The 72,089-nt window shown below is 36.5% G+C and overlaps 1 protein-coding gene and 3 pseudogenes across 1 annotated transcript; all 4 read left to right on the top strand.

Moving 5' to 3' along the window:
* The first annotated feature begins 9,350 nt into the window (after positions 1-9,350).
* LOC101435562 (olfactory receptor 14J1-like) lies at positions 9,351-10,470 on the top strand (annotated as a pseudogene).
* A 2,001-nt stretch (positions 10,471-12,471) lies between these two features.
* On the top strand, positions 12,472-18,304 carry LOC101425780 (histone-lysine N-methyltransferase EZH2-like; annotated as a pseudogene).
* Positions 18,305-18,330: 26 nt separating this feature from the next.
* On the top strand, positions 18,331-19,484 carry LOC139436151 (histone-lysine N-methyltransferase EZH2-like; annotated as a pseudogene).
* A 40,866-nt stretch (positions 19,485-60,350) lies between these two features.
* Positions 60,351-61,283, top strand: LOC101411583 (putative olfactory receptor 2B8). Its single transcript, XM_012517975.2, has one exon. It carries the CDS (start codon positions 60,351-60,353, stop codon positions 61,281-61,283), a length of 933 nt encoding a protein of 310 aa, XP_012373429.2.
* Positions 61,284-72,089: the final 10,806 nt, after the last annotated feature.

Genomic DNA, 72,089 nt, shown 5'->3' on the forward strand with positions numbered 1-72,089 from the left:
AATAACTAGATGAATGAAAATGAGGAAACAACATATTAAAATGTGTAGGATGCAGTGAAGGCAGTGCTGAGAGGTAAATTTATAGCCCTAAAAGCTAACCTTGAAAAATAAGAAAGAGCTAAAATCAAATACCTATTTATAACTGCACACCTTGAAGAACTAGAAATAGAAGAGCAAGTTAATTCCAAAGCAAGTAGAAGGAGAGAAATAACAATGACTGGAGCAGAAATAAATAAAATTTAGAATAAAAAAACAGTTGAGAAAATTAACAAAACCAAAAGTTGATTCTTTGAGAAGGTCAATAAAACTGGCAAACCCTTAGCTAGAGTGGCCAAAAAAAGAGAGAGAAGATGAAATAAGTAAAATCAGAAACGTAAAGGGGGACATTACTACTGACCCCACAGAAATGAAAAGTTCATAATAGGATACTATGAACAACTGTATGCCAACAAACTAGGCAATCTAGATGAAATGGACAAACTCCTAGAAACATATGACCAACTTTCACTGACAGTAGAGGAAATAGAAGAGCTCAACAGACCAGTTACATAAAGAGATCAAGTCAAAACCCACTGAAAAATTAAAAGCCCAATACCAGATTGATTCACAGGGGAATTCTATCAATCAATACAAGAAGAATTAATACCAATCCTGCATAAACTCTTCCAAAAAAATTGAAGAGGAGGGAACAATACTTAACTAATTCTATGAAGCTAGCATTACCCTAATATCAATGCCAGATAAAAATACTACAAGAAAAGACTATAAATCAATCTATCTAATGAATATAGATGCAAAAGTCCTCAACATAATACTTGCAAATTGAATCCAACAGCACATTAGAAGAATTATACATCTTGATGAAATGGGCTTTATTCCAGGTATGCAAGGGCGATTCATGAAAAGGAGATCAATTAATGTAATATATCACATTAACAAGCCAAAGGGAGGAAAAAAACACATAAATACCTTGATTGATACAGAAAAGGCATTTGATAAAATCCAGCATCCTTTCTTGATAAAAACAAAAACACTTTGAAAGTTAGGACTAGAAGGACAATTCCTAAATATTAAAAAGGGCATATATTTAAAACCCATAACTAACATTGTACTCAAAGTATAAGATTAAGTCTTCAATTTCAGTAATTCTGTTGGTTCCTTTTAGTATATTTTAGAATATATACTTCTTGATTGAGATGCTCATATTATTTATTAATTGTTTTCCTTATATCCTACAGTTCTTTCTCCATGTTTTCTTTTATCTCCTTCAATTTATTGAGAATCTTTAAAAAAAAATTATCTGCTTTATTCAAAACTTCTTTTTTGATGGTTTCTGGATTTTTATCTTGTTCCATTGGTTGGGACATCATTTCCTGATTCTTTATATGTTTGTGGACCTTATATTGTACACTGCACATTTTAATATTTTAAAGTGTTAACTTTGTAATTTCATCCCTGAGCTGTCACCTAATTTGATATCCATCTATTGATACAACGTAGATTTCCTAGAGATTCAGGAACTAAAAAAACCCAACAAACTGAAGCACAAACATCTTTCACAATCTTTACAAATGGTGTCTGATATAGCTTGTGGTCTCCTTCAGAACTTAGCCCTTTTATCAATAAGGTCTGCCCAAGGCAAATGCAAAGTAGAGTGTCTTCTTTGTCGTTTCTGAGCCAGTCTGATAACTGCTTTTTGCCCTGGGCGTGTACCTGCTTGTTGCACTTGGAATCCCCCCATTTACAGGAATGTCCCCTTTACTCCCTATGAAATACACTTTCACTCCTTACTGGGTGCTCTACTTTGACATAATGCAGGTAATCCTTTGTCCCAGGCCATTTTGACTTAAAAAGCTTTAAATATCTATAACCTCCTTCTCTGCCTAAAAGACAAGTTCTGGTAGGACAGACTCAAGATTCAGTGATTTAGGCTTCCACATGATAGATTGTCATTGACATAGAAGAACCTTATTATATGTGTAGATGTTTCTATTCTCTCTCTGGAATATGGCCATGAACCCACAATGGGAACATAGGTGGACTGCATACCATGCTGGGAGGTGTGCGAAGGACTAGCAAGGGCACCATGAGATTCACTTACAATTTTCCAAACTACGTTTCCTTGATTTAGCACTAGTCCAATTTTTGCAACCCTTTAACTCTTTTCCAGAAGTTTTAGGAATGTCTTTGCCAGTTTTTGCTAGTTGGTCAAAGATTATGTGGAGGAATGTACCCTAGAACATTGTACACCATGATAATGATTGACCAAAAGTGCAGGGCTGCAAGTTTTTTAATTGATTTGATATACTATGAATTTAGATTTAAATAAATTATCTCTGTTTGATAGATAGCAAATATATTCTCCTACTCCTAGTTTTGTTTGTCTTCTTATTCCTCTAATTGTGTATTTTCATATACAGAAACCCATGTGGATTGTTTCAATTTATTTAATACAGAAATCTATCCAAGTGAGTGTTTAAAAACTTAAGGATTAAAAATGAACAAGCATTTATAAGAAATTAAGGCCACAAATTACCTATGGTACTTCACTTAATTTTATTTCTACTTCATTAACAAACATTTATATATTCAGCATAAAATTTTCAAACTTAATTATAATAACTAGAGAAAATAATGTATTTATTTCAGTTCAGCAAAAGCTGGTAAAATTTTAGTTTCCAGGTATAGTATCATTCATATCAAAGGAAATTCTGTCTTGTTGAATCTATAGGTGACTTCATGGCTATCAATTACAAAGGAAAGATGTTGTTAAGTTTGATGCTTGGTGGCGGACTTGGCCCAGTGATTAGTGTGTCCGTCTAGCACATGGGAGGTCCGCGGTTAAAACCCTGGACCCCCTTGACCCATGTGGAGCTGTCCCATGCACAGTGCTGATGCGTGCAAGGAGTGCCCTGCCATGCAGCGGTGCCCACTGCATAGGGGAGCCCCACGCGCAAGGAGCGCGCCCCGTAAGGAGAGCCACCCAGCACGAAAGAAAGTGCAGCCTGCCCAGGGATGGCGCCGCACACACGGAGAGCTGACACAACAAGATGATGCAACAAAGAGAAACACAGATTCCCGTGCTGCTGACAACAACGGAAGCGGACAAAAAAGACGCAGCAAATAGACACAGCGACCAGACAACCGGCGTGGGGGGAGAAGGGATGAGAAATAAAATAAATAAACAAATCTTTTAAAAAATGTTTAATGCTATTGCCTATGTTAAGTTCTAGAGCACATAGAGCATCACTACCCTAGAAACAGCCATAGGAAGCAATAGATCACATGGAAAATACCCTAAAACCAATGAGTTATGTGAAAAGTATCAAAATGATTTGAAGAATAATTTGTGCCCGTGATTATATTACCCAGGAAGCAATATTTTAGTACAGTTAAAGGATACATTTACTAAACTCCTCTGAACCTCAGTTTTCTTTTGGTGAAACGGGAATAGTTTTAGTTCTTCTTTCATTGGATTTTCTTAAGTATTAAATGAGCTAATACATATAGAAAACTCCGAACCATAACATCACATAAAAATTACAAGTTAAGTGTTTATTATTATCATATTTGGAATATATAAAATGCGAAAGAGTTATTAATGTGATGAATATATACTAAACTCTCCTACAAAGCAACAAAAATGGAAATTCAATACAAAGGTGGTCAAAGGACATGGCCTTGAAAACTATTATTAAAAACTTAGGTAGATGGAAGATCATATAGAGATAAACCTTGTACAAAAAGATACTATTTGTAATATATCAAAAAGTGAGAATATACATCAAAGATGCAAGCATCATCTCCCAAACAGAAAGAAATGTGAACTTTGGGATCCAAATTTAAAGGAAATATATTACTATTATTATGAAAGTAAAGAGTCATATTTTGAAACAAAAAGCAATACTACTTCCTTGATCCCTTTTTCTTTAGTTTTCACAGAATCACAGTAAAAATTATGTTGAAAATAATAACCTTCTGGTATAAATCAGTGGGCTGTGACTAGTCCACATTCCCTAAATCTTATTGCCAATTTTCTTTCCACTTTATAAGCCACGGATTATTTTCCAAGGAAGCCCCCAAATGAGAAAGTGAGTCTATTCCTCTGTCCCAGGAAAAAAAAGCAAAATCAACTAAAACAATTGAGGGCTGTGTTGTTGTCCATGGTCCTAAAACAAAAGGCCAAATATTCCAAGGGAAGAAACGGAAAGAAAAGGGGAAAATGGAATGTAAGATAGTAATTCTACAAAGCTATTTCCTCACATTACAGGTCAGGTGTGGAAATGCATGCTGTTTATTTTTACAACAATTCTCAGCACCCAGGGGATATTTTCTCTCTGGATTTTCACGTCTAGAGATATGTGGCTCATAAAAAAGCAAGCAGAATTTCAGAAAAGTAGGAAAAGGTTTTTGAAGAGAAAGAACTTATCCTGCAATCACAAGAATTATCACTTTAACTGTTATTCTATGATTGATAGTCACTGAAAGTAGAGACCTGAAAGCTCTCTTCGTGTGAATCTGAACTGTTAAATAGGTAAGAATAAACTAGAGCACATGCTGGGAAGTTGCCCATATATTCTAAGTGTTAGTGAGTGATCTATCTTCTTACTATTATTAAAGTTAAATGCCCAGGAATTAAAGCCAATTTCCTATGTCAGAGTGGACTGCTCTTTGTTTTTGTTGGTTATAAAACCACGTTATTTTCTATATTTTTATTGCCATATCTCATTCTCAATTCATCAAGCCTGATTTGTAGACATTCTCCAAAGAAAATCTGTAATCTCTAAATAATTAAATTGTAGTAGAATTTTCTAGTGCTGATGGGATGGAAATGATTTCAATTTTTCTTTAAAATTTCAGAAGAGTTGTTTTTATAAATGGATTTTTATATAATTCTGTTTTCCAGTAGAGGGAATCAAAATGATACTTTATCATCTGTTTTTAAGCAGGAATGACAAAATTCAATAAGTACATAGCATGTGCAAGACTCTGAAAAAGACTATCTGCATATTTTAAAAGCAATCTTAATTGAAGTATAATAGAGATTAGGTAATTTCTCAAAATGTCAACTGCTTATAAAATTCAAAAATCAGAGGCTCCTAATATCTCAAGCTTCATGTAGTATCAGGTGTTAAAATCTGCTTTTTGACTTTGGATAAAACGGGGAAATGGAAAGGACAAATGAGCTTATATGGCTGGAGATCTCCAAAAAAGAGCCAGGAGGTCATCAGAGGGATCATGCTTATGCATGCCTCAACAGGGTACCAGAGATAGCCAACATCGATAGAAACCCAGGTACTGGTTCTCCTGAGGTCTACAGAGACCCAGAGGTTCTATGGTCATGGGAGATGACTCTGGAGTTCAGTGCCATGTCAGTTGACCCAACTTTGGAATTTGTGTTCCTGAGTGTGATGGAGTTGGACTCAGATATGACCTTTCTACACATTCCTCTTCTGTTACTTTTACCAGACCTGTGGTTAACGTTGGGGTTGGTATATACTCAGGAGGCCTGAATCTCTGTACTGCCCATGTGACAGCCAGGCTCTGAGCCTCAGTAGACTTGCAACTCCTAACCTCAAGTTTATTGGAATTACCCTGGCCAGCTAATAGGGAGGTGAATAAGGACAACCACTACACCAGGGAGACAAGAGTGCCTACAACTGCAAGCAGGAGAATTGCATGCATCATCCATGTGGAATCCAAGCCCCCTCTTGATGTAGAGGGAGACTGGACATAAACATCTCAGGGTCCACAGGATGGAGGAATAGAGTACGGATAAGAGTGAACTTACTGGTGTTTTGCTGTGGAAGTATTGTGATTGATAATGGAAGAAATTGTAGCATTGATGTGGAGAAAGTGGCCATGGTAGCTGCTGAGGGTAGGGAGAGGGAAGAGGAAATATGATGTGGGGACATTTTCAGGATTTGGAGTTGTCCTAGGTGGAGTTGCAGGGACAGATGCTGGACATTGTGTGCCCTGTCATGGCCCACTGGGTGGACTGGGGGAGAGTGTAGACTATAATGTAGACCACTGTTCATGTGGTGCAGCAGTGTCCCCAAATATATTCACCAAGTGCAGTGAAGGTGCCATGATGATGGAAGAGTTTGTTGATGTGGGAGGAGTGGGGTGAGGGTGGTGGGGGTTATATGGGGCACTCATATTTTTTAATGTAACATTTAAAAGAAAATAAAGAAGAAAATAAATTAAAAAAAGAATTCAACCCTTAAAAAAATAAAAGTGATGTCTAATTCATTCACTGTTTTGTCTAGCCATCTCAATTATTTTCTTCTCCTCTCCTAGATTTCTAAAGCATTGAATGATTCCCATTTTGTAGAAACTGCCCAGTGTCCTCACTGTTCTTCATATTTCTTTAAAGTTTTCACTCTTCTTTCAGTGACCTCCCACTCCTATAAGGTTCTTATATAACCTTGCTTCTTCCCTCCCAAAACACATGTTCTGCATCTTAAAATGTAAAGGACAAAGAGGGAACTATGTCACAAGGTATATTTACTTTTATCAATGCACCTAAGGGGATAATGCCAGGTACTTTGCAAATAATATGGGAAAGTAGATTCAAAGGATTTTCTGACTTTCTGTAAACAGCCCAAATTTTGTAAAATATTCTTCTTATTATATTATAATTAACTTATTTGCAATTCCTTAATAGTTTAACATAACTAGAGAAAATAATATTATTTCACCTCTGCAAAGGAAATGAAAATTAATGCATTCCTTTTGTAGGAAATGTGAATGTTTTGATGGAAAGTAAGGAGAAGGAAGAAAACATTTTTCAGATGACAAGAACAGTGAATTTATGTTGACTTCAGAGGGAGCTTATGTGAGGCAGACAACCTTCTGGAGTGAGAGGAGTCCCTGTGAATGTCAGTGTCCTTCTAATGAACCTACAGATGAAGAAATTGCAGTTCACTTCAGGTACATTATCCATCAATATCTGAAGAGAGATTTTATTTAAGGCAAATTAGAAAGGGATTTGAGGAAACTGATCAAAAAAAGATAGAATTGTGTGGGGGCCCAATTCACAGCTGGATCAAGGAGAATTCAGTATTGTGTGATCTAATGGAGTAATTCCAGAGTCCATTAGAGGAAGAATCTTCTTACCCGGGGATCCAGGGAAGCGGAAAAGGAAGCAGAGCCCCAGGGTAACTGGAGAATGCTGACACTATACTTTTAGAATTCACAGAAGTAAATGGGGATCCTGTTTTGAGAAAATATTAGGCCGAGATTAGAGAAAGATATTAAGCTTTTCAACAGATGTGGCAATGATAAAATTTCAAATATCTTAATAACATGGCCTCATTTCTACCCTGCTTAGGTCTCAGTGATGCCTACAGGTAAGATCTTGAAGGATTCATTCAGAAAGAGGACACCTCAGATCTTACTTACATTATAGGATGAGGTAAAGAGATCATTGTTTTAAAAGGCATTTTAAAATTTCTTTGTAGGCTTTTGGTTGTAACTGCTCCAACACTGTCTATTTTCCTTAAGTGAAAATTCCTCAGGTGACTTTTTACTAGACTTTTTGGTACCTGTGTCATAGAATTCTTAAAAATGCCGTCCTGTCAAACTGACATAGGAAGATGAAAGAAAAGTATCAGACTGTAAATGCTCAGAGACAGAAGTTTGTAGACTGACCACAAGGATACATGAGAAAAAGGAAAATATAAAGAGAAATCTACTAAAAACAAAGACCATCTGGATGTCTTTCCATGGGTAGCATTAATGATTAGCTAATGGTCCATGATCTGTGAAAGCCTTGTGTTTCGGGGCATTTAAAACAACAATATTCTCCCAAAAATCTGGGCTGGAAGGATTTGCCTCTCCACAGTGATAGATTCCCAGTTGTTATTTTATCTTTATTTCTAGGGATGCTAAATCAAACCTCAGTCACTGACAGACACCCAAGAGCTGCAGCCTCTTCTCTTTGTGATTTTCCTCACCATCTACATCACCAATATGGCTGGGAATGGGCCATCCTGATGGTCATCATCTCTGAAATAAGACTCTGCTTTCCTATGTATTTCTTCCTAGGAAACCTCTTGTGCCTAGATATCTGTTACTCCACATTGATGCTGCAGCTGATCAACGTTCCCACAGGCCAGTTCCAACAGTGGTTTAACGTCACAGAAGAAGGGATGGATATGGTTGGAACCTCAGAAGTTCAAGTGAGAGATCATCATTGAGTTAAAACTTGAAATTGGAACCCTTTTAATGAGGGGAGAACACTTGGCCATATCCATAAAGCCCAAAGACTGGACAAGGACCATAATTCGATTTCTGACTTTGAAATATGACTCTTTAGCATTTCACATTCTCTTTTTCAAGTTGTATACTGAGTATTTCAATATTTTTCTTCTACTTTTAAGACCATTTCTAAACAATCACAATGATTTTCTCTTTTGGCAAATATCTTCACATGCCTTAAATTGTCAATAACCATTTAATTACTTGAACTGAAGATAAAGGATATGAAGGGACGTTGATAAAATGTAGACTGCAATGAAAAGTGGTCAGATAATAGAAGATACTCCAGGCAATCAGAATAATCACTGAATCTGACAGTGATATATATATATATATATATATATATATATATATATATATATATATATATACACACACACACATGTATATTTTTAAACCACTTTCTTCTGGATTTTGATGAGCTTCCCATTAAGTAAATATTAATTGGGTGTAGGATAACTCTATACCATTAGGTGCTATGTCCACAATTCCGGGGGAGGGGGGTTTCCTATAAAGGCAGAATTATTGGTCAGGAAATGACCTTGATATCACCCTGTTCAACCAAGTACCTCATGCTTCAATTCAAAATGCCTATTTCCTCGAAAGGTCATTCCATTTGCAAAACAAGAACAATGTACCCTATACAAATGCAACCCATCAAATTTCAGAAACCTCCAACTTAGAGATGTTCACTGCTTTTCTCTTGTTGTCTTAAAGGAAATCGATGGTTTTCATCTGAAGAAATGTAATAATGTAGTTTTTTTGTGCTGCAGATGTAAGAATTTTTCTGGAAGACGGTCATTATTTTTGATGTTAGGTGAACTCAGCATTAGCTGACTGGTTTACTAGTGTTCACTGTAAGCTCCATGAATACAAGAAACACATCTCTTCATTTTGATATCCCCAATACCTCTGGCACAGCTGATACATAACAGGTGCTTAATAAGGAATTTATAAAGAAACAATGAGGAAGAAAAGAATGGATGTTTAGGTTTAAATCTTTGTTCTCCATTTCCCATATTCTCGGGATTCCATCCACCACCTCCTCATTTTGTATGTTCAAAAGGGTTCTGGAAAATGTAATGGCAATGAATGGATTCCTCCTTGTGAAGTTTTCTGACAACCGTGAGCTGCAGATCTTACATGCCTTACTGTTCTTGGTGACGTACCTATTGGCCTTGTCAGGTAAACTCATCATCACCATCACCACACTGGATCAGGCTCTCCAAACCCCAATGTATTGCTTCTTGTTTTTTTATTTTTTTTATTGATTTTGTAAAAATATTACATTAAAAAAATATGAGGTCCCATTCAACCCCACCACCCCCACCCCACCACTCCCCCCAGCAACATTCACTCCCATCATCACGACACATCCATTGCATTTGGTAAGTACATCTCTGGGCATCTCTGCACCTCATGGTCACTGATCCACATCATTGATGTGGACCAATGTGTTACTTCTTGAAGCGCCTCTCCCTCCTCAACATCTCCTTCATTTCTGGCATGGTCCCACAGACCATTGATAGTTCTCTGAAGGATGAAGGCTGTATTTCCCATGGTCAGTGAGTGCTTCAAGTTTTCTTCTTCACCTCCCTGGCCTAGTCTCACCAAGATGTCTCAAGATCGCTACACAGCCATCTGCCTCCCACTGCACTATGAGGTCATCATGGATCCTGGTACCTGTTGGGGAGCCATGACAGCTGTATGGTTGAGTGAGTCTGCCTCTGGAATCCTGTACACAGCAGCCACATTCTTCCTCACATTCTGCAGGGCAAAAATCATCCACCAGTTCTTCCGTGACGTGCCCCACCTGCTGAAGCTCTCCTGCTCCGATTATATTGGAGTGACTGGGGTGATTGCTTTCATTTCTCTGATGGCATTCATTTACTCCATCTCCATCATCATCTCCTACATCTACACTCCACAGCTTTAAAAGTGCTATCTGCTGAGGGGCGATCCAAGGCCTTCTCCACCTGCCTGCCTCATCTCATTTTTGTCTTATTTTTCCTCTCTACAGGCATCTTTGAGTTTGTAAAGCCAATTTCAGATTCTCCAACTGCTTTTGATCTTATTGTTTCTATCTTTTATTCTGTCTTATCTCCAACATTCAACCCTATTATCTACAGTCAGAAGGGAGCTTTGAGAAGGTTACTGCTGGGTGAGAAATTCCCTGGGAAAAAAGCATCTTCATCCTGTTGTGGATGATCGTCCAATATTATATAAAAAGAACTTTTGGAATAATGGAATTCTTTCAATACGTGGCATTGAAGGAAAGCAATAGTATTTTTCCTATAGATTAAACGTATAACATAATCATTGTTTTTGGGGAAACTCTTCCTATGATTTCATGATTTTAGTCATTGAACCAAGTTTTTTCTTTTTTTAAAAATTGAGACAAAATAAGCAATTATAATTTTTAAAACATAGGTTCAGTAATTCCCTTTCCCTCCCAATACATATAGATAAAAAGATACATACACCCACTGACAATCGAAAGCACCCATTTTCTTGTACTTGGAGTGGAAAATAATGCAACACTAATCAGAATTAAAAGATGATAATTTAACCACAATCCCACAACCAAAGAAACCAACTCTTTTCATTTCAATCACTTTTTTTTAAATACCCATTTTACTTAGTGTTATACATTCCAGTTTTGTATATTGGATCAAATTTATGTACTATTACTATGTATAGGTATATTTAACCATTATAACTATCACATTTTCATAGTATTTTTTTTCATTATAGTGCATTTAGCCATTCACCTTTTTATTTAGATAAGTTTTTTCCAATTTTTGTCTCATAAATAATGTTGAAAATTAAGTGTTTTTCTTCTTAATTCCAATAAATGGTGCTGCTGAATTAGAGTATAAAAGGTTCCAGTCTTTTGAACCCCATATTTCTTAAAAAAAAAAAAAAAACCAGTAAATCTTTTTATGTGGCCATGAAAAATACATGGCCATGTAACATCTCCTCTGTGTCCTTATGATTTTATTAATTTATGCAACACATATTCACAGAGAACCTATTCAATGATTCAAATCATAATAGGCACATGAATACAAAGGTACATCCAATACATGCAACATGGTATATTGTAGTAATGTTTATTTTCTGCTATTGCACAAAATGATTACCTTTCACATTTTTTTTTGAAATTGAGATTAAGCAAGTTTGTAATTATTCATGTCTGCTTGATATTAATGTTTAATTTTACATATTTTTGTTTCACTGATTTTATTAAAAATTTTATAAATATCAGAACATTGTCTTTAGATTGGCAAAAATCATTTTTTTCAATCCCTCTTTAATTCTGTTTCTCAAGCTAGATTCTTCTATGGAAACCTTATATCTAAAATGTTAAATACATATTTTTTAAGGTTGTGGCAACAGTGCTTAACCAGTTCAGGCTATCAAGACTTAACAGAAATCTACAATTGTAAAAGTATTAAATCCACTTGCACTGACTTATAAATCATATTATTTTCTTTTTTATTTTGTACATTAATTCAACATTTCAACACAATTTCTGAAATATTTCTTTTATTATTTTATTTAGTCTTCTTTATCACAAAAAGAACATACCTGTTTTTCTCTTCCTATCATTTTAATTCTTTTCATTAATTTGTATTTAAATATTTATACTTGTAAAAGAGTATTTAATTATAGTTTATTGCAATAATTTGGGTAGTATAACTTTTCATATGTCTGTAAAATATTTTATTGCCTTATATTCTTAATTTAAAAGTTAAGTTTAATGTATTTATGCATTCAAATACATATCATTTGATTTCATCATCATTCATCCACTTACAATTTATAAACTAGCTTGAGAAATGCTGTGCTCTTTGAAATTTTTAGTTTATTTTCATCCATAATAACTAAAATATTTTTGCTTACACCAAATAAAATTTTGTTAATTCTCTTTGTAGAAGTAACTCACATTTCTCCATAGACTTACTCTATGATTTTACATTTCTGTTGCTAATAAGAATAGATTACAGAGGTTCTATGCATTCTTCTGATATCCCCTCAGATAGGATAAATTGGGGGTATATTTGAGAATAGAACTTGTCACTTCCAATCTAGGAAAAACCACATCAAAATTAACCAGGCTGCACTGTATGGTCAAGCCCAGGTTTACTTGCCTGAGCTGACTCAACCCTCTATGGGCTTTGCTGCTGAGTTGATAGTTATGGCCCCATGGTGCCTGCTATGGAAGGGAAAACTGGAGATGGACAACTTCAGCCTCACAGTAGTGTTTGGAGACACAGGTTTATGCCTCCAGCAGACGCCAAGGAGAGACTTAGTCAGCAAGTGAACACCACCAGAGTCTGGTCAACCAAGAGTGGTAAAGTCTTGAATTATTTGAGTGGAAGATATCATCTGCCAATGCCAGAAGAGTAAGCAGCAACCAGGCATCCAAAGGATAAATATTTGCATTATCATAAAGAGAAATTGTGATGGAAACATGAGTTTCCCTGTGGTTCCGTAAACCTGCAAGGTATATTACATTAGATTTTTAAGTCTGAAAGTCTTTTTCAAGGTGATGATTTCTTCTCCCTGGGCCCCCATGGAGACCCACCCATTCCACTGGCTTCCCCAAAAGCCATTTTCTTAGTTCCACCCTCATCAAGCATCTGGCTGGTGACCAAGGTCCAGATCTCACTCTCAAAGTACTTTGGGATGATGGTCATATCTTCTCTGACCTCTGTGGTAAAGGCGTAACCTTTCTAGTACAGTGAAGTGAAAATCACATCCTCCCCAACTTTTGGCATATAGGCCTAACCCTCTCAGAACAACAGGTTAGCAAACTGACCTTCCTTAATCCATAGGGAACAGGTCCACCACTTTCAGGCCTATGGGTGGTGACCTTAACCTCCCTAATCCTTGGGGAATGGGCTCCAACCTATCTGTACCTTGGGGTGGGAAAACTCTCCCTGAAGAGCAGTGGGAACATCCACCCTCTTCAACTGCTGGGGCAAACTCGCCTCTCCATAAACAACAGTGAGGTTCCTCCCTTGACCCAAGGGGAGCGCTTAATTCCAGATCTCATCTTCCAAGCTATTTCCCCTTCTACCCTTCCTTTATTTGCTTTATTTATATTTTTAATGTTACATTTAAAAAAATGAGGTCCCCATATACCCCCAAACCCCCTCACCCCACTCCTCCCCCCATAACAACAACCTTCTCCATCATCATGAGACATTCATTGCACTTGGTGAATACATCTCTGAGCACCGTTGCATCTCATGGTCAATGGTCCACATCATAGCCCACACTCTCCCACAGTCCACCCAGTGGAGCATGGGAGGACATACAGTGTCCAGTAACTGTCCCTGCAGCACCACTCAGGACAACTACAACACCCAAAAATGCCCCCACATCACATCTCTTCCTCCCACTCCCTACCCCTAGCAGCCACCATGGTCACTTCCTCCACACCAATGCCACATTTTCTTCGATTACTAATCACAACAGTTCATGAATACTATATTAGTAAGTCCACTCTAATCCATACTCTATTCCTCCATCCTATGGACCTTAGAAGGGTTGTGTCCACTCCATATCTATATCAAGAGGGGCCTTAGATTCCACATGGATGCCAGATGCAATTCTCCTGCTTTCAGTTGTAGGCACTCTTGGATCCCTGGTGTGGTGGTTGACCTTCTTCACCTACATGTTAGCTGAGTGGGGTAAGTCCAATAAAGCAGAGTGTAGGAGTTGCAAGTCTGCTGAGGCTCAGGGCCTGGCTATCACATGGTCAGTCCAGAGACTCAGGTCCCCTGGGTATACACTAAACCCCAGCACCAACTACAGATCCATTAAAAGTAACAGGAGAGGTTTGTGGACAAAGATCACATCTGAGTCCAGCTCCATCACACAGAAACACAAATTCCAAAGTAGGGCCAACTGACATGGCACTGAACTCCATCTGCTGTGACCATAGAACCTGTGGGTCTCTGTAACCCTCAGAAGAACTAATACCTGGGGTTTTATCTACTTTATCTGTCTCTGGGACTCTGCTGAGTTGTGCACAATGGCAACCCCTCTGATAAACTCCCAGCTCTTTTTGGAGACCCATAGCCATATAAACTCATTTGTCTTTCCATTTCTCCTTTTATTCAGTCTTTTAGTTCAAGCTGACAGTGGTTTTGCTCATATAGCACTCTCAAAAATTTGTTGGTTTAACATGCAAGAAGCAGGCATCCAAGCCTTCAGACATTAAAACTTTCCCAAGTTTTTCAATCCTGTATTTTCAATCCTGGTTTATCAGTTCCATGTTTAGTTAGGTCCTCAAATGGTTTACTATCATCTGGGGGCCTGATTTCCAGAGACTTAGAATTTCCATAATCAGTTTCTGGTTTAGTGGTGCTGAACAATTCAATTTTCAACTTATTTTTCTCATCCAGCATTTTACCATAAGCTGCAAGGAGAAGACAAATAACATTCTCTGAGTTTACTTTGGAAAGTTCTTCAGCTAAATGCCTAGGCTTGCCATTTTCATATTCTGCCCTTCATAAAACATCAGGAGATAATCTTGCTAAGTTCTCTGCAACTTTACATCATGAATTGCCTTTCCTCCAATTTCCAGGAATAGTCTCATCATTTACTTCTAAGTCCTCATAAAAAGTCTCTTTAGTATCCACATTTTTACCAACATTCTCACCAAAACACTCTAGGCCTCTTCCATCAATCACCTCACAATTATTTCCTTCTAAGTCCTTACCAAAAATAACTTTAGACTCCATATTACTTTTACCAATAGTCTCTTCAAAGCAATCTAGTCCCTTTCCATCAAACATCTCACAACTCTTCCAAAAAATTCTCTTACCCAGTTATAAAATCATTCCAGAATTTTGGCAATTGGAAAAACATGACTTCACAATTTGGTATTAATTCTGTGTTGGTCAGCAAAAGTGGTGCTGGAAATCAGTTGGTGTTTATCAGGGTATTTGTTTGGGGTAGAATCTCAAGTCACAAGGCCATAAAGAGTAAATTACTTCTCTCACTAAAGTCTGTATCTATGTGTTGGAGCAAGATGGCTGCCAGTCTCTGAAGGGTTCAGCTTCTTCTTCAGGCCCTGTGAACCCACCTTCTTCTGGTCTCAGCTGTAGACTGGTGTAAGGCTTGTTTGTCTCTCTACCAGGGCTCTTCCTGGGCTCAGCTGCTCTGTTCCCTCCACAAGGTCAGCTGTACACTATCTGGCTCTCTCTTCCTAGGGCCTGTACCATGTTTATAGACTGTCTCTATTCCTCTGCATTCTTCTCCTGTGTATTTACTTTCCAGGGCTCCAGCATCAAAACTCCAACTAATTCCTTGGTTTTGTTGTTTTCTCTGTAAGTCCCTGCCTACCTAGGGGGTGAGTACTGAACATCCTACAGATGTGACCTAATCAAATCTTAATCATTATTTGATCAAGTAAATGTGAAACCCCAAATTTAATACAATCTAATACACCAAGAGGAACAGAACAGCTTATAAACATAATCCAACATCTAATTTTGGAATTCATAAATAATACCAAACTGCTACACTAGCTATTAGAGAAAGAAATGCAATCAAAATGACAATGAGATACCATCTCAATTGCATAGAATGACCATTATTTAAAAAACAGTAAACAACAAATGCTGGATGGAGAAACAGGAGCACTCCTTCACTGTTGATGGGATTGTAAATTGGTACAGCCTATGTGGAAGACAGTTTGTTGATTCTTCAGGAAGCTAAATATAAAACTGCCATATGATCCAGCCATTCCTCTACTAGGAATATATCTAGAAAAACTGAAAACTGTGACATGAACAGACATCTGCTCAACGATCTTCATTGCAGCATTACTTACAATTGCCAAAAGAAGGAAACAGCCCAAATGCCCATCAGTCAATGAATGAATAAACAAAATGTGGCATATATATGTAATGCAATACAATGCTGCAGAACGAAGAAATGAAATTGGGACACATTCGATAACACGGATGAATCCTGAAGACATTATCCTAAGTGAAATAAGCTAGACACAAAATGACAAATATTGCATAGTCTCACTAATATGAACTAAGTATGGAAAGTAATGCATGGAGTTAAAACCTAGTATATAGGATATTAGGAAATGAGAGGAGGACTGAGAAGGGGAACAGATGCTAAGATGTGTGGAAGTTTTAATTAACTTGATTGTAAAAGTGTGGAAATGGATAGAGTTGATGGTAACACATTACAATGAGTAGAACTAATGCAGTTGGTTTATAAAAGGGATTGTAGCTGGAAAGTGTAGTCCAGGGATATAAATGTTAATTGAAAGAGAGCAAGGGAATAATTTGGGACTGAATAATGCAGTAAACCCAGATGTGGTTGAGGATTGTTCTTGGTGGTATAAATACAAGACTGTCTTTCTATGAACTTGAACAGATGTACATCACTATTGCATGGTGGTGAGAAAGTGGAGAAGCATGGGAAAAATACAATTAATGTAATCTATGGACTACAGGTAACATCAGTACTGTAATATTCTTCATCAATGCCAAAGATAGGAGGATATGGAAAAATCATGCCAAATATATGTTATGGACCATAGTTAGTGGTAATATTCTGATGATATTATCTTATAATCTATTACAAATGTTCCACAATGGTGTGGTGTGTTGGTGAAGGAGTGTTGTATGGGAATTATGCACATGTGCATGATTGTTTTCTAGGCTCACAATTTCTGTAATAAAAATGTGTTTCCAAAAAATGTCAAATTTCTTGCAAAATATTCTAAGAATATATCTTATAGTACACTAGTTAATAATAGTATGAATAAAAAGGGCTAAAATACCAGATAAGAGTGAATAATAGGATAATAAAAGAATAAAATGTGAAACTATGCCAATATTTTTGAAAAATTAGTTGATATGACTTATTAAGTAAGAAGAAAAACAGAACCTGCTGCTAACATATGCAATCCAAGAATGCTTCCACCTTTCAGCTTTGCACCTTTTGTTTACTCTACTAGGAAAGGTCTTCCCCAATTGTCCCCTTGGTTTATTCCTTTTCTTAAGCTTTCTTTTTACATATGGTATTAATAGTAAAGGCTGTTCTGTACCAGACAATTGCTTCCCGCCCTGTCTCTCTCATTTGCTCTTTCTTCATCTCTAAAGTCTGTGATCATTTAAAATCTCACATGTTTGCATGTTTATTGTTAATGATTTCTTTCCCACTAAGTTCTCTGAGGATGGAAATTTGTAGAGTTTATCACTTCTGGATTTCCCATTGAGGTTCAAATAAATTAAATTGAATGATAGATCAACACAAATAATCCCATTAAAGACTCTGAATCCAGTTATTTTGTGCCTGTGATGTATTCTTCGTTTCCTCTACAGCAGAATTTTATGGTGGAGGATGAAACTGTTTACACAACATTCTTTATATGGGGGATGAAGTTTTAGGTCAGGATGATAGTTACATTGAAGAACTATTTAAAAGTTAAAATGGAAAAGTACACAGGGATAGAGAATGTGGGTTTAAAAATGATGAGATTTTTGTGGAGCTGGTAAATGCTTTTGGTCAACAAAATGTTGGGGATGATGATGATGGTGGTGGTGGAGATGATCCTGATGAAAGAGAAGGTAAACAGAATGATCTAGAGGTTACTGGGATGACAAAGAAAGCCATCCACCTTGGAAATTTCCTTCTGATTAAACTTTTTAAGCCAATTCCTCAATGTTTCCAGGTAAGTGTACAGCCAACGAACTGAAGGAAAGGTTAATAGAACTCACCATGGAGCAGCTCCCAGGAGTGCTTCCTCCTGAATGTTTCCCAAATATAGATGGGCAAATGCTCGATTTATTCAGAGGAGCCAAGCTTACATTAATTCCATACCCTTTTGTAGGTGATGTTTTAAAAGGACTGCCTCCTACATTCTTGTCAGGTAACGCCCCCGCTCATAAGCAGAAGAACACAGCAACAGCTCCAGTCAACCAGCCTGTGGGCCAGTGTTACCAGCACTTGGAGCGAGCAGTGGGGTTTGCTGCTGCCCTCACTGCTGAGAGGATAAAGACCCCACACACAGCTCCAGAGGCCATGGAAGTGGACTCCCCAATGACAGCAGCAGACCCAGCACCCATACCAGTAATGCTCAGGAATCGAAGGTCAAGGAGAGTAATAGAAACAGGAACTGAAACAGGTGGAAAGAATACTGAAGAAGAAGAAAAAAAGGCTGAAACTTCCAGCTCCACTGAGGCACATTCTTTGTGTCAAACACCAATATAGTTGAAGCCAAATATTGAACCTTCTGAGAATGTGGAATGCAGTGGTCCCCAGGTCTCTATGTTCAGAGTTCTTATTGGTACTGGTTATGACAATTTCTGTGCCATTGTGAGATTAACTGGGACCAAATATGTAGACAGGTTTACGAGTTTAGAGTCAAAGCATCCAGTGTCAGAGCTACAACTCCTGCCAAAGATGTTGATCCTCCTCCATGAAAGAAGAAAAGGAAATGCTGGTTGTGGGCTGCACATTGCAGAAAGATACAACTGAAAAAGGATGACTCCTCTAAACATATTTACAGCAGTCAATCCTATAATCATCCATGACAGCCCATGTGATACCGCACAATTGTTTGATTATTTTTGTCAGTGTAGTTTGCAATGTCAAAACCACTTCCCTGGATGCCATTGCAAGGCATAGTGTAGCACCAAGCAGTGCCCATGCTGTGCAGTAGTTGAAGAGTGTGACCCTGACCTCAGTCTTACTGTTTCTGATCACAGGGACAGTAAAAATGTGTCCTTCAAGAGCTGTAGCCTTCAGAAGGGCTCCAAAAAGCATTTACTACTGACACCATTTGCTTTTGCAGTCTGGGTGATTTTCTTCAAAAGATCAAAGATCCTGTACAGAAAAAATGAATTCATTTCTGAATACACTGGAGAGATTATTCCTCAAGATGAAGCAGACAGAAGAGGGCAAGTATATCATAAGTATACGTGCAGCTTTCTGTTAAACTTGAATAAAGATTTTGTAGTGGATGCAAGCTGCAAGGGTAACAAAGTTTGCTTTGCAAATCATTCAGTAAATTTAAACTGCTATGCAAAAGTTATGAGGTGTAGAGGCAATCCAAAAAGGGGCATTTTTGCTGAAAGAGCCACCCAGGTGTGTAAAGAGCTGTACTTGATTCCAGATACAGCCTAACTGATGCCCTGAAGTTCATGGGCATTAAAGGATATACCTTCACACCCTAGCCTCCCCCTCCTCCTCTGAAATGACTGTCTTAGCTTCAAGAACCTTTAGTTCTGTGGGCAATTAAGAAAAACTAAATGCTGTACTGTAAGAAAAATTTATAGTAATGAGTTTAAAAATCAACTTTTCATTGCTTTCTTACCAGGCACAAAGTATTTTTTACCAGGGAAATTTTGCAGGAATGCTGCAAATACATTTTCAGTTTTAAATAAAGAATACTTGAATTTCAAAAAGAGATGTGAGGAACTCAATAAATACTTTAAAAATATTGCAGTCAAGTCAACATCCTATATAATATAAGGAGAAACTTTGCAAATATGAAATAGGAGGTCATGTATAAAATAAAGGATTTGTACCAGACTACTGCTTTGGTGGCCTCCCCCCAAAAAATCATTTCTCCCAGTACTCATGTCCATTGCACAACACCTCTGGGCTTGGTCATGTGACAAGTTATATCAATGTGACAGATGCAAGGAGAGGCTTGATGTTGCTTGCATGCGGGTGGTGTCTGGGAAATTTTATCTTTGTATTACTCTTGGAATCTGGCCAACTAAACCTTGCAAAAATGAGAACCAAAGGATCCATTAGAGAACGAATGACCAACACTCATCTGAACTTCCAGCCAAAATCTAGCACTAACCTGCATAGAAGAGAGACAAACTGATTCCACCAAGTGGGGCAAAAGTTTAAAAAAAATGGTTTTAAGGCACTGAGTTTTGTGTGGTTTATTATACAGAGGTAGGCAACTGAAACAGACGTTTTATTAAAGCCTAGTGGAAAATATGTTTTCAGTGAGATCAAGACAGGACTGCCGAGTGTCATACTTCTATTCAACATTGTCTGATGGTTTTTGCCAGTGCACTAAGGCAAAGAAAATACAGCAAACTTATAGGGATTGGAATGGAAGAAAAAAAGTTTCCATAATCACAGAAAATAAATTTGCTTACATAGAATACCTCTAAGAACCTACACCTAAAACATTAGAAAAATGAGATAATTTAGTACCTTTCTTTCATCAAATAACCAATTTATTTCTAGATGCCAGAAACAAAGAGTGATATGTATTTCTAAATGTAATTTCCAATAACTACTGAAATAAAAATGTCCAGAAGCAAATCTAATAAAGCTTAGAAACAACATTACAGAAAATATGAAAATTTACTGAAAGACTTCTAATAATAACTAGGTAATTAAGGACATTCACTGTGGTAATGGTTGTGGAGATAATGTCTTTACTAATTTCATTTCCTTTGTTGGTATGTAGATTCACTGCAGTTCCATCTTGTACAGCAATTAAGACACTATTGTTCTAGCAAAGGATTAGGCAGAGCAGTGGAAGAGAACAGAGGATCCAGAAGAGACTCTTGTATAAATGGACATCACCAAACAACACAGTACAGAGATAATCATTTATACATATCAAGAAAAGAAAAATAAGTAGATTGAAATCTTCCTGATTTCTAATTAAAAAATCTATTTTAGTTAGAAAAAATATTTAAGTATTAAAGTCAAAATTTTACAACTTAAAAAAATAGTTATTATCTCATCAAAAACCATGGAGCAGAGAATAATTGGTATGATGTATTTAAGGTACTGAAATAGACACACTGTCAACCAAGAATTCTGTGTCTGGCAAAACTGCCCTTCAGAAATGAGAGTGAGTTCAAGGCCTTTGCAGACAGACAAACCTGATAGAATATGATACCAAAGGCCAGAATTACAAGAGCAACTAATGTTCATGCCATAATTGAGGCTTCAAAAGTACTTCCACCATCCTATCAGTCATCTAATTCAGAATGTTGGGAAAACATGGTAAAACCACTGAATTCCATGAGCTTGTGCCCTTCCTCACATTCCATTTGCTGTGAAGCACATTCAATGATCAGAAGCATGGAATACCACGACATTGGATGAGACTTTGGTAGTCCACAGTGGGTAGTTTTGGCAAAAGCACTGCATGCAGTGAAAGGAAATCTGTATCAGAATATGTATCTATTCAGGAAGATCAAAAGGCTGTACCTTCCGTGATGGAAGTGGTCTAATGTAATCAACTTGCTAACAGGTAGAAAGCTGATCATCTCAGGGGAATGCTGCCATTTGGGGTTGAGTGTGCATCTCTGCTGCTGGCAGATTGGGCACTCAGCAGTGGCTGTAACTAACCAGGTCTGCCTTGGTGAGTGCAAGTCCATGAATAATCTCCATCCCTACCACCATGGCCACTCTGTCCATGAGTCCATTAGGCCATGACACGAGTGACTGGTGAAAGAGGCCAACTGCTATCCACAGAATAGGTCATGCTGTCTGTTTGAATACTGAAATCTTCTGCTGAGGTCACCATCTGATAAGCATTCACATAAGACACAAATGCCTCCATGGTTTTCTCACATTGAAAAACATTTATCCACCGACCTGTCTCCTAGACCTTTACCAATCATGTCCCTTCCAACTCCCTGAACATGAAGTCAAACCACTGGACACATCATATAAATCAGTTCACAAGCACTTCCAGCCATTTTTTCTTCAAATAAAAATGAACAACCAGTTACCATGCTCAGGTTCTGCCCACCTGGAGGATTTCCCTTCAACACTGTCCTTCAGGGGTATCCCAGGATGGATTTTAATGCTGCATCTCTTCATTTTGGGGGTGTTCCTTTATGTCATGCAAAAATTTCTGTGAACCAGGCCCAAGTATTCCTTTTCTCAGTCAGTTGATTGTAAAAAACTGCCCAAAAGGCTGTAGTAGCAAGTTTGCAGGGACTTTAAGCGAAGTGGTAAAATAAGTCAGTTTACCTAAGGATTTGAAAAACAGAGGATAGAATAAAAAGAATATGTGGCCCTTACTTTCCTAAACTTTAATATAAGAAATATTACATATTATATATAATATATAAAATGTAGAGTACTGAATTTATGAAATTCTGTTTGGAACTCTAACCTCTTCAGACCTTCTCCTTGGCTATATATGGTATCACTAAACCCTAAAAATCCTGAGTGATAAAAATAATTCTGTATTTGGTGACCTTTTCTTCATATTTGCATTTGATTTTTGGATTCTCCTATTAAAATCCATTAATCTCTCTTCCTCTCTCAAGTATTTGAAGGTAATTTTTCCAGCAAAATAAATTCTTTATAATCTAGACTATATCACAAATAAGATTTTAAATAGGCAATTAATTTCTAAGGGGAATGAACTGTGAATTAAGATCTGGGAATATTGAACTGGTCACAGGGGTGATTGCATTATCCTTTAAATTCTCCTTTCCAGACACTATTTTTAAGAAACTAGTATTAGGGAGTGGGCAATCAAAATGCTGGGTTGAATCCTTGATTGTTGCATGATCAATATAAAGGAGAATGGTGATTAAGGAAGGCCAGTCTTAAAATTACTGGCTTTGCTATAGACCTTAGTTCAGAAGTGAGCTCAAATTCCCATTGTGGCTGGAGAGTACAACATTATGTGAGAGTCCTGGGTAAAGTTAGAAAGTAGACAGAAGACCAGTTTTAAAAGACATTATTTCCAAGAAGTAAGTAATGAATATATTACAAATATTAACTTCAAGTTTGAACAGGTTAGAAATACAGGATAGTGTTATTTGTTTTAGTTAATCTTAACTTCCTCTTGAGCCCAGAAATAGTAATTAAATATCAGCTGCTTAATCTTAGTACAAACAGGTAATTTAGGCAGTCTTTTTAGGATATATTCAGTTTACCTTCCCATGAAAATATTTAACATTGGCAGAGTCTCCCACCTATCGTTTTTTCCACAAAATGTTTTCAAGCATATGAAAGAAAAATCCATGCACGCTCCTGGGGAAGGTATTAAATCTCATGTTGGAGGTATTGTCCTTAGTCTCTGGCTTTCGGACAGTGACTTTAATTTTCCTCTTCCTCTTTTTTTTTGTCTTTATTTATTTTTTTAATGTTACATTCAAAAAATATGAGGCCCCATATATCCCCCACTCCCCTCAACCCACTCCTCCCCCCATAACAACAAACTCCTCCATCATCATGAGACATTCTTTGCACTTGGTGAATACATCTCTGAACACTGCTGCACCTCATGGCCAATGGTCCACACCATAGCCCACACTCTCCCACAGTCCACCCAGTGGGCCACGGGAGGACATACAATGTCCAGTAACTGTCCCTGCAGCACCACCCAGGACAACTGAAACAACCGAAAATGTCCCCATATCACATCTCTTCCTCCCACTCCCTACTCCCAGCAGCCACCATGGCCACTTTCTCCACACAAATGCCACATTTTCTTCGATTACTAATCACAATAGATATCAATAAGTCCACTCTAATACACACTCTATCCCTCCATCCTGTGGACCCTGGAATGGTTGTGTCCACTCTATATCTATATCTATATCTATATCTATATCTATATCTATATCTATATCTATATCTGTATCTGTATCTGTATCTGTATCTATATCTATATCTATATCTATATCTATATCTATATCTATATCTATATCTATATCTATATCTATATCATCTATATCTATATCAAGAAGGGGCTTAGATTCCACATGGATGCTGGATGCAATTCTCCTGCTTTAAGTTGTAGGCACTCTTGGATCCCTGGTATGGTGGTTAACCTTCTTCACCTACATGTTAGCTGAGTGGGGTAAGTCCAACAAACCAGAGTGTAGGGGTTGCAAGTCTGTTGAGGCTCAGGGCCTGGCAATCACATGGTCAGTCCAGAGATTCAGGTCCCCTGTTTATACTCTAAACCCCAGCACCAACTACAGATCCGTTAAAAGTAACAGGAAAGGCATGTGGACAAAGATCACATCTGAGTTCAGCTCCATCACACGAAAGCACAAACTCCAAAGTAGGGCCAACTGACATGGCACTGAACTTCATCTGCCATGACCATAGAACCTGTGGGTCTCTGTAGCCCTCAGAAGAACCAATACCTGGGGTTGTATCTACTTTATATGTCTCTGGGACTCTGCTGAGTTGTGCACAATGGCAACACCTCTGATAACCTCCCAGCTCTTTTTGGAAACTCATAGCAATATAAATTCATTTGTCCTTTTCATTTCCCCCTTTTATTCAGGTAAAAAAAGCATTTTTAACTCCTGGTATTATATGTATACTGAGATATTCTGCTTGTCTGAGCTGACTCTTTTATTCAAGGTTATTTTCTAGTCACATCATCAGCTGGTACTTGGTAGTAATCCCTCAGCACCAGGGAGTCTCATCCCCAGGAGTCATGTCCCAGGCTGGGGGGAAGGCAAACATTTACATGCTGAGTTTGGCTTCGAGACTGGCCACATTTCAGAAACACAGAGGCTCTCAGGAGATAACCCTTATGCACCCTGCAGCTCTAGGCTTTGTTCTTGTTTCAGGTGCACAGGCTTACAGGCATAGTTATTAGTATCAAGGGCTCATTGTTGGACCTTCCTTATTTTTTGGTCTTTGCTGTTGCACTTGGGGATTGTTGCTGTTCCTTTAGGGACTGTGATAGAGCTCCCCTGGCTAGGAACTCAGCACTCCCTCAGTTATTGTTTTTAATTGTAACCACTATGAAAATATCCAAACATTTTTATGAACCCTGGATATATGTCCTGGAGAACACCCTGCCAACCATGTGTCTCCTGTCAATAACATCCCACACCAGTATTCTTCCCCTGCCATTGTTGAACCTCTCTGTGATCCAAAACTTCTTCAAAAATGACGCCCAATATATTGCCAGGTTCCATTAATAGTAAAATGGAATAAGTAATGAGTTTAAAGGTTAGATATAGAATACATATTAATTTAGAAAAATTAAGGTAAAAATAAATTTGGGAAATCAAAAAATTAAAAAAATACAAATCTTTGTTTTGATGTTTTGCCTTCCATCTCTGCAATAAGTGTTGCCCTGTATGCAAATTGGCAAGGCAACTTCTTCTATCAGACAGTGACTTTTGAAAGCCAGGTTGCTGTTTGCTCTGCTGACATTGGTGGATGATGCCTTCCACTGGAATAATTCATGAGTTTACCACTCTTGGTTGACCAGACCCTAGTGGTGTTAACTGGTTACTAAGGCTCACTTTGGCATCTGCTGGAGGCACAAACTTGTGTCTCCCACATCTCCATCAAGCCTAATTTCTCAGTGGTCCACCTCCACACCCTACTGTGAGGCTAAAGTGTCCACCTCCAGTTTTCACTTCCATTGCAGGCACCATGGGGCCATAACTATCTGCTCAGCAGCAGTGCCCATAGGGGACAGAGGGCAGCTCAGGCAAGTAAACCTGAGTCCCCTGTGCTTCACCACACATCACATATTGGATTACTGTGATGTGGCTCTTTCCCTGATTGGAACTGACAAGTTTTATTCTCAAAATTATCCCCAGTTTACCCTGAGATTTTCTCAAAAAGGGGCTATCAAAATATTGCATTTAACCTCTGTAAACCTTTTACATTAAGAACACAAATATGAAATCATAGAATAAGTCTAATGAGAAATATGAGTTACTTTTACAAGGAGAATTTCCAAAATTTTATTTGGTACAAGCAACACAACTTTAGTTGTTATAGGTGAAAACAAGGTGTGAATTTTTAAAAGTACCACATTTTCTAAGTTAATTTATCAATTTTTAGTGGTTGAATGAAGTAAAAAACAAATGCAAGATACATTTGAATGTATAAGTAGATTCAAAATTTATTTTTAGAAAAGAATATGACAATAAAATACAAACTTATGAGTGCTTATACTACCAAAATTATTGCAATAGACAATAATTAAAATATACTAACTTAAATATTTAAATACAGATTAATGAAAAATAATTGAAAGGATAGGAAGAGAAATAAATACAGATATATTCTTCTTGTGATAACATAGACTAATTAAATAATAGGTAAATGCAGTGTTTTAGAAACTGTGTTAAAATATTCAATGAACGTACATTAAAAAGAAAATATGATTTATAGGTTATTGCAAGTGGATTGACTAGTTAAGTAATTCCAATTTTAGGCTAAACCTTCATAACTTAAACTGGTTAAATGGTTTTGCCACAGCCTTTAAATGTATTTATCCAACTTAATAGATATAAGGGTTGCATAGAAAAAAACTAAAAGAAGCAGAATTAAAGAGGGACTGAGAAAAACAGTTTTTCCCAATCTAAAAAACAGAGCTCTGATAATAATAACATTTTAAATAAAATTGATAAAACATAAAAATGTGTAAAATTAAACATGTTACTATCAAGCAAATATGAATAATTATTATCAACATGTTTAATCTCTTGATTTCTCACAAATTTGAAAAAAAATTGTGATTGGAAAAAATTTTGTGCAAAATAAAAAATATAAATATCCTTAAGATACTCAATGCTGTGTATAGCTGATATACTTTTGTGTTCAGGTGCCTATTATGATTTCAATCATGTAATAGGTTCTCTGAGAATATAAATTGTATGAATTAACAAAATCATATGGACATGGGAGAGTCATGACATAGCTATGTATTGCTAATGGACACAAAATGATTAAATGATTTTTTAGAAGCAATATGATGTTCAAGAGATCTTAACCATTTTTAATTTTTTTTTGTATTTTGAAAGAAGCTTTAAATTACATAAACATTACATAAAAATGTAAAAGTTTCCCATATGCCCCACTCCCTCCCTGTCGCCCACTTTCCCACATTAAGTACATCCATCATTCATGTGGTACATTTTTTAAAATTGATGAACCCATTGCTACTAACCATAGACTGTAGTTTACATTATATATTGCAAGCTGTTCTGCACAGTGTTGTAGGTCATGACATACATACAATGGCCTGTATACATCACTTCAGTTTCATACAGAACAAATCCAATATCCTGAAAATTTCCCCATATTACATCTATTCTTCCCTCTGCCATCCATCAAAACCACTGGTGGCCACTGCCTGTTGCATAGCAACACATTTATATACTGTTACTATATATAATATGTTTTACTATGATCATTTTCATATTTTCACAATATCTAATTGATTCATATTGTAGTATATTTAGCCATTCACCTGTTTCATTTGGATAAGTTATTTCACATTTTTTTCTCTCATAAATAATGTAAAAGTGAAGATTTGGTCTTCATAAATCCATCGAATTGTATTGCTGATATAAAGATTATGAAAAGTTGCACAACACAAGTCATTAAACTCTGCCCTGCACAATTTTATAAATTATGACAAGATATATAATGACTTATATCTGGCATTGCAATGTCATTCAGGACAATTCTCAAATCATAAAAAATACCTATATTAAACGGTTTTTCCCACTCTCTCCCCCCAGAACTTCCTGTGGCCTCTACCTCCACATCAATGATAAAAGTTCTTCTTTTGCTCAAATAGCAATAAGTCTATAGTAGAATACCAATAATTCCACCCTAGTCCATTCATTCCCCAATCACTCATTCCCCAATCCTAAGGATTCTGGGATGGTCATGCCCACTCCACCTCTAATTAACATTGAGCTTAGGAAGCAGATTTGGCCCAGTGTTTAGGGCATCCATCTACCACATGGGAGGTCTGTGGTTTAAACCCTAGGTCTCCATCTACCACATGAGAGGTCTGTGGTTCAAAACCCAGGCCTCCTTGAGCCATGTGGAGCTGGCTCATGAGCAGTGCTGCTGTGCACAAGGAGTACAGTGCCACACAGGGGTGTCCCTCGTGTAGGGGAGTCCCACACACAAGAAGTGCACCCATTAAGGAGAGCCAACCAGTGCGAAAGAAAGTGCAGCCTGCCCAGGAATGGCACCACACACATGGAGAGCTGACAGCAAGATGACACAACAAAAAGAAACACAGATTCCTGTGCCACTGACAACAACAGAAGCAGACAAAGAAGAACATGCAGCAAATAGACACAGAGAACAGACAACTGGGGTGGGAGGGGGGAAGGGGAGAGAAATAAATAAAATAAATAAATCTTTAAAAAAAAGAGTGGGCTTAGATCCCATAGGGCAGATGAATGGTACTGTCTTGCTTGCAGTTGCAGACTGTCTCTGTTCCTTGGGATGGTCATTGTCCATCATCATTTCCTTGTTAGTTGTCCTGGGTGAGTTCAAGGAACTGAAGTGTAGGTATTGCCACTCTGTTGAGATTCAGGACCCAGCTTGCACATGGACCAATCATCAGCAAAGATTTGGCATACACCTATTGACTCTAGCACTAATGGTAAGTTCATAGAAGAGGGAGAAAAGCCATGTGTAGGGAAACCACAACTTAAATCAAATCTGTCACATTAGGGAGCATCAGGTCACAGGTAGGACCCACTGGCAGAGAACCAAACTCCTGAACTGTCTTCCCTGTCTTTAATGTCAGGATGTCTCCATCATTGGAGGTAATGTTTACTTTGTCAGGCAATGAGAGCCTGCTGAGACATGCATAAGTGAAATCTCTGGAATGACCTCTCAACTCACTTTGAAGTCTCTTAGGCATATAAACCTATTTGCCCTTACCCTTTCCTCCTTTGGTTAAAGTCTATTTCCAGTAACATTGCTAGATGGTGCTTGGTAGGAATCAATTGGTGCCAGGGAGGTTCATCCCTGGAAGTCATGTCCTCTGCTGGAGATAAGGTAATGTATTTATATGCTAAATTTGCCTTAGAGGGAGGCCATGTTTGAGCAACAAGGAGGATCTCAAGAGGTAAAACTTAGGTAGCTTATAATTCTAAGCTAAGTTTCAATTTCAAGAGTAAAAGTTCAGTAAGAGTAAAGTACAGTCATCAATATGAAGGGCCCATCAATGGTACACCCTCCTTGCACTAGTCACTGCCCTGTACTTAGGGGATTCTCACTGTCCCATTTGAGAATGTGGTAGAATTCCCCAGGATGGAAATTCTATATTCTTCTGTTATTATGTGAATCTGTTCCCAACATGACAATACTCCATGAACACTTGAACACATTTACATGCCTTTTATGTATGCCACAAGTGAACTTTCTCTCATGCATTCCTCACCACTGACATCCCACACCAATGTTTTTCACTTGTCACAATTGTAACCATTCTGTGTTCTAAAACTTCTTAAAAAAAATGAAGTCAAGAAAGAAAGCAACTAAAAAATAATAAGAAAATGAAATAAAGATCCTTTTAAAGGTGACAAAGTTAATTTTTTTAATTGGAAAAATAAAAACAATTAAAAATTTAAAAAAACTTTGACATTATGTCTTTCATCACTGCAAGATTTGTTATTGTATGTACAGAGACATTTTCTACTGCTATTCCCTCAGTGTCTTATATTTTTCATTTTGTCATCAAAGAAGCTTTAGATTACAGAAAAGTCACATTCAAAATATAGGGGGTTCCCATATACCTATCATCCTCCCCCTTTTCCCCTTTCCCTTATTAACAACATTTTATCTGCAGATGTTACATTTGTTACAGTTGATGTGCAAATATTGAAAGCTTGCTACTAAACATGGGCAATGATTTTTAACTTATGGTTTACATTTTGGGCCATACACTTTTATAAATTTTGATGAAATTTAACATGATGCAGATCCATCATTGCAAGATCATGTAGAACACTTCCATTGCTCCCCACATGCCCCATGATCCATCTGTTTTATTCCTCCCTCCTCTTACCATTTGGACCCAAAGCAACCAATAAGCTTCACTCCTTGAAGAACAAGATTCAGAGTTTTTTGAACAACATTGAGGACTTGACATACTGGCCTGTTCTCCCCTATTAGACAATGTGTTTGTTCTCAAAGACTTCTATTTGAAAATATAGCAGGTCTCCTCAGTATGGGAGTCCAAAACCCTCCCACTCTTTGTGTGGGTCTCCAACCAATGATTCACCACACTATGATAAGATTAACACTCATGCATTCCCAAGAAAACTGTCCCAGGTGCACCCTGCCCTGAATGTCCCCCACTTCCAACACCATATTGCCCTCCCTTACTATATTGTCAAAAGAACATCCCCAACGTTGTAATTTCAACCTCACATTTACAAATCCCCATTCTTCACCTGGTCCCTCCCCCAACCCTCCCTCCAGTTCCATGGACAGCTCAACCCACCCTACCCGCCCTACTCCTTCACAAACCAGCACCACCAAACCCAGTAGTTTCACTGCACCACTGTCATGCCCATCCACTGCACAACTACACATTTCCACCTTATCATAGATTTTACCCATTTGGGCATTGGCTCACAATCTTCTTCACCTTTACTGTCTCCTGTAAATCTATCTTCCAGACTGTAGCTCTGTGAGTATGCTCAATTTGCTTAATTCATATCAGTGAGATCATGTAATATCTGACCATCTGTACCTGGCTTGCTTCGCTCAACATAAGGTCTTCAGGATTAATCCAAGTAACCCATGTGTTGATACTGAATTCCTTTTTACAGTGCAGAAATATTCCATTGTGCAAATATACCACAATTTGTTTTTCCATTTATCAGTTGATGGACATTTGGGTTGTTTCCAACTTTTGGCAATAGCAAAAAATGGTACTGTGAACATTGGTGTGCATGTATCTGTTCATGCCCCTGCTTTCAACTCTAGGTATATACACAGCATTTCTATAGGTAGCTTCCTAAGAAACCAATGGCAGTTCTATAGGTAGCTTCCTAAGAAACTGCCAGACTGTCCTCCATGATGGCTGCACTATTCTACATCTGCACCATTCTACGTCCCATCAGCAATGGATAAGTGTTCCCATTCTTCCACATCCTCTCCAACACTTTTGGTACTCTGCTTTCTTAATAGCTAGCAATCTAATGGAGATAAGATGATATATCATTGCAGTTTTGATTTACACTTCTTTAATAGCTAGAGATGTTGAACATTTTTTCATGAGTTTTTTAGCCATTTGTATTTCTTCTTTAGAGAAATGTCTATTCAAATCATTTGCACATTATTTAAATAGTTTGTCTTTTTATTTTTAAGGTGTAGGATTTCTTCATATATTCTGGATATTAGACTTCTATCAGATATATGGTTGCCATATATTTTCTTCCATTGAGTAGGCTGCCTTTCACTTTCTTTGACAAAATCCTCTTAGGTTCAAATGTTTTTAATTTTGAGGAGGTCTCAGTTATCTACTTTTTCATTCATTGCTTGTGTTTTGGGTAAAGTTCATAAAACCGTTTCCTACTACAAGATCCTGTAGATACTTCAATACATTATCTTCCAAGATCTTTATGGTGATCCTCCCTCATTATTTTGGATATGGATATTCCATTCTTCAAGCACCATTTGTTGAAGAGGCCATACATTCCCTTTCCAATGGGCTTGGTGGCCTTCTCAGATATCAGTTGACTGTATATGAGAACTTCCAGTTTGATTCCATTGGTTAGTATATCTATCCATGTGCCAATACCATGCAGTTTTGAGTACTGTGACTTTGTAGTATGGTTTAAAGTCAGGTAGTGTGATTCCTCTGATTTCATTTTCTTTTTCAATATGTCTTTGGGTATTCAAGTCCTCTTGCCCTTCCAAGTACATTTCATAGTTATTATAGCTTTTCCAATTCTCTAAAAATTGATGTGGTAATTTTTATTGAAATTGCATTCAATCTGTTAATCAGTACAGGTAGGATAGACATCTTGATGTTTAGTCTTCTCATCCATGAACAGGGAATATCTATTTATTTAAGTCTTTGATTTACTTTAACAAGTTTGTGTAATTTCTGCATACAAGTCACTTACATCTTTAGTTGGATTCATTCCTAGATATTGGATTCTTTCAGTTCTGATTGTATATGGAATTTTTTCTAATTTCCTCATTAGATTGCTCAATATTGTAATACAGAGAAGATAATGATTTTTGCACATTAATCTTATAACCTACCAATTTGCTGAATCCACTTATAAGCTCTAGAATCTTTATTGTAGATTTCTCATGTGTTTCAAGATATAGGATCATGTCATCTGAAAATAGTGAAATTTTATTTCTTCCTTTCCAACCTGGATGCCTTTTATATCTTTTTCTTGCCTCAGGGCTCAAGCAAGTACTTGTAACACTGTGTTTAATAAGAATGGTGAAATGGAGAATCCTTGTCTTGTTCCAGATCCTAGACGGAAAGCTTTTAGGATTTCACCATTAAATATGATGTTAGCTGTGAGTTTTCCAAATACACTCTTTATCATAGTTGAGGAAGTTTCCAGCTATCCCTGTCTTTTGTAGTGTTTTTATCATGAAAGGATGCTGTATTTTGTTGAATGCTTTTTCTGAATCTCTAGAGATGATCATGTGATTTGTTTTTCTTTTGATCTGTTTATGTGGTGTATTACATTGATTGATTTCCTTAATTTGAGCCATCCTTTCACACTAGGGATGAAACCCATTTGGTCATGTCAAATTATACACAGATGTAAAAAAAAATGATATTATTCAGCATTTACTTTACATTCCTTGGCTGCTTAAGCAAATAGCATGCAATAGATTGTCATAAAACATTGGAGTTTACTGGCTCACCATTTTGAGGTACAAGAAAAATCTAAATCAAGGCATCATCAGTGATGCTTTCTCGCATAAACTGTGGCACCCTGGGCTGGCCACAATCCTTGGTCCTGGGCTCTCCATCTGCTGGACTCTCCCTTCTCTTTTGGGTTCTTTTGACCTGCAGTTTCTTACTTTCTGTGGCCTTCTCTCTGTGTCTGAATTTAATTATGTTTAAAAGGAACTCTAGTGATAATATTAAGATCCATCCTGATTGAGGATCACCAAACTTTTACTGAAGTAACCTCACCAAAAGATCCTACTTAAAATGGGTTCAACACATAGGAATAGATCAAGTTTAAGAACATATTTTTCTGGATATAAAGCTCCAAACCCCCTCAACATCCATTCATGATAAATGAACTAATTCACTGAGTGTACCCAGATGAGAAGGTAAGTTTCAGTCTAATGAAGACCATCCATATAAGGAAATGTTTAATAGTTCCCCTAAGACAGGAGGAATAACATAAGAATGTCCACTATAAACACTTCTATTCAACCATATAGTAAAGCACGTGAATCTACAAACAAGACATAAAATTTGGGAGTAGAGGATTTGCTTTGTATTTAAAAAATTGAAAAGATAGTACACTCTGACCATTAGAATTAATTAGTCCATATGGCAAATTAAATAATAAAATTGTAAAACCCATAAAAATGGCAATATCCTCAAATTCTCTATATTTAGGCATAGTTCTAATTGAATATTTTAAAAACTTCCCCATTATAAACTCCAACTTTTCCTCCAAAAGAAACCAAAACATATGTCCACAGGAAGACTTGTATGAAAATATGCATAAAGTCTTTATTTTATGGTAGCACTCAAATGAAAACAAACCAACTGTTAATGAGCAAATAATATGTGATACATCTGTACAATGGACTAGCACTCAACAATACAAGGAAACCCAACCTCATGAATTAATCTCAAGCCCAATAACCTTGGCAAAAAGCTTGGCACCAGAGAGTGCATATTATTTTATTTGTATGAAATTCTAGAAAATGCAAACTAATATGGAGACCAAAAGCAGATTAGTGTTTTTTTGCTCCAGGGGGACAGGAGGAAAGATACAATTAGACATGAGGAACATTTTTGAGTGGTGGAAAGGTTCTGTTTCTTGATCGTGGGTAATGGTTTAATGAGTGCTAACAATTGTCAGTATGAACTTACACACTTTAAATGAATGCAATATCCTGAACTTAAATTCCAACATAATAAAGTAGGTGGAAAATGCAAAGGGGACAAAAACAAGGTGCAATGCATTCAAAATAGAGGTTAATACTGTATTAAAAGTAGAAGGTTTGTCTGAATCTTTATGAGTCTATACCAATGCTACACACCCAAGATAATGTTTGCCTGGACCAAAGAGATAGCCGTAGAGATAAAAGACATCATCAACAGCACTTCCTGATCAACTGGAGTTAAAAGTTGGGTAAAGACAGTATTCTAGGATCAGACTTGTACAACAGGGTATACCAAAAGCTATTTACTGAAATGAGAAAATTGGGAATAGACAAAAATAATGAGTAAGCAAACAAAATGCAAACTGGAGAAACTGCCAGTTATAGCCTGATTATTGTTGGATGTGTCTTCCTAAAATTTATCTGTCATTAATCTGCAAACATTTTCTTTCCTTACTGATGGTCAATTTCTGCATTGCTTATGTTGGTTGAATAAGGACTTTTGAAAAATAAGGATTCTACAAACAACATATTTTATTTGCCTGTGGTTATTGGTGAGATTTCAGGCATACTTTCCCTCTTAAAACTAACTCTGTATTATCTCACTCAATTAAACAATAAATTCCACAATGTTAGTTATCTTTATAACTTCTGTACTGAAAAGCACATTCTATGTCATGATGTTTTAGTATGAATGCATTCCATGGAAGTTTCTCTGTTTTAGAGGACATCAATGAGAAGATCAGTGGACATCCGGGGAGAGGCAGTGATGCACTGAATACATGTAGGAGTTGGGAGAAGGACAAATGTTTCATTATTTTAATAATTTTCTTTCATAATTTGTAGCAAATGTTTACAAGAATGCAAGCGGTTGACACTGGGCGATGTATGGGGCCTGTGTATGATGTTTACATGTAAGATAGTTTTATAAGTTCACAACTCTTACTATACACTTACTACTAATGTATGTTTATGTATGAGTGATATACTTCAATAAAATTTTTTAAAATGAAGAGATATGGAATTACTTTCTTAAAGGTTATGAAAAAAATAATATAGATTATCCATTTTTTCCCAATTCCTTTCTAAAATTATTGGGGAATGTATTGTTTGACCACAGTTTTGTCAAAAGGATAATATATCATTTTTATAATTAAGTTAAATACTAAAAGTCTGATTTATTATATTTAAGCACAGATTCTCTGGAGTCCGATTGTCAAAATTTGAATTTTTGTAGTGCTGCTACCATTTCTGAGGTGACTTCTCTTAGGTACTTCATATTTATGAATTTTTAATTTCTTGCTAAAGGATTCATTTTCACTGCTCAGGCAAATGACTGCAAAGTAAAATGCATTTAATGTTAAGTCATTGTTATTAATGTTTTATTAAAAATTTTATCACATAAAGTCTTTCAAAAGTTGCACAGAGTTAGTATTTTCTAATTAGTTTTATGAGGCTAAAATAACTTTGATAACAAAAACTGACAAAGACATTATACGCATCAAAAGAAGTCAGGAAAATAGCTTTGATGGTCCCAATAGATGCAAAAATATGATATTATTCAATATCTGTTTTAGTTTCCTTGGCTACTGAAACAAATACCAAGCAATGGGTTGTCTTAAACAATAAGAGTTTATTGGTTCATGGTTTTGAGGTCCCAGTAAAGTCTAAATCAAGGCATCATCAAGATGAAGCTTTCTCCCAAAGACGGTGGCAACCTGAGCCAGCAACGATCCTAGGTCCTGGGCTCTTTCATTACATGGCAATGAACATGGCCATCTCTCCTGGCCTCTCCCTTCTCTTTTGGATTCTGTTGACCCCCAGCTTGTTGCTATCCATGTCTGTCTCTCTGTGCCTACATGTCATTCTGCTTATAAGGGACTCTAGTATCAATATTAAGACCCATCCAGATTGAGTTGGGTCACACCTTAACTGAAGTAGCCTCATCAAAAGGTACTACTTAAAACAGGTTCACACCCACAGGATTGGATCAAGTGTAAGAACATGTTTTTTAGGTACATAGCTCTAAACCACTCCAAAGCCATTCATGATATGTGCACTAAATCGCTGAGCATAGACTCAGATGAGAAGGTACCTTTCAGTACAATGAAGAGCATTCACATAATGAAATGTTTAATAGTTCCCCTGTGACATAAGGAACATTATAAGAATCACCACCATAAACTCTTCTATTCAACCATGTATTAAAGCAAGAAAATCTACAAATAAGTTACAATATTTGGAAATAGATGACATGCTTTGTATTAAAAAATTGAAAAGATAGTACACTCAAACCATCAGAATTAATTAGTCCATATATTTAATTAGATAATGAAATGGTAAAACCCATAAAAACTGCAATGGCATAAAAAACACTAAATATATAGGCATATATCAAATTGAATATTTTTAAAACCTCACCATTGTAAACTACAGAGCCTTGCGGACATAGATTATTGCAGATTAAAATAAATTGGGATGTATCATTTTCATAAATTGGAGGTCCCCATTTTAAGATGATAAATCCTTCAAAATTGATTTGAAAGTTCAATGTGAGTCCTAATAAATTTTTGCAGTTATTATTTTTTAACTCAGTAGAATGATTCAATAATCAATATGAAAATGCATAGAATGAAAAGTTATAATGATCTGGAGAAGAGCAAATGTGGAGAGTGTACACCACCTGATATCAAAACTTACCATAAACATCTGATAATTAAAGTGATCAAAGGTCTGGAGTATGGTATCCATATCAGAGGCAAACTGGCACCCATCACCAGAGTTGTGATATGCTGCTGCAGTGTAGCAGGGACAGAATGGTGTGTTTCCCAAGAAACTGCTCTGGGACAAATGAATAGTCATATAAAAAAGACCCACTTCATACTAGCTGCAAAAATCAATTTCAAATGAACCTATAGCTAAGTGTGCAATGTGAAACAATTAACCTCCTGAAAAAAAAGTATAATAGTATATCTGCATGACCTTGGGTGTTGGGAACAAAGGCACCATGGTCTTTCAGGAAGAGACTTGCTGTTTCCATGGTGATGCTTTTAACATACGAATGCAGCAATTAAGCCTTTTGAGTCAACAGGACCGAGCTATCTGGGGCAGGGAGAAATATGAGCAAACATACTTTGCAGTTTGAAAGGAATACTAAATCTTTGTACTCTGAGATTTTCTTTAATTTTATGAGTATTGTTAATGTGTAGCTACACTGCTTGTTATCACGATAGCTTGAGTATATATAATGCCACTTGTAGACAATAAAGTTGTCTGAGGAGTCTCTACTCACTCACGGACCCCCTGATCCCAGCTCTCTCTCTTTCTTTCTCTTTGTTTCATTCTCTCTTTCTCTTTGTTTCATCTCTGATACCTTTCAGGCCCAAATCTCCAGCATCTGACCCCCAGCATGGGGCCCAAAGAAGTGTCTTCCAAAACAGTATGGGGAACCACAGAAAGGACTCCTATGAGGGTTGTGAATGATGTCCAAAGGGGTTTGACTAGAGTCTTTCTGGTGAGTAACATTTCCATGGGTCATCAGGGTAGTGGGTAATCAAACAGGACATGTGGTGGAATATTCACAAGTGTTAAAACCTTGTTGAAAAATACTGGGGTACCTGTAAAAACCTCTGAATTACTAGAATTGTCTGCTTTAATGCAAAAGCATTGTTGTTGATTTCAGTCTCAGGGGTGTAATGTTTTAAATTTGAAACAGTGTAGATGTGTAATGAAAGCTTTATGAAGACCATATCAAAGAGGGGAATCCATTCTCTTATCTGTGTGGGCTTTGTGCCAGCAAATTGCTGCCACTTTAGATCATTTACAATCAGAGGAAGATGACGAAGAAGAAATTACTGTATTCTAAAAACCCATAGACAAACAGAAAATGGAGGGCCATTTGAAAGAACTGAATTCTGAGCCAAAAGGTGAAGGAGAGTCTCCTGGCTTTATGCCTAATCCTAGTACTAATCCTTTCATAGATAAGAAGATAACTGTCTGCTCTAATGAAATGTCCAGTCTCCACATATCTCATCCAGGCACTTATCCTAGCTTATGTCCAGTTCAACCTACTGCACCTAATGAGCTACTGTTAATGGCTGCCTCAACTTCAGCTCCTGGAAGTTTTTCAGATAAGGCAGATGCTTTCCCCTATATTAATAAGATAGTTGTTCCCAACACCACTCCTCAAACACCTTTAATGTGCTTTTTATTGCAAGGATCTCAACAAGGGGATCCAGAGACCATGCAATTTTTATCAGCTTTTCCAATTATATTATGACTAACTCCATCAGATGCTAATAATCCTCAGAGAGGTGCTGAGTTCCATCATGAACCAATAACTTTTAAATTATTGAAAGATTTAAAACAGGCTTGTGTAATATGGGGTTAACTCTCCATATGCATTCGGCTTAGTTCAGGGCATGGCTCAGGTAGATAGATTGATTCCTTGGGATTGGGAAATGTTAGCCTGTACTGTTCTTAGCCCCACTGAATTTCTGCATTTTAAAACTTGGTGGACCAATGAGGCTAATATTGTTGTAGAATTTAAGAGAGGTTCAGTTATTTGTGTATAGAAAGGCCAGGACTCAGGAATGATTTTGAGAAGGAAAAATGGTTTATTGATGGCTGGTTGGACTCGGGAGCTCCCTTTTTCAAAACTGAGCCCTGAACAAGATTTTTAAGTTCCTTTTATACAGAGAGGAAAGGCCAAATGGTTCTTTTGTTTCAGTTCTCAATAGGCTTGAATTAGCATATATCTTCCACATCCTAGGTAAGCTTTTAGCATGGACGTCATACATTCTAGATAAGCTTTTAGCACATTTGGTTTGCATTTTCCCTGAATATTTAGTTTATAGAGTTTGCATTGTTAAACTGTTTCCTGGGACTGGAGTTGTTGCCATGGTTACCAAGGGCAGGGCTGCAGCCTCTCACCACCCCACACCCACAAGTCAGGACAGGCAGCCTAGGTTAAGGTTATCTCCAAAGAGACAAAGGGCCTCCCACCCATAGCCCACATCAATATGACTGCCCAGCAAAATGCTAATCAAGACCCTCCAGTGCCTATATCTGCAGAGCAACTATTGGGAATAGGAACTTGGGCAGGAGTTGCTAGACAAATTCAGTATGGTGATATGGCAATAGTTCAAGTCAGAATGTCCTGCTTAGCAGCTTGGAGAAAAATTGCAGTGCCTGGAAAACTTACACAGTCCTTTGCTAAAGTTATACAAGGAGTAAATGAGCCATATGTAGAGTTTGTAACTAAGCTATTGGATATTATTCAAAAAACTATAGACATTCTGGATGCTAGAGACTTGATTTTATTAACCCTTGCAAATAGTGAATGCAAAAAGGCTATTATTACCCATTAAGGCAGGGGAAGGGTCAATACAAGACTATATTAAGGCTTGCAGGGGCATAGGTTCCACCACCCACCAGATGGCGGTATTAGCTGCAGCAATAAGAGGTAATCAAAGACCACAGGCTAAAAAAGGAAATTGTTTTAAATGTGGGAAATCTGGTCATTTTCAAAAGGATTGCAGGGCAAATTTCACTCAGCCACACAATAATGGGGGAGAAAACAACCCTTCTAAAGTATGTCCTATATGTAAATAGGGTTTTCATTGGGCTAATGAATATAAATCTAGAGTACATAGAAACAGCTCTCCCATTTTGCCATTGGGAAACTGCTTTGTGGGCCTAGCTCAAGGTCCTCAGACAAACAATATGAGCCTATGGGAAAAATACCCGGTCAGCAATGGCCAGCAGCATGCATACTCGAGGGAGTGCTGCTGTTGATTTACCTTCTACAGACACAAAGCTTATTACTCCTGCTATGGGTATTCAACTATACTTAATGGGTGCAAAAGCCCATTACCTCCTGAAACTGTTGGCTTAATTGTAGGTAGGAGTAGTTTAACTATGAAAGGACTGCTAGTACAAATTGGTATTATAGATAGTGGTTATAAGGAAGAAATTAAGATCATGGTGCAAGCTGTGAGTCAAGTACAAGTTACTTTGGGACAACGTATAGCTCAATTATTACTCCTGCCCTATCACAAACCTTGTACTCTTCCTTTTGACAGAAATGGGTGATGTGGGTCTACGGGAAATGAAAATTATTGGCAAACTTTAGTGGGCAATGATCAGCTTGAAGTTGCTATTACTATTATTGGAAAAGTGTTTTTGGGATTAATAAACACAGGAGCTGATGTATCCATCATTGCTAAACTATTGTAGAAGTTGAGAGATGTTCAATTATTTGTGTATAGAAAGGCCAGGATTCAGGAATGATTTTGAGAAGGAAAAATGGTTTATTGATGGCCGACCGGACTCGGGAGCTTTTATACAGAGAGGAAGGGTTAAATTGTTTTTTGTTTCAGTGCTCAATAGGCTTGAATTAGCGTATATCATCCACATCCTAGGTAAGCTTTTAGAATGGACCTTATACATTTTAGATAAGCTTTTAGCATATTTGGTTTGTATTTTCCCTGAATATTTAACGTTTATAGAGTTTGCATTGATAAACTGTTTCCTGGGACTGGAGTCATTGCCATGGTCACCAAGGGCAAGACTGCAGCCTCTTACTGTCCCACACCCACAAGTCACAGACAGCTTAGGTTATCTACAAAGAGATGAAGAGCCTCCCACCCATAGCCCACATCACAACGATATTGGTCTCAATCATTGATATTGCAAAATGTCCCAACAGTCTTTACTGGTATTGGCACTATGACAGATATTTTTCAGAATACCTCTATTTTTGATGTATTAGGACTTGATGGGCAAAAATCTACACTACAACATTATGTGGCTGATGTTGGACTTAATTTATGGGGCCATGATTTATGTAGTCAGTGGGGAGCCTTTATTCATATTCCTACATTATCCAAGCAGGCAAAAACTTTATATATTGATATGCAGTATAACCCTAACATATGTCAAAAAGGGGAGCATAGAGGACTTGGTTCTGTTACATTGAGACAGAATTCAGAGACACAAAATTTAACAGAGGGGCCATTGCAATAAAGGACATTACTATTCCCATAACTTGGCTTACAGAAGTACTAGTGTGGTTTGATCAATGGCCCCTCCCTGTGGAAAAACTCAATGCCTTTCATAGTCTAGTAAAATAACAATGATCTCAGAATATATTGAGCCCTCAAATAGTCCTTGGAATTCTCCAGTGTTTGTAATAAAAAAGAAATCTGGAAAATGCCAAATGCTGACTGATCTAAGAGGTGATAATATAATTATAATCCCTATGAGGACACTACAACCAGGTGTTCCACAGCCCTCTATGATTCCTAAGAATTGGTCTTTGATTATTTTAGATTTGAAAGACTGTTTCTTTACTATTCCTCTGTATCCTTCTGATAAAAAGAAATTCGCTTTTTCTTTTCCTGCTATAAATAATCAGTCCCCTATGCAGAGATATCAGTGGTGTGTGTTGCCTCAAGGCATGATGTACAGTCCTATCATGTGTCAATTATTCATTCATCAACCTCTACAGGTGCTAAGAAAAAAAGTTTCCAAAGGCCATGATTATTCATTTTATGGATGATATATTATTTGCACATTCTTCAGATGACAAGTTACAGCCATCGTTTCAGTATGCTGAAAAGGTGTTTCCTGAGTATGGGTGACAGATTGTCCCTGAGAAAGTTCAGCAGAACAACCCGCCCCTTATTGTTATCTAGGTATGCAATTAGCAAGTGGATGCATACACCCACAAAAAATACAATTGAGACATGATAAATTATAAACCTTAAATGACTTTCAAAAATTTTGGGGGGATATTAATTGGATTCATCCTACTCTAGGTATTTCCTAGCTACATGTTGCAGCACCTATTTCAAACTTTATTTTTTTAATCACAAAAAAAATTTTTAATTCATTTTTTAAATATTACATTAAAAAAATATGAGGTCCCCATGTACCCCCCACCCCCTTCACCCCACTACTCCCCACACAGCAAAATTCTCCTCCTTCATCATGACACATTCATTGCATTTGGTGAATACATCTCTGAGCATCACTGCACCTCATGGTCAATGGTCCACATCATAGCCCACACTCTCCCACGTTCCATCCAGTAGGCCATGAGAGGACCTACAATGTCTGGTAATTGTCCCTGCAGCACCACCCAGGACAACTCCAAGCCCCAAAAACGCCTCCACATTTCATCTCTTCCTCCCATTCCTCACACCCAGCAGCCACCATGGCCACTTTTTCCACACCAATGCCACATTTTCTTCAATTACTAACGACAATAGTTCATGAATAGAATATCAGTAAGTCCACTCTAATCCATATTCTATTCCTCCATCCTTTGGACCTTGGATTGGTTGTGTCCTTTCCACATCTATGTCAAGAGGGGGCTTAGATTCCAAATGGATGCTGGATGTAATCCTCCTGCTTTCAGTTGTAGGCATTCTTGGCTCCATGGTGTGGTGGTTGACCTTCTTCCCAACTCCATGTTAGCTGAGTGGGGTAAGTTCAATAAACCAGAGTGTAGGAGCTGAAGTCTGTTGAGGCTCTGGGCCTGGCTATCACATGGCCAGTCCAGAGATTCAGATCCCCTGGGTATATCTAAAACCCCAGCACCAACTACAACTCTGGTAAAGTAACAGGAAAGGCTTGTGAAAATAGATCACATCTGAGTCCAGCTCCATCACACAGAAACACCAACTCCAAAGAAGGGCCAACTGACATGGCAGTGAACTCCATCTGCCATGACCATAAAACTTGTGGGTCTCTATAGCCCTCAGAAGAACCAATACCTGGGGTTGTATCTTCTTTATCTATTTCAAAACATTGAAGGAAATTCTGCCCTCTTGAGTCCAAGGAAATTATCCTCAGAGGCAGAAAAAGAATTAAATCTCATTGAAGAACAAATTTCATAGGGATAATTGACCCAAATAGATCCTGACAAAACAAAGACTTGGTGAATTTTCCACCCGCAATCTCCTATGGCCCTGTTCTGGCAAAATGGCATATTAGAATGGGTCTTTATCTCCAATAATAAAAAAGATTCCAAACATATTTACAAAACATTTCTATTACTGCTAACGGCTGATTATGGCTCATGCAACTTAAAGGGACTGATCCTGATCGAATAATATGCAGCCTGTCTAATGATGAAATTAAACATTTTTATGCTACAAATACACAATGGCAAGTTGCTATTAGCAATTTTCAGGGAATTATTGATAACCATTATCCAATGTCTAAGCTGTTAACATTCTTATGGAGAACAACTTGGATTTTACCAAAAATAGTTAAGTCATTTCCAATTGAAAATGCACTTACCACTTTCACAGATGGTAGTAGCAGTGGTAAAGTGGCTTATGTCACTCCCTTTACAGAAAAGGTTTGGCAAACACCACATAATTCTGCACAACATACAGAATTATCAGCTGTACTCATTGTCCTACAAACTTTTAAAGAGCCTCTCAATAGTATTTCTGATTCTGAATATGTTTGCTTAATGATTGCTCAGATTGAAACTGCTGATATCTCTGTAACTGATCAGCTTTCTCAGATGTTCCTGCAATTGCAAGCACTCATTCATCAATGAGTAAATTCTCTGTACATTACCCATATACAATCGCATTCTGTTTACTTGGCCACTTGTCTGCACGTAATGTGCATGCTGATATTCTAGTAGGGTCTGTACAGGATGCTCTCAAATATCATGCTCTAACTCATATCAATATGAAGGGATTATAACGTAAATTTCCATCTTTAACAAAATTGTAAGCACAAGATATAAAACATTGTTCTACCTGTGGCCCTATCGTGTCAGCACTGTTTGATAAAGGCACTAGTCCACGAGGGCTGGCTCCAAATCAAATCTGGCAGATGAATGTCACACATGTTCCAACTTTTGATAAATTGCAATATGCTCGTGTTTGTATTGACAATTATTTTCACTTTCACTGGGCTACAGCACATAGTGGGGAAAGATTTTGTCATGTTTGTTTACATTTGTTGTCTGCCTTTGCAGTCATGGGATGCCCTACACAAATCAAAACTGATAATGGTCTGGCTTATTCTGGCAAACAATTTGTAACATTTTGCTCTAAATATTCCATTGCTCATGTCACAGGAGTTCCTTATAATCCTACTCGTGAAGCTATAGTTGAACGGTTGCATCATACCCTTAAGCAAATATTATTAAAACAAAATGGAGAGATGATTGCATTATACTACCAAAGGACCAATTGACATAAGCTTTATTTACTTTAAATTTCCTTAATGTATATGATTCAATAACACCTGCTGAACAGCATTATGCATTGAATAAGAATAAAGAAAAGGTATTGTGTGACTCAGCTGAATATCAGGCAATATACTGGAAAGATGTACTAACTAACACTTGGCAAAAGGGGAAGGTTAAAATAGGGGGTGAGGATATACTCTTGTCAATACAGAAGACAGAGAAGAAATTTAGCTGCCAGCTCAATGGATTAAACCATGAACAGAAAAAAATGAAGAGAGTTATGATTCCTCTTATTGTGTTGAAGATAACTCTGAGTCATGAAAATGAAAACCATACTTATTGGGCTTACATTATTAACCCACCTCTAGTATGTGCTCTAACATGGGGAGACTCATCATTTCCTATATTTTTGAATAAAAAATGTGGTTCCTGGGCCTATAGATAATAGACTACCCTTAAAACTTGATGAAAAAGGGAAGAAAATATGTAATCTTATCCTTCCTTTTGATCATAGGCCATTATGTATAGGAATAAGTCCTCCCTGTACGCAAACAAAAAATCATACTATGGTTACTATGAACGCTAATGGTACCAAGTTAACAATAACAGTATTTCCATCATACAATTATTTTTTGACCAAGATTTATAATTGTCCACCCTGAGAACCTGGAGAGAAAGAAAGATGGCAAGAATGCCCTATAGGAAGAGGATCTGTCAATTTTAATGATTCCTATGGAGTAGCTTGGGATAGTGCTCCTATGGGGACTTCCAATACTAGCAATGGCAGATTTGCTTGGTATGGACTTAACAGTAAAAGTCAGGTAGTCAGTAATATGTGACATCTCTTTTCACAACCTATGAATGAATGAATGAATGAATGAATGAATTGTATTCACTAATAAATATATTGTGTGGAATTACAAAGGAAAATGGATACCAGCCCCTTGGGTTAATGACATTTATAATCATAATATACAAAATAATCTGTGGACAATATTTCTTGGAATTATCCCTACATATGACTGTTGGAAATAAAAATAATACAGGACAGAATCTGAACCTTAATCAAATATATCATCTTAAGGCCTGTGTTAGAGATCCATTTGTTTTCATAACTGGTAAGATAACTATTAAGAATGAATCATTGTTATATGAAAATGGTGCCTTGTATATTTTCTATCAGAAAGTGTGTTGCAGGATGGAGAAATGATAATGATGGCAAGAAGAAGCATTTGGATACCTGTAAGAATGATGTGGATTTAGCAATCTTCATCTGAAAGCCAGTTGCTGCTTCACTTGGCACAAGAATTTCTGAAGCAAATAAGACATTTTATTGGACTGCTTATTATAACCATTTTGGGACTAATTGGAATCATTATGGCTGCTGCTACTGCTGTGGTAGCTTTACATGAAAAAGTACAAACACAGCAATATGTACATGATTGGCATAAAAATGCTAATGATTTGTATCATAGCCAAGAACACATTGATGAAGAGTTAAATAATTGGGTAAATGATTTAGAATTGGCTGTTTTGCATATTGGAGATCAATTGTATAATTTAAACTTGTTAAGAGGATTGAAATGTGATTGGAATGAAAGCAACTTCTGTGTTACTCCTTTTGCTTCTCATTCATCTGATATAGAATGGAAAAAAATTAAGAATCATTTGCTAGACCATAAAAGTAATATCTCTCTGGAAATAATTGAATTAAAAAGAAAAATATTAGAAATGTCTCATAATCAAATTCATGTAGCAAATGATAAGGATATTTTTTCAGACATGATTTCATATATTACAAAGTTTATTGGTGGAAACCACAGAGTTTCCTGTCAGCTTTAGGAATAGGGCTAATCATATTTGTTCTGTTGCTCATGATTTTCACCTGTGCTGGACAGTTCTTTTGAAGAAAATTGCAAAGCATAACATCTATGGGACATGCAAATAATCTGGTGCTGACAAAAGCACTTCAATAACTTCCCTTAGTCAATGAGCTTGGCTGGTAGTCAATGATGAGTAAGACTCTTGGGAGAAGAGCAACCTAAGAGAGGCACAGTCACCTCAACTAAAACAAAAAGGGGGAAATGTTGGAAACAAAGGCACAGTGGTCTTGCAGGAAGAGATGTACTGTTCTATGGCTATGCTTTTAACATAGGAATGCAGCAATTAAGCCTTTTGGATCAACAGGATGAAGCTATCTGGGGCAGGGAGAAATATGAGCAAACACACTTTGCAGTTTGAAAGGAATACTAAATCTTTGTACTTTGAGATGTTCTTTAATTTGAGTATTGTTAATGTGTAGCTACACTGCTTGTTATCATGATAGCTTGAGTATATATAAAGCCACTTGTAGATAATAAAGTTTTCTGATCTGATGAGTCTTTACTTGCAGACCCCTTGATCCCAGCTCTCTCTCTTTATTTCTCTTTGTTTCATTTTCTCTTTCTCTTTGTTTCATTCCTGATACCCTTCGGGCCCAAATCTCCAACACTCAGAGTAGGCAAAAATTGTTTTATTCATGACATAGAATGAACTAGGCAGGAACAAAAGATACAAAAATTGGTTAACTACAAAAATTAAGAATTTCTTAATTTAAAATACTGGCTCTTAATTTTAAAATTTGATGATCATTCTTAATGAAAATATTTAAAGATATCTGAAAAGGAAAAATGAATTGATAATCCATATTTAATAGGAGTTTCATCTTATGAATTCTCAGAAAATGCAAATTATGTAGGCAATGAGAGACCATGAGGAAATATAAGAAAACATTTTAAATTTAATGATAAAAGTATTATTTATCAAAAGTGTGAGAAGCAGCTAATAGAACATGAAGAATTTAAAAAGGCAAGTCAAAGAAAATTGGGGAAAATATTTGCAACACATATCTGACAGAAGACTTGTCTCTAGAATGTAGAGATAGGTATATAGATAGAGCTATATAGGCATATATAAACATAGCCTTAAAACTCAATCATAAAACACTAACAACCCAGTTAAAAATAGACAATATAATTTAACAAACACTTGATAAATGAAGATATGCAAATTGCCAATAAGCCCATGAAAAGATGCCTGACTTCTTTAGACATTTGAGAAATGCAAATGAAAACCATAGGGATATAGGACTACACATATATCTAGGAAGCTGTGGTTTAAAAAGAATTGCTATACCAAGAAATGGTGAGAAAATGGAACAACTCTAATCTCATACAGTTCTGCTACATTGTATTCAGAAACATAATATGGAACAACCACCTTTGGAAATTAATAAGTTAAAAAATATATACTATATGAAACAAGCCATTTCACTACTAAGTTTTTACCCTAAAGAAACCAAAACATATGTCCACAGAAAGAATTGTAGGCAAGTATTCATAAAATCTTTATTTATGTTAACCCTCAAATGGAAACAAGCCAATTGTTAATGAAACAGTGAATGAATAAATAATATGTGATTTATCTGTGCAATGGACTACCACTCAACAATACAAGGGAACCCAACCTCAAGGATCAATCTCAAAACCACTAAGCTCAGCAAAATTCCTGATACCAAATAATGCATACTATTTTATTAGTATGAAATTCTAGAAAATACAAACTGATATGATGATGAAAAGCTGATTAGTGGTTTCTTGCTGCAGGGGGACAGGGGAAGGAAAGATAGAAGGAAACCCAATGATAATTTTTGAGTGATGGAAGTGCTCTGTATCTTGATTGTAGGTGATGGTTTAATGGGTGCATACAATTATCAATATGAATTTGATTATACCATTTAAATGGATACAATATTCTTTACTTAAATTTCACCATATGAAAGTTGGTGGAAAATGCAAAAAGGGAAAAAGCAGGGTGTATTGCATTCAGAATAGGGGCTAATACTGTACTAAAAGTAAATGGATTGTCTGAATTATTAAGAGTCTGTACCAATGTAATACATCCAAGACAGTGTTTGGCTGGACCAAAGAAATGGCAGTAGAGATAAAAAACATAATCAATAGCACTTCCTGATCAATTGGATGTGAGAGTTGGGTTGAGGAAGTATTCTAGGATCTGACTTGAAAAATTGGGTGGACCAAACAACTATTTACTGAGATGACAAAATTGGGAATAAACAAAAAATGAATAAACAAACAAAGAGCGAATTGGAGAAACTGCCAGTAATAGCTTAATTACTGTTAGGTGTGGCTTCCTAAAATGTATCTGTCATTAATCTTCAAACTTTCCCTTCCTTGCTGATGGTCAATCTCTGGATGGCTTATGTTGGTTGAATAAGGACTTTTGAAAAATAAGGATTCTACAAATAGTATATTATTAACTTGGAGTTAAGGTGAAGTTTCAGGTATACTTTCTATCTTAAATTCAGCTCAAAATTCTCTCTCTCAAATAAACAAGAAATTCCACAATGTTAACTATCTTTTTAAATTCTCTCCTGAAAAACACATTCTATGGCATTATATTTTAGTATGAATGCATTCCATGGAAGTTTCTCTGTTTTAGAGAAGATCAATGAAAAAGATCAGTGGACATCCAGGGAGAGGCAGTGATGTACTGAAGAAATGTAGGAGTTGGGAGAAGGACAAAAAGGCACTTCTATTACTAGGCATGTGTCCTAAGGAGATAATCACACACATGCACAGATATACACAGGGACCAAGACGTCCATCAAAGCATTTTTTGAATGAAGACAACAGAAAAGTAACTTTTCTAAATAGAGGATGAGTAAAAAATAGCTCACATCATTGAAATGATTTTACATATCAATAAACAAACATGTTTATGGCATTTCTGGACAAAAGGACTTTTTATTATGTCTAGTGAGATTGCATTACAATATAGGAGTACAATATATTAATAGGAAAAATATCTCAAAGGAGAATTATAAATAGCATAATATCTGTTGTGATGGTTTACTATTAATTTTTTCTTTGTTGAGCTTCATTTTTGAAATTTTGTAAATAATACATAATTTGTTTAAATAACGTATCTTTTAATAATACCTATGTAAAGAATGAAGAACAGTTGTTTACTAAGTTACATGATAGCAAAAATTGCAATAATAATGTTTACATCATGAAACCTTTGTGTATTGAGAAGAAATTCATGACCTTTAAAAACAAACAGCAGTGTCTTAGTTTTTTTCATTTCAATGAATCCTCTTCTGATCCTCTTCATTTCTGCAGGGTCAATAGTGATATCTCCTTGCTCATAGCATCTATTTCTCCACTTATTTTCTCCAGTGTATGCCTCATGTATTTTGAGTCACCCTGGTTAGGTGCATAAATGTTTATCATTATTCTTTTTTCTGGATAGATTACTCCTTATATTACTATATAGTGTCTATCTTTGTCACTTACAGTAGTTTTTCATTTAAAGTCTATTTTGTCTGATGTAGAATAACTGCTCCCACTCTTTTTTTGGTTACTGTTTGCTTGTAAAATTTTTTCCAAGCATTTACATTTAGCCTCCTTGAATCCCTGGGTCTAAGGTGGGTTTCTTGTAGACAGCATATGGATGGGTCCTATTTCCTTATCCATTATGATAATCTGTGTCTCTTGACTGGTGAGTTTAAACGATTAACATTCAATACTATTACTGTCAAGGGATTACTTACATTACCATAATTTCTTTTGGTTTATGTGTACTTTATGTTCTTTTTATTTCCCTTCTTATTTTTTTAGTTCTTACACTTTCCTCTAACCCTCTCTCCCCTCTCTCCTGTTTTTTCCCTTCAACCTGTAGAACTCCTTTCAGTATTCTTGAAGTGCAGGTTTCTTATTGACATACTCTCTTAATTTCTGTTTATCTGTGAATATTTGAACTCTCTCTTGTTTTTGAATGCCACTTTTATTGGATAGTGAATTCTTGGCTAGAAGTTTTTTCTTTTTACTTTTAGCAACTTAATTATATCATCTCACTGTCTTCTTGCCTCCATGATTTCAGATAAGAAGTCAGGACTCAATCTTATTGAGCTTCCTTTATATGTGATGGTTCTTTTTTTTCTTAATGCTTTCAATATTCACTCTTTGTTTTGAACATTGGAGAGTTTGACAAACACATGTCTTGGAGTAGGCCTGTTAGAATTTATACTGTTTGGAGTGAGCTATGCTTCCTGGATATGTATGCCCATGTCCATTAATAGGGTTGGGAAGTTTTTAGCCTTTATTTCCTCCAACATATCTTCTGTCCCATATTCCTTCTCTCCCTCTGGGATGCCTATAATGTGTATGTTTGTGTATTTCATGTGGGCATTTAAATACCTGAGTCCCTGCTGGATTTTTAAATGTTTAATCTATCTCCTCTATTATCTGTTTGATTTCAGATGTACTGTCTTCCACATCACTGATTTTTTTCTCTGCATATTCAAATCTGTTGATATGTGTTTCTATTGTATTTTTTATTTCTTGTATTTTGCCATTCATCATCATCATCCCTGTTATCTTTTTACTTTTGTTTATAATTTCTTCAGGGTGTTCTCCTGGTGTGTTTCTATTGTCCTTATTCTCTTCCTTCACTTCGTTATGTTGGTTTTTGATATTTTTTTTGGACATGTCTGATTAGTTGTTCCATGTTCTGCATCTCCTCCTGTTTTTCAGTTGGTTCATTTACTGAGACTGTCTTCCTGTTTGTTAGTATGGGTTGTAATTTTTTGTTGGTATCTATTAGCTGGTTTATCTTGATGGGTTTGTTTAGTTGATCAGCTTCTTTTTTTAATCTAAGATTTTATTTTGTTGTTTTTGTATGTGTGGTCAGTTTTCACTTTGACTCTTCATTCCTCTTATTATATTTCCTCACTTTTGTCTATGTTCCCTTGGAAAAAATAAGGACCAGAGAACAGGAAAGAAGTATGAAGAGAGAAAGGATAGTAGTAATAATAATAATGAAAGGTAGATTAAGAACCATTTATGAACTATGGAAATGAGTAATTAACTTGAGTAAGATGTCCAGAGGAATAAGAGTAAAAAGGTGGTGTACAAACAAAGAAATGAGAAACTGAATATAGAAAAATATACAGAATGAATTAAAATGACAGAATAGTGATGAGAGAGGGAAAGAGAAAAGAGGGAAAGAGGGAAAGAAAAAGTAAAAAAGAAAGGAAACAGAGAAAAAAGCAGAGGGAAAAATGAACAAGACAAATTAAAGACCATACAAAAAGAGCAAAAGATAGAAAGCAGAAGATAGAAACTGAAGGAAGAAAAAGAAAAAGCAAAAGTAGACAAAATGGGTAAACAAAATATAAGGAAATAAAGGAAATGGACATATAGCAAAGAAGAAATAAGAGAGCAGCCACTAATTAACAACAAAAGGGGGGAGGGAAAAAGTGGGTAAAATTGAAATAAAGAACAGAAAACAAGCAAACAAAGAAGCAAACAAACAAAAACCATAGAAAAACAGCCTTCCATCTTGGGACCCTAAGGAGCTTGTAAGGCTGCCGGTTTTCATGAATCAATTACTGTGCAGCCTGCTTTCTACACTTGGTTTTTTGAACTTGGTTTTAGTGAATAAACTAAGTTAAATTTATAAAAGTAACTAAGCTAAATTTATAAAAGGAATCTTTTTAAAGAAAAATCAGAGATTGAAGAAAAGCTAATTGAAAAAGTATCTCTATATGTTTCCTGTCCTAAAATACCAGCTGGATGTCTGATAACCTGGTTGGAGCACTTTTTAAGAAGGCCTGGGAATCAAACCTGGGATCTCATAGAGTCAAAGCTGGAACTCCTCCACTGAGCTACACTTTATTCTTGGGTCACTTTGCCTTTGAGAAAGCTATACCCCCACTTTCCCTTGGGCAAATTAGATTCTTAGCAGTTTCAAGATTCCTGCTTATTAGTTACCTGTCTGTCACTGCCCCCTTTCTATTCTTTTTTTAAAAATTAAAATTATTTATTTATTTTTAAAAATTACATTAAAAAAATATGAGGTCCCAATCAACCCCACTGCCCCACCCCCCACTCCCTCCACAGCAACACTCTCTCCCATCATCGTGACACATCCATTGCACCCGGTAAGTACATCTCTGAACATAACTGCACCCCGTAGTCAATGGTCCACATCATAGTCCACACTCTCCCACGTTCCATCCAGTGGGCCCTGGGGGGATCTACAATGTCCTGTAATTGTCCCTGAAGCACCACCCAGGACAACTCCACGTCCCAAAAACGCCTCCACATCTCATCTCTTCCTCCCATTTCCCAAACTCAGCAGCCACCATGGCTACCCTTCCCACCCCCATTCCACATTTTCTCTGTGGACATTTGATTGGTTGTGTCCATTGCACATCTATGTCAAGTGGGGGCTTAGATTCCACATGGATAGTGGATGCACTCCTCCTGCTTTCAGCTTTCTTTCCCAGGGCAGCTGTGCATAACAGCTGTGTGATCAGCCTGTGAGAGGGGGGGTTCCCCTCTCTGATCAGGTAGAGGTCCTTTCTGGGATTCAAAGTGGACCCTGGTAACCAAACTCAATGCAAAGAAACCACACTTGATTGTCTTGCAGACCCCTTCTCCTCCCAGGTGACCTTAAATAGGCTCTTGAAAGCTTATTGAGGTTTTCTACTGCCTGCCTCCCTTAGGGGAGTGGAGTTTTAATGGTTTTCAGTGACAGACTAGTCTGTTGCCTGACTCTGCCCTCTCCCAATCCAAGTTCCTCTCTCTCAGATCAGCTAGGTAAATCATGCTGTCTAAGCAGATTCATGTCTTCCTAGGGCCACCTCTTGTCAGCTGTTATGCTCCCTAAATTTCAAAGGGGGTCCAGGGAAACCAACCCACAGAAAGGAAACCCCTGTCCACCCTTCACCAGATCCTTCTTACTCCTGGAGAATGCTTCCTCTTGCTAGGTGGCTGGTGGAAGTCAGGGTTTGTCAGTGGCTTTTTCTATTTACTGTGGGTCTTTGCCGCCCACCATTTCTAGCCACTGGGATAAGAAACCCATGTTTTTTTCTTAGGCTCTTTATCTCTTTGTTTTGTTCTCTCCAGATCAGTTCCCTGAAGCCTCCTTCTCTGTCAGTTCCCAAAAGGGCTCACTCAGGAAGGATTTTGCCCCTTCTCAACCATTTTCTGTGAGAGAGTTCGGGATTGCCCACCTAAGCCAATGCCATCTTGCCAGAAGCTCTGCCTTCCTCAGAGAAACTTTCCTTTTTCCAAGGCACAGTCGGGAATTGGTTCCTATAAGGGCACATTCATTTTCAGCTTGTAAAAGAATACAAATTTTACATCATGTGTAACCCATTTAATCTCATCTCACCTATAAATACTTCACTTTAAGCTATTTTATTGATTTGCTATTAAAGTTAGGAGTTGAGATCACAATCAGTCACCTTGGTGTAGGCTTAAAAAGAAATGAATACATTAGAAAGGTATAAAGTTTCCAGCTTTATTTTGCTCACTGATAACTTTCTTTTAATAAGAAACTGGAATTGAAGCCCTGGGGTTCTGACTGCTATTGTTTTAAATTGGCAAGTCCATGCCTAAGGCTTGAATGCGGGCTGGTGATGCTACTCGAGCTAGAGATCCCTGAAGAGTGTAATTCCAGAGAGGCTGGAAGAAGACACAGGACACTGAGTCCAGAAGACTCTAGGGACACATTTCTCCCAAAATGGCAATTAATATCCTGCTCCTTCATGACCGTAGATGAACTGTCTCAGGAGGTCTTTCCGAGAGAATTACCTGTGCCTCTGTGATCTTTCATCCTAGTTTAGATCCTGTAAAACTGCGAAGATATTCTCACTTCCACCACATTCATGTTACATTTCAATCAGTAATCACATTTATTATATATAATGAGTATATAATAATATATGTTTATAAATACTCTCTACATCTGCCACTGGTTCATAACTCCAAGCTTTTTTTGTTATAACTAAATTTCCTGTAACCTTGTACTTTTTTCACATTTGCTTGTAAAACCATAGAAGCCATAGAGAGTTCTAGCAGGAACTTCTGCTTCACTACCTGTGGTTACTTGAGTGTTACTGGAGATAGAAGTACAAATCTGTTGAGTAAGGCCCCTAAAAATGCCTGGGCTCCCTTAACTTCAAATGTATTCTCAGGAATCTTTCTATTTTTCTCCTGTTGTTTGTTTCTTCCATCTCCATGGCAAACATTCAACAAATTGCTAAATCCTCCCACCCTACCCACTACATCCCTCCAAGCAGATGGTCTTGCTTCTGACTTCCACGATAATACTGAGGCCCCAGACTAAAAATTTCCATTGATTTTTTGCTTGCCCCCTCTGAATATATCCACATCTATATGTATCCTTCATGCTTCCGTTAGGTCTCAATAGTAGAAGTGAAAGCGTTTTTGCCTAGAGTTAGTCACTTCCTCAATATTTTATAGTGCACATAACAAAGTCATGCACATTCAGGTCTGGAACAGGTGGCAGAAATGACTAAATGGGTCAGGTACAAGAAAAGCAACCAAAATGGAAAATGTGGAGATGAATGGTAACATCCTTAGCTAAGGTGCATATTCAATAAAGAAGCCTGGTAGAGACTTGGCAAATGACACAGCATATGCTCTATCTGAAGGAAACAACTGCTCAGTGCCAGTAGATCAAATTTCTAGCATCGTGTGACAGAGTTGGATGCAGTGGTGGTTTCCCTATACATGATTCTTCTGTACTTTCTATTTGAATCTAGAGTTATTGTTAGAGTTGATAAGTGTATGCCCAAGAAACTTAATTTTTTGGACTGTCCATGGACCAGTTGGGCCCTGAATCTCAACAGAGTTGCAACACTTACTGTCCAGTCGATTGGACTCACCTAGAACAAATAACAAGAAAATGATGATGGGCAACAAACAGGTCAAGGAACAGAGAGTATCTGCAAATTCAAGCAACATAGTCCCATCTGTCTTCCCCATGAGATCTAAGACCCTCTCAATCAGAGATAGAGTGGGCATTCCCAGAATTCTCAGGATTGGGGAATGATCAATGAACTAGAGTAGACTTACTGGTATTCTACTGTAGACATTGCAATTCTAACAATGAAAGAAATTTCATCATTGATATGGAGGTAGCGGCCACTGGAGGTTCTGAGAGCAAAAAGAGTGAAAAATACATATAATATGGAGGTATTTTCTGGATTTGGGAATTGTTTATACAACATTGCAATGGCAGATACAGACCATTATATATCTTGTCATAACTTACAAACTGTGTGGGAGAGAGTGTAAGGTATAGTGTATACTCTAACCCATGCTTAGGGGCAATGCTCCAAAATGTGTTTATCAATTGTAACAAATGTACCACACTAATGAAGGATGCTGGTAATGTGGGAAAATGTGGGAGGGTTTGGGAGCAGGGCTTTTGGGAATCCCCCATATTTTTTATGCAACATTTATCTAATATAAGTATCTTTTGAAAATTAAAAATTATCTTATAAAAAAATTCTGGGGAATGAGTTTGACTCAAGATGTAAAGGCATTTATCTGCCATGTGCGAAGTCCTGGGTTCAGTATTCAGTGCCTTCTGAAGAAGGCAAGCATACAATGAGCATTCAGACAAAGAGAATCATCCAGGGGAGGGAAGGAAGGGATAAATAAAAAATAAAGAAATAAATCTTAAAAAAAAGTTCATGCATTGTTTGCCAGGACTGTAAAATATTCCAAATCTTTAAGAGAATCTTGATTTATGAATTTTTTCATGAAAGACAATTGACTTTAAAATAAGTTATTTTATATACCTAAGGGTAAAAATTTCATAAAAGTGCAACTTGATGAATCATTACAACATGAGTACACCTTGATCAAGAAATAAAACCTAAGAAACACTATAGAAGGACCCTCCTTTTGCCACTTTTCTCATATACCCACATGTAACCATTATTTTGATTGTTTGGAAATACATTAAAATGAAATCCTATAGCATTATTTCCTTTATTTCTGCCTTCATTCACTCAGTATTAAGTTTGTGAGATCCACCCATGCTGGTGAATAGAACAGTAGAGCATGATATTCATTGCAGCATCATATTTAATTGTGTGACTGCACTACTGAACAGCTCTGGAAAGTCACCATCAATTGCTCTCAGGGCAAAGAAATCAGGATCAGCATGCCTGGCAAGTAGTTTTATCCCATTTTGACACTGTATTTAATGAAAAAATTATAAAAGGAAGAAACTAAAAGAGTCTACGAAACCATTGTTTCCAAAAGTTTCAGGGCACAGAACTTCAAAATATCAATATGTTTATATACACCTCACATGCAGGTATTACTCAATGAATATATTTATATCCTGTGTAGAATATAAACAGAGAGATAAGTTATAAAAGATTGAAAATAAATGTACATAAAATTTCCGCTACATCCTTTCTGTAGCCAAATGGATCATTTTGCACAAAATTGGAAGGCACATCACCTTAATTGGAGATGATTTTAGGAAAACATTACCTATTCTTTAGGAAGTGATACCAATAATGTATAATACCTGTGTGTTATGAATGGCTTACCTTTAAAAATTCTCAAAAATTTAATTAATTTGCATTTCATGCTATCATTTTATACTGGATAACACAGGTCACTTCCTTTCTCATCAACTCCTCTTTCATAGTAGTCTATAAATAATTCCTTGGCTCATCAATAATGTGTGTTATTTTCATACATTCACACACAGATATGTGCATGGTGACACATATACAACACATGATTCACTAATGAAAATATTACAATCACTTATTTAAATCATCAATATTTTAAGAAGCTATTGAACAGTATTGACAGATAAATGGGATCACCTTAAAATTAAAATGCTTTTGTTCTTCTAAAGACTTTGTCAAGAAAGTAAAAAGGCAGCCTATTCAATGGGAGAAAATATTTAGCAACCATGTATCTGACAAAAGTCTGATATTCATCTTACATAAAGAGATCATACAACTCATCAATAAAAAGACAAGCAACCTAATTTAAAAATGAGCAAAAGACCTGAATAGACACTTCTCCAAAGCAGAAATCCAAATGACCAAAGAGAACACGAGAAAATGTTCAAAATCATTGTTAGGGAAATGCAGATTAAAATTACAATGAGCTACCATTATGCACTTATATAATGACCATTAATTATTTAAAAAATCAAAAAACGAAAGAAAACAAAAACCCAAGAAAACTGCAAGTGCTTGAGAGGATGTGGAGAATAGGACCAATTCTTCAGTGTTTTTGGGAATGTAGAATGGTGCAGCCTCTGGGGAAGATAGTCTGGCAGTACCTCAAGAAGCTGAAAATAGAACTGCCATATGATCCAGGAATATATTCTAGGAATATATTCAGAAGAATTGAAAGCAAGGGTGTGAGCTGATATTTGCATACTGATGTTCATAACATAATATTCACAATTGCTAAAATATAAAAACAGCTCATGTTTCCATCAACTGATATATAAACAAATGCGATATATTCTTAAAATGGAATACTATTGAGCTATAAGAAGAAATGAAATCAGGATGCATATGACAAAATGCATGAACATAGGGGATATTATGTTGAATGAAATAAGCTAGACACAAAAGGACAAATATTGAATGGCCTCGGTAATATGAACTAAATATGATGAGTAAACTCGTGGATGTAAACTCTATAGTATAGGTTACTAGGAAATAGACTGTGGGTTGAGAATGGGAGCTAATGCTCAATGTATACAAAATTTTTAATAAGACTTATTGTAAAAGAGTGGACATGAATAAAATTGATGGTAAAACAATATAGTGAGTATAACTAACACTACTCATTAATAAATGAGATTGTGATTGAAAGGTGTAGTCTACGGATGTAAATATCAGGTAAAAGGAAATTAAAGAATAACCTAGGGAATATGACATAGTGATTTTTTTGTGGTGGAAGAAGCTTGTGTCCAACAGTGTAAATATAGGAATTTAAAACACGCTAAGAATGTGGTAGTACATGGGAAAATTAAAACTAATGTAACTTATAGACAATAGCTAACAGTACTACTGTAATAGTTTTGCAGAAATGGCAAAGAAGATATATCAATTCTGAAACTATAGAGGGTTATAACGGGGTATGGGATTTTTCCTTTTGGAGTAATGAAAATGTGCTAAAATTGTGGTGATGGCAGCACAACTCTGTGATGAAAATGAGAGCCACTGAGTACACACTTTGAGTGCATTGTGCAAAACATGGGGATGCATAACACAGGGCATCCAGTGGTGCAGGGGACTGTGGTTAACAGGAAAAATATGAGAACATTCTCTCATGAATGAAAACAAATCTAAATACTAACATAGGATACTAATAACAGGTGGGTTGAGTGAAAAATACACTAAATGTAAGATATTGGCTATAGGTAAGAGTGGTGTTTTGATGATGTACTTTCATAATTTGTAACAAATATTTCACAACAATACCAGATGTTCATGGTGGGGTGGATGTATGAGAGCTTTGTATGATGATATGCATGTTTGTTTTGTAAGTTCACATCTTTTATTATACTTATTGTTTATGTATGTTCATGTATGAGTGATATACTTCAATAAAATATTATTTAAAAAAGAATTGAGAGATTTCACATAAAAATAGTATTGACAATTTTAATAGTATATGTGATGGAAAGTTGGTGAATAACATTAACTGGCTTTGCCAAGTTTATTATGAGTAGAACTGAAGGATAGACCCACTGCCATCAATTGCAAATGCCCTTCAGTTATGGAAGCCTTTCCAGTAGCATGCATGTGATTGTGTATGTTCAGAAGGAATCTAAACTTGACTGCATTCTTGTAGAAATGGAAGCACAAGCCTCTGTGCTTCTTCTCTCTCCAGAGACCAGTGTCCCTCTCCAATACAGCAATGAGAGGCTGCTGAGAAGGAAAGCTCCAGAGATGTGTGCTGAGTCAACAATCTGAACAACATCCATCTGAAAGTAGATTGAACCAATCAATTGGAGCAGAGAGTTTGAGCCAAAAGGGGACCCACACATGGTTCTTCCACTGCCTGTCATCGAACTGTGACCATAACTGAACTTTTTTTACCAAAGGCAACACTATCCTCTGCTGCTGAATTGTCATTCTTCCTGGAAGGTAGGGTTTTAAGTTACACAATGAATAAAACAGAAATTTTGTTTTAAAGGTTGAAAAAATTCAGAGTTGCACTCCTATTTGCAGTAAACAGAAGCAGCTTTTCATATATAGCCCAGGCCAATATTTACTATTTCCATAGTCCTAGAAAATTGACTACTTTCTTCCCTTTGAAGACTTAAAACCCTTATCCTCATTTTGGATAACAAATGTGAAATGGAGAGGGAGGAGTTTCCATGTGGAATCTCCTTGAAAATATGTTTATCTTAGACACAAAATCCATGTGGCAAAAAGTCAGGAGAATGTAGAGTTGTACAAGGCAAAATGAGGGCACTCATCCATTATCTTTCTAACAATAGACATCTAAACCTTCAAAAGCATAGTTCATGCTCTCTTTACTGTATAATAAATGAAAGCTAGCTGGCTACATACAAAATAGTATATAGAAAATCAATGAATAATAATGATATTCATATCTAACTCTCCTGTTTCTAATGATGCTTGATTTGTTTGTGTCTCCAATTCTTTATATCCTATTTGTCATACTCTTGTTCATTTGATGTGTCAATTTATGTTTTATAGCTATTTTTTAAATAGCATGTAGCTAAATATATACCAATAATTTTATTTTTAACTTCTTTGCCTTTCCACAGGATACTCATTGAAGACCTATGTATTCATCTTCCGATAGTTTAGTTTAACTTTTGATAAATATATTCATATTCTATATTTACATCTTTCCTTTTAATGAATTAGGTATTTTCTTGAATTTAAATATTTGTTTTCTTGCCACATTCAAAAAATCACCAGATGATATTTTTATTTTTCAGTATTTTATATCTGTCTGTTGTTTCTCTATTTGTGATTCCAGTCTGCAAATGTTCAAAATTGAACCAGTTTGTTATTGTTCCTCTGCTGGTGGTACCTGTTTTCCTCCCTATAGGAATAAAATAAGAATGAGCTAGAAAGGTGACTCGCAATGAAGAAACAATGAAAGGGACAAATTTTAGCAACCCAGCAGGTTTCATCCTCCTGGGATTTTCTGACCAGCCCCAGCTGGAGATGGTTCTCCTTCTGGTCATCGCTGTCATTTACATTCTAACTCTGATGGGGAACACAGCCATCATACTGGTCTCACAGCTGAGCCCCAAGCTCCACACACCCATGTACTTCTTCCTCTCCAATCTCTCCTTCCTGGATCTCTGCTTCACCACCAGTATTGTCCCACAGATGCTTTGGAACCTCAAGGGTCCTGAGAAGACCATTAGTTATGCTGGTTGTGTGATCCAGCTGTACCTGGCTTTGGGGCTGGGCTCCACTGAATGTGTCCTCCTGACTGTGATGGCCTATGACCGCTTCAACGCCATCTGCCGGCCCCTCCACTATAGTGTGACCATGCACCCAAAACATCTTCAACAGTTGGCAGCTGTGGCCTGGGTCAGTGGTTTTGTGGAGTCCACGGTGCAGACTATCCTTGTTTTCCAATTGCCTCTCTGTAGCCACCACAGGGTGGATGATTTCATGTGTGAGGAGCCTGCCCTGATGAAAATCGCCTGTGTGGACACGACCTTCCTGGAGAATGAGCTTGCCATAGCTAGTGTGCTCTATGTGGTCACTCCTCTGGGGTTTATTCTGATCTCCTATGGCTGCATTGTGAGAAGTGTGCTCAGGATAAAATCTGCTGAGGGCAGGAGGAGGGCATTTGAGACCTGTGGGTCCCACCTGATCATTGTGGTCTTGTTCTTTGGGACTATAATTTCTGTCTACATCCAGCCCAAGAGCAAGTACAAGCAGAACCACAGTAAATTCCTCACTCTCTTCTACACTGTAGTGACACCCTCCCTTAATCCTCTGATCTACACCTTGAGAAACAAAGAGGTTAAGTGGGCTCTGAAAAGACTGCTTAGAAGAGACCCAACTTAAGCAGAAAAGGGAAATATACTCAAGAAATCTCATAGATGTCAGGGGCTTTTCTAAATGTAATATGTAATTCTAAAATGTAATATGTAATATGTAATTATGTAATATGGATTCTAATTTCATTTAAGAGTGCACAGCTAAATCACCTAAATAAAAGTAAGTGTGAAATTTCTTTCCAGTGGAATCCAGAAGTTGTCTACTTTAAATCCTTTCTGGGAATGTTTCATGTCTCTTTCATTGGCTAGTTGTGAAGACCCTATGCATAAATAAATAAACAGGTATGGGTATGTGTGTATTTGAATACCTTCCTAAATCCTCGTTATTGCTCTAATGACTGATATAGTCGTGGCAAACCTATTTTTACATCACAGATGCAAAGCTTCTACCCATGGAGTTAGAGCTCAGATCATCAGTGCAAGAGTTTGAGTTTAACTGAAACTGGTTCCGATTGCTTTCAGGTCACAAGTTTAATAGAAACACTGACAGTGGGCATTTGGTGTATGTGAATTGTGTAGGTGCATTGGAAAAGCCACAATTGCCTAAAAATGTCTCTGATTCGGAATTGCAGACTTTTGTCCATTCATTTGAGTAATACCCATAGATCTTGCACATCCTTTCCACCCACAGAGGAATCCCCCAAAATTCATACCATAAAGATAATATTTCTCTTTTATGGATCTCTTGTCAGCGTAGAATCACGCTCAATCCCGTTTGATCAACCATTCAGGTCTATACTTGGAATCTAAGCCAAATTTGAAAACACAATTTTTAGTATTGTCATTAAATCTGAAAATTTTATCTGCAAACACATTAATTGCCTTATAAACAATAAAAAGTGTTTGTCTTTGGCATTTATATAGCAGTTATTTTTATTGATGTTATAATTTAGTAGAATTTACAAAATTCTCTTTCTTGCTATTGAGTGTAAGTATTTATAAAATAAAACTTGACAAAGGAGGCCTGAACAGGATCTAGAATTAAAATTAATAAGTATCTTGATAATATTCTGTAAATAAATAGCTGTTGTGAACATATGGAAAAAAGGACAATACACTTAAGTTTAAAACATGACCAATGTTATTATTTAATATATAGAGAAAATACTTAAATCTTTACAGGCACACCTTATGTTAAAATAAAATATTCTTTAAGATAAGATATTTTCTATAGGCATTTATTTGAGCAATTTATGATCCATGAGTGGGGCAGCACCCAGCCATACAAAGAAGGAGCATAGCTGAGGGAGTGGAAAGGGGAAGCTTCTTTAGGGCAAACACATCATTGTTCTTTAAACATTTTAAATATAAAGAGAAAAAAAGTGCTTTTAGGTGTTACATGGGTTTACTTTAGGATTATTCTCAAATATAAATTTAAAAAGTTAATGTTTACACATCTTATGGTGATTAAAACCAAAAGAGAGGCTTTTGGAAAGAAAAATAAAATCAGGGAAGCAGATGTGGCTCAACTGTAGAGCACCTGCCTACCATATAGGAGGTCCAAGTTTCAATACCCAGGGTTTCCTGCCCATGTGGTGAGCTGGCCCACACGCAGTACTGCCATGCACAAGGAGTGCCAAGCCACACAGAAGTGCTCCCCCACACAGGGGTGTCCCACATGCAAGGAGAGCCACCTCACACAAAAAAATGCAGCCTGCCCAGGAGTGGTGCTGCACTCACAGAGAGCTGACATAGAAAGATGATGAAAGAAATAGAGACACAGATTCCTGGTGCCACCTGAAGAATACAAATGGACACAGAAGAACACACAATAAATAGACACAGAGAGCAAATGATAAGGGGGCAATGGAGGAAGGGGAGAGAAATAAATAAATCTTTTTAAAAATTAAAAAAATTAAAAATAAAATAAAATGAGTTAATCTCACAAGGTAGAACAGCGTTTCAACACCAAGGCTACAAGTTCTATGCAGGGACATCCTCTGGAGACACTTGGTCCTTTCCATTCCTCTGTCTTAGGGACAAAAATGCACGGAATCCTAAATAAAGGAGTAATCCCTCTTAGGAAATCTGCAAGAGGCCTCCCACCCTGCCTGAACCAGCTTCCCTGAACTGGGTCCTGGCCCAGACTCTGTTGTGGGCAAGTTGGTGGAGAAATAGCACAGGCTGGTTTTGAAGGTCGAATCAATGACACATTTGACAGGCTCGGCCAGTTCCTCTTAGGGCCGGAGGTCAGTTAATGCCAGGTCCATGGTGCCGGCCGCTGTGCCTGCTGCCAGGAATCGGAGATAAACGCTCCTTGAAACCAACAGCACTGCACAGACGGATTTCTAACCACCTCCAATAATTCAACAATTTGTAATAGTGGAAATATCAGTGGGAGGTTGGTGATACTGTGAAATTTAAAGCTTTAAAAATTAAGATGTTCGGGGAGCAGATATAGCCCAGTAGTTCAGTGCCTTCTTTCTACTTATTAGGTTCCTGGTTCAATCCCCCGTACATCCTGAAAAAAAAAAATTAAAAAAAAAAATTAAGATATTCTAAAATATGTATATTTGGAGATTTTTATGTTCACCTGTTTTCAAAACAGTATGTATTTTGCTAACATAATCTAACATGAGAAATATTTAGTGTGGTTGTGTGGTTAGCAAAAGAAAAGGGGCTAAAATAAAATAAGTCAAATATTTACATTGATTGTTGTTGGGCTACATAAATATGTTAATTAAATATCAATATTTATAATTCTGTATATTTTATTATTTTTCTCTAACAGCTTGTTTTATATTTGTTTAAGAAAAAAGTACACAATAAAATATTTTAATATTTTTATTACATATGAACTATGTATTTAGTGAAGAAACCAAAGAAATAGAGATAAGACAAATATCACTGAATATATAACTGCACATGAAAAATACTATTAACATTTTCGTTTTGTTCTTTCAAACTTATTTTTTCAGAAAAATAGTGGTCAGGTTATACAAACTGTTTTTAAGCTTGCTAGCATACTTTACTACCAAATAAAACATGTATGCCTTTCTAGATTAATAGACAACTTCTAAATGTTCATCTGCCTAAAGTTGTATCATAATTAGTCATTTTTGCATGTTTGGGTTGGTTACCTTATTAATTACTATACGCACGTGTAAATAAATACCACAGAGTACTATGTTTCAAGGAATTAATTGAACAAGCTTTGGGAATATGGATATGGAATAAATGTACACCTTGGTCATTTGTGAGCTCACTCCTGTCCAATGATAGACATATTACACCTAGAAACAGCACATTCTGAGGTAATAGTAAGTCACTTTGTTTTGAGGATAGACTTAAGTCTTGGAGGCCGTCAAGATTATTCTACTCTTTCTCATATTACAGCTAAGGTATGACTTAATAAACCTTCACAGATCAAGTGTTAACATGGAAACTCCCTGAGAACCAGATGCTCAAAGTCAAGGCATGCATTTACAGGAGCTTAGAACTAATGAATTGTGTTGTAGCCACGTTCCTTTCCCTTGAGTGCAGGTCTTTGGATGAACTCCATATAGATTGAAATAGGATTCATCCACCCATATATAATATTTTTTAAGTTACGTGAAAATTTTGAAAATGATTTATGTAATTATTTTTAGTTCAGTTTTCCTCTTCCATCCTGGGATATTAATATTATCCCTTCCATTTAAAAATTTTTCACTATGAGATTTCCAATATTTTTCTTTCAGTAATCTGTAACAAATATGTCTGAAGTATAAGCTTGCTTTTATTTGCATGTTTACATATTTTCATGGCACCATTAAATCATAAAAAGAAAATTTTAACTCTGTATTTACCAATAAAGAACATTTTATAAAGGACTAAAACATGTTTTACATTAAGAAATAATGTGTTTCAATAAGTTACATTGGAATTAAAATCACGTGGGGCAGTTATATGTCAGAACATGCCCTTTAGTGTCCAGGGAGGACAACAAATGGGTCCCTGAGGAGCTAAAAAATACCTGAGAGTATAGAGTGAGAATTTTCCAGACCCTTTAGACAGAACCTGGTGATTTATACTCTGATTTTAGACTAAAATATTTTGGAATATATATCAGCATAGAACTCATTCTGTAGCACTAGGTTATTGGCAACTCAATAATTGAAAACGTTTTGAAATTACATTCATTCTCATATTTTTTCAAACTGAAGATTCTTAGAATTTCACTATCTGATTTGGTGTTTCCAAAATATACTTATGGCCCAAGCATACAAATAAATATTATAGTTTTAGCTCAGTTTCCTCTTCATATCCTCCTTTAACAACTTGTCAATTTCTATCAAAAATTTTTTCTGTATCTTTCCTTTCTACTCATTTCTTCCCTTTGCTGTTGCCACTGATTTTCTTTCTTCACCCATTCAATCAATAAGTATATGATAACAGAGAAATTAGCAGTTATCGTTCTATATCCTGGAATACATCTGAGAGGGAAAAACAATACTTCTCCCCACACGCAACTTATGTTTTAGTAAATGAAAGCATTCAATAAACAAAGAAGTGATGCTTTGCAGCAAATTAAAACTGGAGACTGTCCTGATGACTGACTGGTTTAGACTGTGTGACCAAAGAGGATGTTCTGGAGAATGAAGCCTCTTGAGTTGAGCTTGAGTTACAGGGAGGCATGGCCATGGAAGAGTGTATCAGGCATGTAATAGTCCATCATCACCATGAGAAGATGACTTCACTGTAGCTAATTTCTTACCTTCAACATATCTTGCTGCCATCCCATCTCTACCTGAGGGTTCTGTACTAACTGAGTGCCATTCCGTGCAAATGAAGATTTGCATTTCTTAGTATGATTCGTGGAAGTCTCTGGATCATTCATGGACAATCCATGGAACTTTTAATATCACCCTTATCCAAATGGACCCAGGTTACCATCATATCAAACACTTCCATCTCCTAATGCATGCCTTGCTCTTATGTATTTCTTTTTCCTAGTCTTTGCTGTCCAATAGCTTATAAATTTGATTCTCTGCTTGCCTCCCTAATGGGCTGCAAATCTGTATTCCAAACCAGAGAGTTTTGCCTCCCTTCTGGAGAACCTTCCTGACTCATGCCCTTCCCTGTATCCCAGGGCTCCATTACTGCTAAGTGCATGTTTAACACCCTGAGAACACGCATTGTCTAATTTCTTCCTAGGAGGCGCCTCAGATGCAAGCACTAGATGTTTTTCTTATCTCCCTTTATGTTCAATACCCTTAAGAGTTCACAAGGAGTCATGTAATGAAAAAATGTTTTAATGCTCTGGCTTTCTGATAGTACATATTCTATTTCTGCCCATGAGTACTTTATTTTCTGAAGTCTATTGAAATAATTCTCATCTCCTCAAATACCTCAAATATGAGCTTTTTCTCTTTTATCCCAATGATTATCAATTCTAACCAAAGATGACTTGTACTTTCTGTGGGTGTGCTGCAGTTTGGTTTGTTCTTTGAAATATACCCTTATACCAGGTGGTTAAATACTGCTTAGTAAAGTTCAATACTCTCAAGTCATTGGGCAAATCATCAGTCAAAACTCTCCAGCATTTTCATACATATTGTGTATGTGAGTAAACATACAGGTCTGAAGCATTTATATTTGCAGTAAGTGTCAGTCCATATTGTGGGAAATATATTACATGTAACCATATATGTATTTAGCAGTACTAATTTACCTAAATTTAGGCACTGCTAATGATTTAGTCCTTTCTAAATTTTGAGGACTCTGAATTTGATGTGAGCTGTGGGTGAGAGACTGTTCATCCCTTCGTAGTTAACCTAAGTGGTCTGTGTCCTGACTTGTGGGTGTGGGATGGTAAGAGGCTGTAGTCCTGCCCTTGGTGACTATGGCAATGACTCCAGTCCTGGAGAAACAGTTTAGCAATGCAAGCTCTATAAATTTTAAATATTAAGGGAAAATGCAAATCAAATTTACTAAAAGCTTATTTGGAATGTATGAATTCCATGCTAAAAGTTTACTAGAATGTGGAAGATATATGCTAATTCAAGCCTATTGAGTGCTGAAACAAAGAACGATTTAGCCCTTCCCCTGTATAAAAGGAACCTGAAAATTTTGTTTGAGGCTCTGGTTTGAAACAGAAAGTTCCTGAGTCCAGCCAGCCATCAATAAATCATTTTTACTTCTCAAAATCATTCCTGAGTCCTGGCCTTTCTATACACAAATAATTGAACCTCTCTCAACTTCTACAACATTTCAATCATGCAGTACTTGTCATGCAATTAACAGATTTCATCTTCATTTTCATCTGCACATTCTTTTGCAATTTCTAATTTTTATATTTTAAAAGTTTAAAAATCATAATACCTTCCTATATAATTTTTGTTTCATACATTTTAGTTGTGATTGAACAGTTTAACATTCATTGAACAATAATCACATGGCTAGCAGTAAAAGAAGGCAGAGCAAAAATTTTCCTTTTAAATAAGGGGCTTATATGAGATGAATTGATATTTCTGAGGTCAGACAGAAAAGTAGCAAGTGTTAGAAATGGAAAAGAAACCAATACTGACTTTCAAAACATGGTTTATACAGTATTAACTATGCATTTAAAATTGGCGTATGTGAAACAAAGTGTGTTTTTGAGATTCCTAACTACTAGAAATAAACAAACACACTAGATGCAGTCACAAAAATATATGTATAAGAATATATACGTGTGACTATATACATACATCTGTACACACATAGGCAAGAAGCACACATTCTTATATATTCTAAATAGCATTGGGCCATTAAGAAGATAGATCAAATTTAACAGGTACTTAAACTGTTAATCCTGTCCCCCTATTTATAAAAATAGATGATAACGAGACCTTCCTCAAGGGTCCCTATGAGAATAAAATGAGTCAAATTTCATAACAATGTACCTGAACTCCTGTGTACTTACCTCTGTATTGTTTAGCCACAACAGATTCAGCCTCAATATACCTGCTTCAGGGAATTTTCCAACTTTCTCCCTAATGACTCTGTTTCTTGCTTTATTGTTCTTCAGCAATCACAAATAGAGAAAAAGCTAGAATTGTGTACATGTGAAAATGGATATACAAACATACAAAATGCATTCTGAATACTATATCCTGGAGAAAGACAGTTGTGTATTACAGATACATTTAATCAATGAATTTGAGTATCCACTGAGCTATGCAAAAGTCCTAAATGTTAAGGATGATGAAGGAGTTGATTAAAACACAGCTAAATATGAAGCAACAGCTCTGCAAGAATGCATGGACCCTCAATTCATTCATATCTCTGAAAACTTGCTAACCTATCTAAGAGTCTATTAGAACTGATTTATACTTACATTAAGGCACATTTTCCCTGCATAGCAAATAATTTTAATATTTATATTTCCAATGAAGCTACTCAATTCACTTAAGCCTCAGGAAAAGAGAGACTATGGCATGCTTATCTTTTTCTTCTCCAAAAGATTACTGAAGTATCTTGACTCCTCAACGAAATTCTGCAGTTATATGGAAAGCTCTGGATTTAGAGCGATTGTCATCCATACTTTAATTAAGTTTACAAATATGTACCTTACCCATATATCCACCTGCCTTTGTAAATAAGTGCAACTACCTCAGTAACACAGATCGGGGGTCTAAGGGATAGAGTCCAGTCAGGAAAGGAGAATGTCAGCTGCTTTACTAACTAATACATTGTAGTAGAAGTTAAGAGAGGTTCAATTATTTGCGTATAGAAAGGCCAGGATTCAGGAATGATTTTGAGAAGGAAAAATGATTTATTGATAGCTGGCCAGACTCAGGAGCTTTCTGTTGCAAACCTGAACCCTGAACAAGAGTTCCTTTTATACAGACAGGAAGGGTTAAATTGTTCTTTGTTTCAGTGCTCAATAGACTTCAATTAGCATATATCCTCCACATCCTAGGTAAGCTTTTAGCATGGACCTTATACATTCTAGATAAGCTTTTAGCACATTTGGGTTGCATTTTCCATGAATATTTAAATTTTATAGACTGCATTGTTAAACTGTTTCCTGGGACTGGAGTCATTGCCATGGTTACCAAGGGCAAGACTGCAGCTTCTTACTGTCCCACACTCACAAGTCACAGACAGCTTAGGTTATCTACAAAGAGATGAAAAGCCTCCCACCCACAGCCCACATCACATCGACTTCAAGAGCAGAACCAGAGGCTGATATAGCAAATATTTCTAATTGAGGGGTCAGTGACCAGCCTAGCCAATAACTCACATGGAGAGGCAACCTGTAATGTATTCAAGGCCTGGTTTGAATGCACAAAAGAGTTTGACAATGTTAAAGTTTATTCCTTGTTTTTATAAATATTTTAAACAATTTAATGCAATACATCATATATCAAATGACTGTTTACTTATACAATTTTACCATTAAGATAATAGTAGGTATTTTGCTTTAGTAATAGAGGGAAAAACTATTTTTCATTGTTAAAATGAAAACAGAAGATTCCCAATAGAATGAAGATAACTTTTTATTACCATTTACTTAAATATGCACCTTGTGATGGCCTTCAGACAGGTTTTATTACCATGAAGTAATTCTTTGCAACCAATACCAATCCAAGTTTTTAGTTAACAGTGACTTCTACAACTAGAAAAATTTAAATGTTTTCAATTTGGAAGATGTTTTACAAACTTTTTATAATTGACTACAACCACATTGACTAGTTACCTTACATTTAAATAAACTTATTAAATTATAATTACTAGCCAAAGAAATTTACTTTATTTATTTAAGAGAGCATATCTACAATCCTTCGTCTTTAGCTTAATTCCACTAACATGAACTTACAATTTTTATTACTCTAGATTTTGTACATGTTGATTTATCTAGTGGGTATTTTATACACTAAGGGAGATTACACCTAAGCTAAATAAAAATTGAAACCATTTTAGTTCATGTAAGGAATGTTCTTTTTTTTTTCTTTACAATAAGCTAAAACTTTTTTTTGTTTAAGTTATGAAAATGAATAATTTTTAAAAGCACATTGACTACCAGGTTTCAAAATGCAATACACAATTATCAAATTTGTTTAATCATAATCTCAGAAAGATCTCTCCATAGTTTTTATGGACTTTTTATTACTTACTGAAATGTGTCAACAGAACCACTAACTAACCTTATTTTATGGCTGTCAAAAGGTTTAAACTGGGAAATTTCAGGGCAAACTGGTTCTTAATTCCCCAGCCTTGTAGATAGGTTTAATCTGCCAGACCTAGTCCTGCCCTCAAAGCTCTTGCAAAGAGGAGACCCTTTCCCAATAGTTCCTATAATCAGATTTTTATATGACTTTCCATCCTGCTGAGTCTAATTTGAGCTCCAAGAATATTTATTCACATATATAGCTGCATATTTAATTTTTAACAATTTGAATAGAGCTCTTTTAAGAATTTTCATTTGTAAATTTGATATTATCATCCTGATGTATGAAGACATACACTGAGCAAATGGGCAGACACAAATTGTTAGACACAGAAACACAACTCATTGATGTTACTTATAATTTGTATTATTTTTATACTGTTTAGCTTAATTTGGATTCCAGAAATATATATTACTTATATAACTGCATATTTAACTTCAACAATTTGAGCAAATAGGCAGACATGAATAGTTTGACACAAAAACATAACTTTAGTTACTTAAAACTTCCATTTTTTTAACAAAATAAGTGTGACTGCAAAACATTTCAAAGTCTCCTGAAATTGTTCTTAATTTGCACTATGACTGTGCAGTTTTGCACAAGAATTTTGTTTCTTTACTAATGGCTTGTAACAAAAATGTCCCCAATGCTTTAGCACCATTTTCTTTCTTTCAGAATTTATATTTTACCTTGGATTGAGCAGAATTTTGAATAAGCAACAAGACTAATTCTATGTATATTTACTGAGGCTATTTGAAACCTCAGGGAGACAGACTGGCTTCTCTCATGAATTGCCACTCTTAGGAACACTGACAGTTAAGGCAGGAGACTTCATTTATTCCACCCAGTCCTTGGAGATAATAAAACTCCAGTTCTTGTTTAAACCCAAGGCCTAAGAATTCCACCAGGCAGCAATTTAGCTTACACTTGGATTCATGAGAGAAAGCAGGGTTACTAATACCAGTAGGACAGGAGATAGGGATGTCTCCAAGTTTGCCTTTCCCTGGACTATAGGTACAGAAGCTGTTTTAAAATAGCCATAGGTAAAGGCAACGATTGAGGCTAGCCTTGAAGTAACTATAAATGAAGGTAAGGTTACTTTAGAATTTACACTTACAAAAATAGTTTCAGGCTAAATTCACCCAGTTATTTCAGTTATTATCTTTCTGCTGTTTTATAATATAAATGCATCTATAAATGATCTTAACTCTTAGTTATGGTTTTTATTACTTTTTTTAACCTTAAGGTGAATTGGATACCTTTATTATTTAAGCTACAAGAATCTTATTATTAACAATTCTGTGAAGTCCTGCCTTTTCTTAGTGATGGAACAAATTCTCATCTGCAAGCTATGCATTTAATTCAACAGCAAGGGAGTATTGGTATTTAAAGATTCATTTTTAACTACCTTTTTATCTTTTTACCGTGAATTCTTAGATGCCAGTAACTTGCAAAAGCCAAACATAGATTTCAAAGTGACAATTCATTCCCTTTTTTTTCTTTTTCCTCTGCAGTCTCACAACCATGAAGTTCCCAGCCAGACCATTGAAAAGGCTATCAAGTGATTAGAGGTCTATTGTTTCAAGCGATAGTCTCCTTTCTTCAGACAAGTCTATAGTTCTGAAGCATTTCAAAGTATTTCTACAGTCTTACAGAGAGAGAGAGATTCAGAAAAG

The sequence above is a fragment of the Dasypus novemcinctus genome, chromosome 22, assembly GCF_030445035.2.
Source record: "Dasypus novemcinctus isolate mDasNov1 chromosome 22, mDasNov1.1.hap2, whole genome shotgun sequence".
In the NCBI taxonomy this organism is placed as follows: Eukaryota; Metazoa; Chordata; class Mammalia; order Cingulata; family Dasypodidae; genus Dasypus; species Dasypus novemcinctus.

Excerpts from the sequence above, each read along its gene's own strand:
- LOC101411583 (XM_012517975.2), top strand. The coding sequence starts at position 60,351 with ATGAAAGGGACAAATTTTAGCAACCCAGCAGGTTTCATCCTCCTGGGA.